We start from the raw sequence: 72,089 nt of genomic DNA, 5'->3' as shown, positions 1-72,089 counted from the left end.
AACTTTCCATTGATAGCTTTTAGGTATAATGACCTATTAGGTACTTTTTCCATCTAGCTCTTCCAGGGAGTACTCTCTCCTAGAGCAGTTCCACCAAGGCAAGCTACCTAGAGTACTTACTTGTTCTAATAAAAGCCGTACCTTTCTTTCAAACTCTTACATTCCACTAAGTTTGATATTTCACATTACCAGGCATGACAATTACTTTGCACTTTCCTACGGTTGGAGAGTAAAACAGGTCAATTTCAGAGTAGTCTGGAACACGGAGTAGGTAACAATACCGTGAGACAACAACAGTCTCATTAACTGCATGTGTGCCCTTCAGCAAGAGAAAAGGTTTTTAAAACACTCATAAAAGACAAATCTGAAAGCTCAAAAATGCTTTGGATGTCTACAACTGCAATCTGATGACTCAATATTAACAAATAGTTCATGGTGAAATCAGATCAACTCACTTTGTCTTTTTATTAAATAAATTTTCCTTTTCAGTGTATCTACACTGAAAAACTCTGGAATTACCTGTAGAATCAACCCACCTAATGCTTAAATGGGATGATTCAAATGAAAAATATGTACTCTGTTCCATTCTATTGCTTACATATTATTGTTGCTGTGTCTTTACTAGGTGAATCACTGGCATTTATGAGATTTGGATTAAGCATAGTTTAGAATTCATAATTATAAGCCTGCTCTGTTAATGATTACCAGTTTAATTCTGGAGAGTAGTCAGACACTGTTCAAATACTTGTGCCAAGATTTATAATATATTAAGATTTTGTACAAAAGAACTCTCACTTCTTTACCTAGATGTACTAAATAAATAGAAAGGCAAAATAAATCCTAATAACCGAGAGCCTTAAAGAAATGCAAAATTGGATTAGAGGCAGTTCTCCTGGAAAAAATTCCTTACAGGACAGTTATGCCTTCAAAGTAAGTTTGTTTGTCCCTCTGAAAGAGTATCTGAACTATATCACCTCACTTCTCAACTGCTGTAGAGATAATAAAAGTGAAATAGCTTTTGGGAATCTTAGGCAAAAGTACCCATTAGTTTAGTCTAGCATGTTTCTAAATAAGAAAGGTGGAGCTGTCTGCAGGCCAGTCCAGAATGTGGTAAACATGTCACCTGGAATGAAAGAAGAATGAAACTCACCTTGAGTCACCCAGGCTGCCAACCTCATGCTAAAAGGGAAAGAGAAAGACCTTACTATGTTTCATGGGGTGTGTGGGGGGGAAGAACTGCACTGAGAAATCAGCAATGATTAACAAACATTATTTAAACACAGGGTAGGAAAATGAGCAGCTTTCCAAATAACTCCCTTTACTACAATAGCCAAGTGGAAAGCAAGCCAACTCCTTTAATTAGGATATGATATCTTGCTCGCTTGTTACCTCATCAGCCAGCTGCAACTTATCATAGCCTTGTTGATGAGCTCCCAAAGTAGAGCATATTTTATATGAGGCTGATGCAGTACTTACTACTACGGAGCCTGTTCTATAACTGACATTGTTAACACTAGTACTGCCACTAATCCCAACAAAAGTTTTGTATTGGAGACAATATTACCCCCAGGAAAGCACATGTACATACAGAGCTAACAAATAAGCCTGGTTATGTATTAACTTAATAATAAATCCTAACGCAGTTGGAATCAAGAAGAAAATGTATTTTCTTTCATCTCATGTTGTATATGGGGGAATGGTCAGATGACGTGGAGAAAACCTTATGCAAGGTCAGGCTTACCCACGTAGCTAACGTTGAGAAAAATATAACAAAAACCACAGTAAGTGTGCCTTCTGGAATCAAAATTTTGTGTACATTGCAGAGAGGTGCACTTCCCTTGCCTTTGAGACATGCTATACATTATTTATTGCCCATGAATAATTTGCTGGAACAGTCCCTGTGCACCTTCTGCTATACAGGCAGCGCTGATGCCGAGAACATTTCATCACGTAATGTTCACCTCATGGATGTTTCTGGAAATAAGTAGGTACTTCAGTCTGTTACAGAGCTGCGGTTTTTTCCTTCCTCTCAACAGGGCAAAATGGATAGAACCTTAAATGAGGTTTAATTGAAGATAAATGTAGCTGCACACAAATTTCCTGGTCTTTTGAGATGATCTCTTTGCTCTGTGTGTCAGTTTAGGATTCTTGCTTCCTCTTTTCTTCTCTCCATTTTCAAAGAGATTTAGTTTTCACGATTGCATGAGGGCAGTTTGGTGCAGTGAATCACTCTTGCATTCCTGGTAAATTTGTAAAGAGTATTTGTCTTCATTCTGCAGGAAATAGGAAGATCAAATAAATGTTTCTTCAGCTCTTCACAGCTCAAGGTACTTCCTTCCAGGGTTGGTTTCATCTTTTCTCCCTTTCTCTCCTTCTGTTTCACCACTCAAGAACTTGAAATACTCAGGACCTCAAAGCCCACCCAGTCCCACCCCGTGCCATGGGCAGGGCTGCCCCTCAGCAGCTCAGCTGCCCAGGGCCCCATCCAACCTGGCCTTGAGTGCCTGCAGGGATTGGCCACCACAGCTTCACTGGGAAGCTGTGACAGCGCCTCACTGCCCTCTGATTGAAAAATCTCTTTTATATTAAAGCCATTCTCCTTGTCCTGTCACTGTCACACAGTGTAAAAAGTTGGCCTCCCTCCTGTTTATAAGCTCCCTTTAAGTACAGGAGTACTATTCAATCTTCCTGATCAAATATTGGTTTTGGGTGCAAGAATGATGACTAACTTGGGAAAACAAGTCAACTACATAGCACCTTTTGGAGACAGACATCTGCCTAACACATGGGCTTAGGTTTGCAAACATAATATTTTGAAGTCCATGCAATAACATTAAGAATTGACTTGACTATATGACATTTCATATCCGATTTCAGTTGACCCAAAGCAAATAATCTGATCTCTACTAATGATGTTGCTCTGAAATCCAAGTGTTGTTGGGTTTTTTGTTGGTTGTGGATTTTTGTTTTGTTTTTGTTTTGTTTCTGATGTTGAATATTGTAAGTATTTAAGCTCTCGAGCGTGAATTAAGAGAATACTAAGAAAACATGTTAGAGCAATAATGCACCAAGAGCTACTATGTGGGCAGCATCCATAATAAGTAAGATCAACAATATCTTTTACAACAGAAAGAGAACAGAACCAAAGTAGGCAAGTATTTGCCCCTCAAGATAATGTTCCTAAGCCATCCTTCTTTTTTTTTTTTTTTTTTTTCTGGGAACCTTCTCAGTGATGGGGGTGAACAAAAGAAGAAAAATATCAAATAATTTGCAGAGTAAGCATCATGCAACAAAGCAAAATATTCCTCTAAGGGATAACCTCCCCTCTTTTATTTAAAAACACCTGTTTCTCTGCTTCTGAACTTTTACCTTGTGTTGGAGGAGAAATGCCTTCCAAGAATAGTGCCTGAAGTCAAGCATCACAGTAACAAAAACTGCCAAGCACAAGGCACGATATACTGATACTGCGTGTTTGATGTGAGAGGCTGGCTACAAGTTCTGCAAAGAAAACTTTCCCCCTGAAATATGGAAGCATTCCTAGTCTGACTTCATGCAGAAAGACTTGTGAAGTCTTCAGCTTTGTTCTTGTACTTAAGGCAAGAGGTAGAAGGGAAGAAACAGCATCTCTTTTCCCAAGACATGGCCCTTGCCCACTCTTGACCCAAAGCATGTCTTAAAACTTGCAGCAAGCCATTCTAAGAGTCTGTTAGAAGCTACCTTCAAAGAGAGCCAATATCCTTTGTAATAAGGTGGCCCAGATGTTTGGCATCTCGTGGACAAATTTGTCTTTCATTCTCACAGGAGCTGATGTTTGGGGTTCAGCCTCTCACCAACCTTTGTAGATAACTTTTAGAAGTGCTTCAGAAAGGAAAACGTTGACATTCTGTATTTGTGCATGAAAATGTGAACTACCTCTACTGTCTGCTACTTCCAAGAATAGCTACAATGCCTGCTCCTTCATACAAGTACCTTTTGTCTAAAATTACATGCATCCATGACCTTCTGTTCACACCTGTCATCCTTGTCTATGCCCTTAGATGTCAGTTGCTCGCTTCTGGCTGGGCATACCGCAACCTGCTTCAGGAAGACATTGCTCCATTAGTCCATGGAGTTTCCTTATCATTCACATCTTCCCTCACTCCAAACATTATGTGCAAACCAAACAAAACTTATTTTAACAAGACTCAGAGACAAGGTTACAAGTAACGTAGGAGTTTAACATAAGCCAAGCCTATCCACAGCAAAAGTTCTTTCCATTTGCCTTGATATCTCACACCCAGAGACCCTGAAGCATCTTTTAGCTTTGTGTAGCCAAGGTGTTGAGGTCATTAAAGTGTTTTTCTGGTGTTGCTACTCAGTGCAGCTGGAGCTACTAAAACACATTGTTTTAGTAGATAGCAGTTGTACATATGTTCTGTACAGCTCACAATCTCAGTCTGTCTCACCGGCTTTCTATAGACCACACAAGATGTTATTAACTTGAGAATGGGTTGTGCTACTTTTCTGTGTTACAAGTTTATTAATGCCAACAGAACTGAAGTCTCTTCTTACCTTTGTTTATGATAACTCAGACACTACAAATTAGTTTAAGACAGAAAGAGAGAAACTGAAACTGCTGAAGGACTGAAGCATGACTGCTATTACATAAATCAGCACAATCAATGTGTAAACAAGCATGCAGTCTATCAAGGCTTCTTTTCTAAAGATTTGGAATGAACTCATTTAACATCTAGTGTCTGACAAATGTTTATAGAACTTATGTTGTATACTGAGGATTTGAAACAAAGCCTAAAGAAAATAGCTACACAATAAACAATTTATTTTTATAATGGTGCTGGTGCTTATTTTTATGAGAGCATATGGTGAATGTTTAGAAGACAAATCTATGCAATACTATTTCACCTCCAATATGCACATTTTCCAGTGAGTGGCTCAAGGCCAAACAGAATAATATCCCTTGTGGGGTCTCTCAATTGATTCAAGACAACAAATTTAATGTGAGCTGCCAGTCATTCAGTGGATTCTATAAGTTGAGCACTTTCCCAGATGTTAACCTCCATGGGACTAAGCACTCCCCTCTCTCTGGTTCATGGGGGAGAGCTCCTGTGATATCTAGATGTATTATTTCTGATATTATGCTTATTTACAGTTAGGATATTCTCAGAGCACAGAGCCTCTGTGACATCTCTGTATTTAAGAAATCCCTTAAAACAGTGCATTTGCTCTTATCAAGAGTTAACAAAAATCAAAGCCTGTTTGTCTGTAATGGCATTTTCCACCATAATTCCGCCTTATTCCTTTTTGAAACCAGAATCCTGCAACAGGATCAGGATGAGTGGGTGCCCATGAAAACCCTTCCTTGGCAAAGCTAACTGAAGAAACAGGATTGCTCTACCACTGTTTAAAAGGTTTGGAACTTCAACTGGTCTTCAAAGCATTTTTCTTGACTATCCTTGACTACAGGGAACACTTTGAACCTTTCTTTTTCTCTTTCTTTCTTTCTTTCTTTAATTCTTTTCTTTTTTTTCCAGTGCAAGCCCCTCCTCCCCCGACAGAGTGTCTTTCATGCCCAAGGCACCATATTTTTTGGGCTAATGACACAACTATAGAAAAGCATTTGTTGTCATATTGAGTTATCACAAATTTAGTATGACACAGCTGAAATAATGCAAGACTGATAGATATTTAACAGCCTGTCTAGGAGGCAGTTCCTGGAACAAAAATCCCTGCAAATCAGATACAGATTTCCTTTGATTCTAAAATACCTCTCACCAAAACTTAACCTTTTAATCATGATGAAAATGGGGAAGATTTGTCCCTCTGTCTATGTTTGGAAATTGAATGGAAGGGAACAGAGCTTTAGATAAACCCTGTTCTCTGCATTGCAAGTCCTGCAGATGTGGCTGACTGTGCCCCATTTCTGTGCTGCTTTCTTTCCCCCACTGCTCAAGAAGCACAGAGTTTGTACTGAATTGAAGTGCCTGGACTGAACTCTCTTCCTGAGTCACTTCAGTGGAATGAGCAAAAACATTCTACAAAGAATTTTGCCCATGGGCTTTTTGCATGGATGTAAATGCTTTCAGGAGCTGCCAGGAGAATCAAGCCTTGCAATATACTCTTTTGCCAAAGTTTTAAGATCAGGAAGAATGTCTGGAATGATCCAGAGTCTTAGGGTAAATCTGAAAGGTTTGCATTCTGGTAAAGAATGGGAAGTGGATGAGCATTAGATTTTGACTGTGAGTAAACCTGAGCTTCTGGCCTGGACTTACAATTGAATTAGAGCTATGTGTAAATTAGTCCTAATGCTGAGTGGACTTTTAACAATGGCAAGGCTTGTCCTCACAATGGGGCTTAATGTTGCTTCTGTAAAAGTAAGATGAAAGTTAATATTGGGCACTTTCTTGTCCTAGGTTGGATAAAGGGTCATAGAATCATGGAATTATAGAAATCATATAAATATGAATTGGAAGGGACCTCAAAGCCCACCCCAGCCATAGGCAGAGTTGCTACCCAGCAGCTCAGCTGCTCGGGGTCCCATCCAACTTGGCCTTGAGTGCCTCCAGGGATGGGGCACCACAGCTTCTCTGGGCAGCTGTGCCAGCACCTCACCAGTCTGAGTGAAAATGTTCCATCTAATATCTAATTTAATTTAGGGAGCTGATGAAGATTGTCCTAGAAATAGAGCATCAGCTCAAACTTGAGCTGGAAATAGAAGCATAGAATCATAGGCTCATTTAGTCTCCAAGGTCTTCATGCCCTGCCTTTAACCTGACTGTAGAGTCCAGTCACCAAATCACGTCCCTTAGTGCCTTAGGGAACTGCTTAGGGTGAAAGTTGTGGGATGGCTGTAGTCAGCATGTGGGATGTGTACACCCATGGAGGGACAAGAGGGTTGCACTTGGGAGGAGGAACAGCAGCAGATAAAGGCATCTGCTAGGGTCCTAGTTTCATCACCACAGCTTTCAGAGGCACAGTTAAATCCTCCACCACTCCATTTCTTATGAAGTGATGAAAGTTTCAGATGTGCCAAGTCAGTTATGTTTCTTTTCAGCGGAGCGTATGTAGTCTTTGTTCTTTTAAAATGCGGTGCAAAATGAATTAGGACACAATTAATGAGTAGCCTGGGTGCAAACCTCATAGGCTGAGAAGTGTCTCTCAGACCCGTGTGGCCTTGTGCCCTGCTCTCGTGCCACTGCTGTCCTGCAGCAGACATGGATCCTGCTGCCAGAGCAGCTGCAAATGTCTGCAGCTGCTGGCTGAGTGGAAAGCGGCTTTCTACATGTCATGCTCCCTCCCTGGCCATCATCCTGTATTGTCCACTTGGCCAAATCCCTCAAGTGTCTCAGCTGTACATCGGCTGGAGAGCTGGTGTGAAAGAGCAAGGAAGAAAAAAAATCCTACTTCTATAAAGAAATGACTGAATTGCCAGCAATTCTGGATCCCAAACAGTGCAACTGAGAAAAGCTATTGAATCACGAGAGGAAGAGGCAATCTGTAATATTCAGTGTCTGCTTTCTTCCTATTTCTAATTTGTATGTTTAAAACTTCAGTGAAGCATTATGAAGAAACACAGAGGTGACTTTTGAGAAGAATAGGGAGGAATCATTTTTTAATAAATCAAGCAAAATTAGATAATAGGACTCTCAGAGTGTGATTTTTTTACTCTCCTCATTCTTCTGGGCAGAATTTATCCTCCTGGTGTAGATGTTGGAGGAGAGTATGATTGCAATGGCACAGCTGCTCAGTCATAACCAGATCAGTATTACTTAGAAACATCTCTTTTAAAATTAAAGTTTTGATCTCATGAGGCAGGCATGTGTTGTGGGTTAACCCAGCAGGTAGCTAAGCACCCCACAGTCATTTGCTTAACACTCCCTGCACTCCAGTGGGACTGGGAGAGAAGTGGGGGAAAGAAAACAAAGCAGAACTCATGTGCAGAGATAAAATCTATTTTCTAAAACAGAAAAGGAAGAGAGAAAAAAAAAAAAAAAACAACAAGATAATAATAATGATAGTTATATATACAAAAGAAGTGATGCATGAGCAGTTGCTCACTACTCACCAGCTAATGCCCAGCCAGTCCCCAAACAAAAGCTGCCCATCAGGCCAACTCCCCACCATTTTCAAGATTTTTCCTCATGATGTCACATGGTATGGAATATCCCTTTGGACTGACTCAGTTTAGGTCAGTTGTCCTTCTTCTGTCCCTTCCAGCTCCTTGTGATTCCCTCAGTCTGCCTCCCTGCTGGCAGGACAATATAAGATGCAGAGAAACTGAAATATCCTTGGTTCCATATAGCACTGTTCTGCAAAAGCTAAAATGTTGGTGTGTTATAAACATTGTTTTTTTTCCTAAAGCCCATCGCATCATACTGGACTCTAGGAAGAGAAAAACCAACTCTGTCCTGACTAAAATCAGGACAGCATGAAAGAATCATTCTATGCACAAAGTCACCCTCAGGTATTGCTACAGCCAGCATCCTCGTTTCTGAGGACAACCCTCATTTTGCAGGAGTGTCTTGGCCGCCATTTCCCCCAGAGGAAAGCAAAGCCCAGCTGATTTTAGGACAAGAAATAATGACATTAAGCTGTACCAGGGAAGGTTCAGGTTGGATATTAGGAAAATTTTCTCAGAAAGAGTGGTGAAGAATTGGAACAGCCTGCTAAGGGTGGTGGTGGAATCACTGGCGGTGTGCAAGAGCCGTGTGAATGTGGCACTGAGGGATGTGGTTGGGTATGGTGGGAATGAGTTCATGGTGGACAAGATGAACATAGCGATCTTTTGCAGCCTTAGTGATTTCATGATTCTTTGAAGAAGCAGGGAACACAAATACAGGCAGATCACCAATACTCCTACTCCTGTTGCCCTACTCATAGAATCATAGAATCATAGAATCACCAAGGTTGGAAAAGACCTAAAAGATCACCCAGTCCAACTGTTCACCTATTCCCAATAGCTCCATTCATCTTGCTCCACTCTGCTTCCATGCTGATCCCACTGTGCAGCAGTGTGACTGAAGTGAATCTGGGCACCAGGGAGCTGCAGCTGGGGCAGTAGTGTTGGTTATGACTTGTCTCCTTGGGAGTTGAACTTCTTTTTTTGGGACCTCTGCCCCAGTGTCTTCTCCTTGGCCAGGAGCAGAGTCCCCTTACAGAGGCTGGAGGTGACACCAAGGCCACAGTGCCTTGCTCTCAATTTTAGGTTGTAAAAGACAAGTTTCAGTAACTTTTCTTAAGGCACTTAATAGCTAAAGTGCTTTGCAACATCAAGAGATCTGCTTAGTTCCAGGGGAATGCTTTCCTCATGCAGACTGGTTGGTCTTCTCTAGCCTGATGGCCCCTTTGTGCTTCATGGGAAAACACACAGACTCTGGAATTTGTTATTAAACCTTGCCGTTGGTCCATTGTAAGAGCAAAGGCAGCCTAGAGAGATCAGCTCAGCACAGGAAGGAGCAGGAAGGTGCTGTTTTCCAAGCCTTGCCACACCTCATTAAATACAGCATTTAACTTCTAAACCCCTCCATTTCCCAGCTGGCCAAACAGCAGCCATCACCACCCAAGAAGCAAATGACAGTGTAAGCACTGTCTGGGCTCATGCAGCATCCAAACAGGGAAAACAGTTTCAAAATTCCAACAGTTACTGAGAAAAAAAAACGACTTAAAATCAGATGCAGACCTTCTGGTTGTTCTGGCCTGTTCTGGAGATGGGACATGAGACTGTAGTTTCATATGTCAGCCATTCTTTTTTTCACCTGGGGTGCTCCCGACTCCTCCTGCTCCAATCTGCTGGGCCACTCTGGCCCTGTGGATCAGCAGCTTTCCCACTTCTCAGTTCCCACTCAAATTCAAAAATTGTAAAGACGTCTTGACATAGAGCACATACCTCTGAAAATGGCCAAGATGCAGCCAATTACAGGGCATCCAGACCGCGTTATGAGAACAACTGTTAAGTTGTTCATTTCTTGAAATGGACAGATAGAAATGGATAGAAATGGAGAGACAAAGAAATACCCTTTTCCTGCCTGTGCTTGCTCAAATATAATTACAGTGGCAGCATCTTCCTATGCCAAGGAAACAACTCCTTTTTCTGTTGGTAGCACAGCACTGAACAGAGGTTCCTGCATTCATGTAAATATGAGATCCCAGTAAAAAAATCTTGTTAAATGAAGTGAACTCACAGAGGTGCCTGTGCAGAACTGGACCATTCTGGGGCACTCCTGGCCCCACTGCCTCATTCCCACAGGAAACAAGGGCCAGTTCAGACCTCAGCATGCCCTCATCTGAGGTGGAGACACCTTGCCTTTCATCTTTCCCTCTCCAAAAAACTTATATTGACATGTCTGTACTTGTATAATTATTTTTTGTGTATATTCATATTAAACAGTCTCCACTTCACACAGGTCTTCCCCGAGGGAGAGGATGAGCACATGAGTTATGGGACAGATGTTAGTCATGTTGCACATTAGCCCATGGGAGGGTGGTGTTCAAATACTCATGTGGTTAGTGTGGCAGGACTAAATGGAAGAGAGAAATACTTTCGGAGGTGTCTGTTTTTGTATAACCACATCTTCAGGGGAGATGAGCAAACAAAGCCTTATTCATTTCACTTGGGACAGAGATCTTCATTTCCATTTCTCACCTGGAAAATATGGGGCTAGCTACTTCAAGAGATACATCCTCCCCCAGAGCATTTGCTTCAACCAGATTGCCTCTGGGCTTTCCAAAATCTCAGAGGACACTACTGTCGTTTGCCCGATACAATTTTTATCCTCCTGCTCAAGCTGTTTCCCAGCAAATCCAATTGATGAACTAAACCCCATTTCACTGTATTTAAATTGAGATACCTGCATGTTTTCTCTGAATTCTAATTTGGTGTAAAGCATCTGGAGGACTAATTACTGTTCCCTATGTCTTCTGAATATTACTGCTGAGGATATAGGTGTCTCAGAGGTTTTACAGAACGTATCTTCTCTTACTGGCATAAGGGCTGTTTTTAGCTGCCATAGCTCTTCAGCATTTAGCAGATGTTTTGTGTTTTTACAATCTAGTGGCACACTATAAACCGATTCTTCAGTGGGAAGGATTTGCATGCTGTTTGATGTATGTGCCAGCTCGTGGCCTGCTGCTCCCTAAAGCTAAGACTTGCATAAAGCCTGCATCAAAAGCGGCTTTACGTATGTGGTAGCACGCTCAGATGCTGGCTGGAAAAGGGTAAGGCTGTGATGAAGGTTGAAAGCCAATGCACGTATCTTTTGATAGTGTCTGTATGCTTCATCTGACCAGATACGGAAAAGGAATGGGAATTTATCAGTGCAAATGATTTCAAAACAGAAGCAGCAACAAAATAAAAAAGCCATGACTTCTGTGCTATTTCCTAGACATTTCTTCAGTCACCACCTTGGCCACTCCTTCAGCAGCACAGAAAGAAATACTAGACTTTAATCACAAAGACCTACTAAGTAGATTAAAGGGCAATTTTCACTGTTCATTTAACTTATCTGTAAAGCTCTGCATTGTATTTATCTTCTTAATCTGAGCTGAGATTTTATGCACAAATGCTGTTTAAAAGGGAACAAGAGCTGTGTAATGACTCAGCTCTTTAATTTTTGAAGAACAGCTTTGTGCTAGTCTGCAATTAAAAGTTGAACGATACTGACATAGGATAGGAAGCGAGGCTAGGAGCTACGGAGAAGTCCAGCTGGTCTTCTTCAGCACTGGTCTGAAGCACACCTCCTCTGCCCTGTTTTGGAGAAGGATATGCCATAGACCATGCAAAGACTCTGCTTTTACTCCTGTATGTATGCATACACAGAACATTCCTGTAAGGAGGTGTAAAAAGATAAAATGGACTTTCTGTTTTAAAGACAGACAGACAGGTAGATAAATAGATAGATACAAAGATAGATGGGTGGATAGATAGATGGATAGGTCGGCAGACATATATATATTTATCTGTCTTTTTTAGAACCTTGCTTTCGAAATATACGTTTAATTGTGTTCTCTTCTGTGGCTGAATCGGCTGTTTATACATGGCTGCTCTTTAACTTATGTACTTTAAGAAAGATTGAAGTCCCAGTGTGTTGCCTGATGTGTTTTATTTCTGAGCAGTAGCTGTGGAGGTCCTGCCTCCAGGCGGCTGGCAACGAATTTTCTGCATGTAATGCATTATTTTCTGTTTAAACTATCATTTCTAGGCTGTAATTACTGTCTGCACTGCAATATGTACCAAGGCTAATCAGTTCATCTGTCAGTGCTGTCTGCTGCCCTGACAAGAGACTCAAATCATTGCAGGGCCGACCTGATAGATGTCAAGGTTAAAAATGTCTCATTGCTTTTTCAAATTGGCCGTTCTTTGCTTTAAGCCTGACACAGGCTTCAGAGAAATGCATGTGAATTTTTAATCTAGATTTTACTGTGTGACCTGACTCCCACAGAAAGAAGTATTTCCAAATATCTAATGCTTTCTGGTATGTAGGTCACAGTCCATTTAGTTAACTTGTTAAGTAGCTCAACTGATAATTTAATTTTGGGGCAGGTTTAATTTTTTCAAATTGCATTCAGGTCAGAAGTGGCCTCAGGTGACAGCGGGCTCATTCCTTACCCATCCCGCTTCACTGGGGAGCCGCCTCCACCTAACCTGAAGAACCAGCATGGAGGGATCCTCTGCATGGCTTTGGGGTGGTTTCTGGGTAACTTGCCCAGCTGGGAGGAACCAGATGGTTTGGGCCATCTACACAAACCAGTCCTGCCACTGAGAGCCAGCCGTGGCAGATCAGGGCCTTACAGGAGAGGGTCCACAGCGGGTGGAGGTTTTCCAGTTCTTCAGGAAGGATTAAATTGACTCATAGGGCTGCTAATCACTTATCCCTGAGCTCTTCCGACAGAGAGCTCAGGCAGATTCTGCTAAGCAGGGAAACACTGCTGCTAAATAATTTAGCTCTGTGCTGGGAAGATACACTATTTGCTGGGTAAAAGGGAGATGGTAATACCGATGTAGGACCATTATCATAGAATTGGTTGGAAGGTACCCTTAAAGGCCATCTGGTTCAAGTCCCCTGCAATGAACAGAATGCCTACAGCAGATTAGGTTGCACATGAACAAGTTATACCATCATGCTGCAGCTTCTGAAAATGATTCTGCTTGTTGGTGTGAAAAGGCTGTGTAACTCAGGAATGGCGTCCCACTCCCACCCTCCAGAGGAAATCATCTCCAGGACCATCGCCATGCCAGGATGTCACCCTTGGCAGGACAAGCTCTGACTGTGCAAACTCAAGGCTGTTTACCAAGTCCAGTAGGGAATGGCTCTGTCAGTGTTGGGTTTCCTGCCAGCCAAAGGGGCTGATTCTGACAGATGCTGTCAGTACTGTTGCAGTCAAGGCCCATGTCTCATGAGTCTCACGTACTGCAGCACAGCTCATGGTTTGCTTCCACTGAGCCACAGTCGCAGGCTTGATCTCAGGGAAACCACCATGATGCTTGTTACTCCCTAAACACAGCCTGGGTGCTGGTTCCCACATGTTAGTTCTGCTGTTCTTCAATTCTTATTGCTCCTTTTCTCTTAGCTACTGCATTGCTCTATTACTTTATAGAAAATGCCTTTAATAAGTTTTTTTTGCCAATATAACTGCACATCCATTCCTATTTGTAAAACATTTAAGAAACCTGTAGAACATGATGTATTGCATGTTATGTGCAAGTTGTGAAGTTCTGATGTTGTCAGAAGCATCACAGACTGAGGGAAACGCAGACATTTGGGAAGGCAGGGCTTTGGTTTTGCCTAAGATGTGATTTCTATGACAAAACACAATGACATTGTACTAAGAAAAGACCCTCTCAGAAGTCTTTGGTTTTGTCATGGAAATAGTTGTGACAAAATCATGGCCTTCATTGTTCTTCCTCTCATTCATATATGCAAAGTGGATTTTTTCCTGTCCTATCATTGCAGTCTGTGGAAAATCTAGCAAAGAACAATACAATGCATGTCTTCTCTAAGAGAATATCAGGAATCAAGTCCATGTTTTAAACACTAACAGTCTGGAACCATAGTCAGAATAATAAACAATAGAATAATAGAATCACAGACTGCTTTGGGTTGGAAGGAACCTCAAAGCCCACCCAGTCCCACCCCGTGCCATGGGCACGGCTGCCCTCCAAGCAGCTCAGCTGCCCAGGGCCCCATCCAACCTGGCCTTGAGTGCCTCCAAGGATGGGGCACCACAGCTTACATGGGCAGCTGTGCCAGCGCCTCACACCCCGCTGAGTAGAGAATTTCCTCCTAACATCTAACCTAGATCTCCCCTCTTTTAGCTTGAAGTCATTCCCCCTTGTCCCACCACTCTCAGACCATGTAAACATGTTGGTTCCCTCCTGCTTATAAACTCCCTGCGGGTCAGGTACTGGAAGGACACTTGTGATAAAAATTCCCCATGCGTCTAAGTTACCTAAGCCACTTACATGAGAAAGAAATCAGTGAGACTTATATTCTTAATTGCCTAAGCACTTAGCATTGCATTTCTTGGGAGATAAAATGGTGGCTCTTCTCCTATGTATCACCAGTTCCAACTTTTTCAGCATCCAAAAACGGTCCCTACTTGCAGAGCATGATATCTTGGGTCCAGTGTGGTTCCAACCAAAACCACAAGAAGGCCAAGCCAGTTGAGCAGTGCCTTTGGGATGAGCTTGTCCACTTGCAAGCAGCTCTGTGTGCTGCAGCCTGTCCCAGAGGGATTACAGCAGGGAGAGAAGCAGCTGCAGAGTGAGGAATGTACTCGCGTCCATGACAATTTCTGTGTAAACCTCATCTAAAGTTTTACTGTAGGGATTAAAAAATCCCATTATAGTACATTAAAAAAAAATTAGGATTTAGCAAGACAAAACAAAATGTACTGGTCCTGGCATTTATCAAAATTCACATTGCACAGCCTAGCTGCGCTCTTCCCCTAGTGTGGTGTCTGCTTATATTGCTCGGCCAGACTTACTGCCAGCAAGAGACGTGTAAAACTCAATATCCAAACAACTTTTTTTCCTTCAACATATCCATCTATTTGCAGTTTTTTTTCCCCTCTCAGATCTCAGTCCACCACCTGCAGACCAGCCTTGGGATATGGCGGGCCTGTGCCCAGATGAGAACCAGGGGCGTTTGTGCCACCCACTCCGTGACCTCCTGCAGCTCCAGCCCACATCTGGTGGTTGCCAGACCAGGGATGTCTGAGGGGCTTCTTGAGTCTGTGCAACCCCAGCCCTTCCTCTGCCTCAGGGAGCAATGCCTTCCATTGTGCCAGCTTCAAGTGGAGAGGTCCTGCTGGATTTGTGCCATCCCTCACCCAAAAAATCTTGCCCTGATCCCTGAGTGTTCTCAGGATTTCTGTTGCCAATTTTTCAGGTGATGCTGATATTGGTTGGCGCCTCCAGAAGGTGTTTGTGCACCAGAAAAGAATGAGTAATGAAAGGCAAGGTCCTATCTCTGCTCTGCTAAGGAAAAATAAAAGGTCATTCTGAGCAACAGATGTTGATTTTTTTAATTCAAAGACACCAATAGCAGGACAGTAATCTCCCTCACCCAGACCTGAGGGCAGTGTGTCTCATCCTCCTGCAAGATGGATTAGAAGATGATAAACAGGGAAGAGAAGCAGACTTTGCTCAAAGCCATTAAGCCTCTCCAGAAAGCAGGCTGGGGTATGTGGAGACTGAAAAGACATTAGCTGTCATTTCATATGAAAATTATATGTACTCAGCTGCTTAATAGTACTCTGTGAGGTTGCAGTGATTTACTTCAAAGGAAGTCAAAGCAGGTGAACAGGGATCAAACAGGAGATGTGGTACCTCCAAAGGGAACAAGAGGCAGCTTGGGGGCTCCAGATATTCAGGAGAGTAAGGGGGGAAGATTCACACCTGGTACACATGGGGGTTCCTCTGCAAAGACGGAAGTGCTGCTGGGATGGGTAGTGCGTACCTGCTCCTACCAGGCTGAGGGAGCTGGGCATGTTCAGCTTGGAGAAGAGAAGGCTTTGGGGAGACATCACTGTGGCCTTCCAGTTCTTGAAGGAAGCTAACAAACAGAAGGGGGTTCAACATTTTACACAGTTTGAGTATGATAAGACAAGGAGGAAAGGTTTTAAAACAAAAGAGGAGAAATTTAAATTAGGCACTAAGAAGAAATTCTTTACTCAGAGGATGGTGAGGCGCTGGCACAGCTGCCCGGTGAAGCTTTGGTGCCCCATCCCTGGAGGCATTCAAGGCCAGGTTGGATGGGGCCCTGGGCAGCTGAGCTGCTGGGGGGCAGCTGTGCCCATGGCATGGGGTGGGACTGGGTGGGCTTTGAGGCCCTTTCCAATACAAAACATTCTATAATTCTATGATTTCTATCTCTGTCAGCCTTGTCAGGAGAATCTATAGCAGAGGCATCTGCATCCCCTTAAACTAATTTGTGTGGCAATTTTCAAGGCTTCTACTGCCCTGATTATTCATGAGGCAATAATTCAGCTACCATACAGACATGGAGTGAGCCACAGACCTTCTGAAAAGGCTTTCTATTTTGTCTTAGAATCGTTTAAAATAACCTCAGAAGGACTATAGACCCATTATTTATGTTATGATTTATGTTAGTAATTACAGAATGTGATGGAGTAATGGGAGAGGAAAAAAATCCCCCCACCTCAGCAGCAGCAGTATGGGAAGATAAAAGCCCTGGTGTTTCCAAAGAGCCAGTTGAAACATGAGACATTTTTTATGTCACTGAAGTTGCTAATTAGACTAGAAAGGAACCTATGTTTAATTAATGTGATTCTTTTTAAGGTCACACACAGAATTTCTATGTGTGCTTAACCTCCTCCTTCCTGCTCTGCTATGCAACCGCTGCTGTCCCATAAGCAGTTTACCTGACAAACCACAGGTAGCTGCTTATCCCCATATCCCTTCCTGTTTCAGACTGACAAGTAGCTAGTTCTCCAGGCTGGCACATCCTTGATTTGAAAGGCAAATGTCATTTCCTGGTCTTAAAGCTACTCATCAGCCACCTGAATCATTAAAAAAATTTACAGCTGTCACAAGAAGCAGAGCAGCATTTCTGCCCACTGGTGTCTAGCATTGCTTGTTGATTTGCAACTTCCAACTTGCTTCATGTAGGAAAAACAGCTTTAAAGGGAGCAGTGAATCCTCCCCCTCTGCCTTCAAAGCTACTGCTGGTAATTAAGATTTTGGAAATAAACAAGGGTCTTTCATTTGTGGTTTAAGCCTTCTTTAATAACCACTGCGACTCTACTTTGACCTTCTGAGCAGCTCTTGTGCATGCTCCTGCCCTAACTGAAATTTTGGCAGCAAGTCATGAAAGTGCTGTAGCCACAAGATTTTCAAGCACTGGAAAAATAAGTGAGGTGGACTCTGTGTATGATTTTAAGGATTCAGACTTCTTGGGAGGCCAATGAACAATGTTAACAGCAAGGGTTTGCAATATCTGTGAAGATAATTTGCACACAGTAGAAGCACTGCTACCCATGAGCAGCACTGGACACAGCTTCATTTGGTGGGGGCACCAGACAATAGGACTTTTCAGTCACTATGGGTCCCAGTAAGCAGCAATTTCATAATGACAACCCTGAGGTGGCCATTTCAATTTTGACTTAATGGCCACAGACCTAACTTGTGGCAGAAATAAGACCTTGAGCAGGTGGAGCTTGGGAGCTGACCCAAGAGTTGGGGTTTGCTCCCATTCAACAGCTGAATTAAAGTTCCTAGAAAGCCAGCAGCAGGACAGGATGAGAGGGACTTAACGCTCAGCAGAGCTAATGAGGAAGGCTTCTAGGGATCCCAGATGGTGCTTTTAAGTAAACGAGCATCAGAAAGCCTTGGCAAGGGAAATCAAGCGGGAATGAGCCACTTCAGCCCTGAGATAACTAGTCAGAGCAGACCTGAGGCTCCCAGAGAAAGTGCGTGGCCAAACAGATGGTGCCAGGCAGAACTGACAGGAAGGTTCCCCCTCTTAGGAGGGCACTTAGCTCTCAGTGCTAGCCACCTGTTTTATTCAAGCCCAATATGGACATGACACAAATTTGCACTAAGATTTGACAGAGGTTTTTGATACCTCATTAAGGTGGCTGTTTCTCATTCACATGAATGACAGAAAGCAACAAGCAATATCACCTCAAAAGGGATTGAGGAGATAAGTCCTGCTATCTCAGTGAGCGAGCTATCGTGCAGAGTTCAGTGAGGAAATGTGGAGACCTTCCCATGGCCCAATCCAGTACTCGCATGAATCTCTGGAGCACAGGATATTTGGCTTTGCCATGGCTTATTTCCTGTCATAGAACCATTAAGGTTGGAACAGCCCTCAGTGCCATATCCACACAGTTCTTGAACACCTCCAGGAACCCCACCACTTCCCTGAGCAGTCTGTGCCATTCTTTCTGAGAAGAATTTTTTCCTGATATCCAGCCTGAACCTCATCTGGTGCAACTTGAAGCCATTACCTGTCATCCTGACTGGAACAGGATAAAGACACATTTTCTTCCCCTGTGAATAAAGGCAGAGTTTGGGAGCTGCTTCTCCTAAGTAAAATGAACTTGGGAAGTACCATCAGAAATAATCACCATGAAGCACTCAACCAACTTGTAAATACTGAGGGTTTTATTTCCACTTCACATGGTCTCCGACAGACTCCTAAACAAGGCCAGTTACAAGTTGGTATGCCCAGAGTTCTCAGTGGTTTTCCCAAAATGAAAGAAGTTCTCAGTAAACACTGTACATAGCCAGTTGAACTGCTAACAATAATTTAAAAACTCCTTTTGTATAGTCAATGCAAGAATATCAACAATAAAAGTACAGTACAGGTAAATTCACGACAATATTACAGTGGAACAGATGGACTCACGTTTATGTGATGGCAGAAGTACAGTAGCAGTATGTACATGCACTAAAGTGCGAGGACCCAGAGGCATGCAAGTCAAGTATCGTAGGTGTATTTTACAGCTAACGCCATACGACTTTCTGAGGCATTCTTTTTTTACACTTCTTCTTGTGTATACCTGTATTCTCCTCCATTTCAGCTAATGCAATTCTAGTGAACTAGCTTAATGGCTTTCTTCACTACTTAAAAGGTATTGCTTCAGACAGTTGAAGCACCTTTAAGAAACTTACATTTAAAAACTGATAACACTGACATTAAAATAGAATAAAATTAACTTAAGACTCTAGTTTCACATGACGAAAACAAAAACAAACACAACCCAAAAAACCCAAACTGAAACTGAAAAAATAACAGTGCAAATATAACCGAAAGGCAGTCATTATTTGGAGAGAGCGTGAGCATGTATTCAAATTCCCTTAAAACTTAATTTACATTTTATTTTAAATCTTACTTTATATCATTTTTACTTTTTTTTTTTTTTTTTTTTTGTTAATATACTGTATGTAGAAAAGATGGAGACAAAAATAGTTTTCTCAGCTATGAAAAAAAATTAAGTTATTACAGGCACATTAACTGTTTCATTCTAGAAACACCTCGGTTTCACGGGTCGGACATTCAGCAGCTGCTTTTGAGAACATTCTTCGACCTCCACTACGGGACTCCTCCGTCAGGCCCCCTGCAGAGGCCAGCCCTGGCGCGGTGCCTGCAGCCGCTCACGCCGACTGGTCTCCCTGGCTCACAGCCTCCGCTGGCGGCTCCTTGCCTCCACTTTCCTTTGAGGAAGTCAGGTCTCCGGTTGACTGTGACTGTGAGGCAGTAGGGGAATGTGAAGCCCATCGGGATGGTGGGCGCCGGTTCGCTGGTCTCTCTGGCCGGGAGAAGCAGGGTTCAAGGGATGGGGCTAGTGCAGAACAAGGCAGTTCCTTGGCAGCCAAAAGAGCAAAACAGTGGTTAGTGACCAGCATTAGAAGCCACCTGGATGTGTAAATAATTAAAAAATAAGTAGAATTCAAGCTAAAGCTAAGCATCTGTCATGACTCAGGACAAAAACAAGCGGTGAACATCTTTCTGTGTATGGGCTCCGATATTTGTGTACATGTCTGTGATTTATGGATCAGATAAGGAGAGAATGAAAGAAAGAGGTCTGGGATGAACTGAAGTAGCTGACAAGCTTCCATTTACTAATTCTTTTTGAGCTAGAAAAATACATTTGCATGATAATATCACGATAATGCATTATACTCATTGCATTGCTCCAAGTGTAGGCCAGGTCTGGCATTTGGAAGTAAGGTGAAAATCAACTACTGATTCCTGCCTGCCTCAGATTTCAGACTCACATGCAGGAAAGACCTCTTAGTAGAAGAATAACGATTGTAGGGCCAGCTGTGACCACCCTCAGCTGGATTAAGGATGAGGCTTACCTCTAGATTTCAACTTCTGGAACATCACTCCTCACTGCCAGCTGGTTTTGCTTGAATTACAGGAATCAGTGTTACTGTACATTAAAGATGACATTTACAGAAATGGAGGAGAACTGAAGTTATATTTCTCCACCAGTTTTCCACCGTTCAGACTACCTGTCCTACTAGAAATCATATGCACTTGTCATTTTTAACCCTGGCACTAGGTTGATAGTTGCTTCTTGTATTTACGGACTCTGCTAACTGCACAGCCAAGTTTCTTGCCTGACTCTCTGTTCTCACTGCATCAAGGTGACTGACTGTAGGAGCAAGCTTGGCTTGTAAAGTAAAAATTCTGAATTTCTCTGCATACTTCTGCATTTATCAAAACAAGTCAGAGGAGTCTAAACAAGTCAATCTATAGATCTGCATACATTGAAGAGAGTGAAATAAATATCAGTCTATACAACAGAATACAAGCTGGTGGTAAATGAAGAGAGATCAAGAGTGACACAATGCAAAAGACAAGCTCTGGCACAGTAAGCCAAAGGGAAGCCAAGGGAGGAGTAAAACAACACAGTTGGAAGCAGCAGACTCAGTGCAGAGTTTCAAACAGAGAAGATAATGGAGAATATTGGGTTAGGTAACATGATGTGATGGGCAGTGAACAAACACGGTGATATGCCATCGAACGTCTCGGTTGGGTTGGGATGTTACATGACAGAGACCGATTTCAAAGACATGGAGCAGTAGTACTGGAAATGGAGCCGGTGCAGGTGTGTGCAGTCTGTGGAGCGTGCCTCAGAGGATTGGGCCAGGGAAGCCCTGTGAAGGGCCAGAGCTCAGTGTCTTTGAGCAATACGCGACCAGCTCAGCTGCAGCCCATTCCCAGGCAGAGCCGTGCCTGTCAGCCCTCAGTGCTGGGCAGCAGGAGCACCGGGTGGGTGCTTGGCCATGGCTTCAGGCCTACACATGCACCATCACTGCACATCCTCTCCCCCCACCCCTGTGCTGCAAGTGCAGACGTGGCCCTCGCTGAAACATAAACCAGTGCTAAGGAGAAATCTGACTCCATGTCCTTACTTCACCCTATCCCATCACTCCTGGGGTCTGAGAGCTGCCACTCATTTTTGGAATCTTTGTGCATAGCTGTACCTACCAGCCATGCAACATGATGAATCCAGGCTGTGTAATTTGTGGGCTTTGCTTTTGACTCCCTCTAACAAGAAGCTTAAAATGGCATCTTCATAGTGCTGCTTGCTTCTGGCTGCTTTATCCTGGTTTCACAGCAGTAAATGAGAGTCAGCAGTGTATAACAATATTTATTTCCACTGCTGCCACCCAGTTGGTCACCCAGTAAGAGTCTTTGTGTACGGAACGGTTTGGGTTGGAAGGGACCTTAGGGACCACCCAGTCCCAACCCCCTGCATGGGCAGGGGCACCTCCCACTAGATCAGGCTGCACAAAGCCCCAGCCAACCTGGCATTGGCCAGGTTGGAGCATACCCACAGATGTAGGCCAGCTTGTTCAGAATGGCAGGTTTAGGCTCATCCTATCTCATTGGTGCCAGGCACTTGCCCAGCGTAACACCATGCTACACTGCCATCTTGCAGAGGAGGGAGCGGCAGCCCAATGCTGTAGGTATCATGTTGGATGCCAAGCAGAACCCAAGGGCAAATGCTAACTTTCTCAGAGTGTATTAAGGAAATCAAGCCATCTAAAGGAAACTGCCAGGAGTGGTTTTTGAGATCCCAAGTGTCCTCCCTTAACATGTGCAGCTGCAAAAGCTAGTCATGTTTAAAAAATCTGACATCCTAGGGGTGATTTACTTTGATGGTTACTTGAGGAGTGGGTGGAGAAGCAGCACCTCTTTTAGCCTGGAAAGAAGGTTTCAGTTTTAGTTTCTAGCTATTTCCTAGGTCAGGCTGCCAGCCACTGTGGCTATGCCTACATGAATAAATACATAAAATAGGCAATTTTCTGGCTCTGAGGCTGAGTGAATGGTCCAGCCAGCCAGCTGGCAATGGCCAAAACTGGAAGCAGCTTAACGATGAAATGTGACTGTCAGCCACAGGCTGGTGCTTGAGACCCCCTCCCCAGCCCTCTCCACCTGCTGCTACAGATACAGCCTAAGGGAACACAGCAGCCAGAAGCCCCACAAAGAAGTGTAAAGTGATAAAAAAAAATGTTAAAAATCTGAATATCCCCCCAACATTTTTGGATACTGTAAACTGGTCTTCAGAAGGAAAGAAAAAAAAAAAAAACAAAAAACCCAACCACACAAATTCTGACCCGTGTCACTTCTCCATGACCATGCACATTCCCTGCTCATGCTACCACAGGAGGTATCAGTTTGGGTTTCTATTCTGAGCACCCCCAGACCATTCTGTACAAAGGACTACACGAAGATGTCAGGTGAGCACCACTGTGGCTGGAGTCATTTATTTCCTTTCAATACCACACTTGTTCAAAGTGACCACTTTCAGAAAGCTGTGGAAACAAGGTAGAAAGGACTTACAGCAGTGAGGCAGGCAGGGTTAGAGTCCCCAGGGGGCAGTTAATAAGACAGTTTGGTTCTGGACAGAACAGACAGAAAAGAAAAAGAAAGCAAGTAGGTTGGAAAGAACTGTTTTAATCAATATATTTTTTTTCTTAAAGAGAGGGTTTCGTGCCAGCAAAGAAGTCTCCAGATGTTACCACCCATTCAGATCATGTTACCCCTGTACCAGAGAGAAACTAATAATAAAAGTAAAAGATAAGCCACCAGCAGAAAAAGATTCAGAAAGGAAGGAAGCGAACACACCAATCCTTTACAATCTTGGCACAGTCTAGAAGGAAAACAATCCAAACATTTCTACTCAGCAGAGAAAGACATCCATTATCCTTTGCCAACCTTGATTAAGGCTATAGGAAAAATGATGTTACCATGAAATATGAATAAAGCTGTGTCTTTTTTTCTTTTGTCTGATTTTGAGAGAGAATTTCTGCTTAGAAAATCTTTAAAAAGCATAAAACCCACTTATATTTATGTTGCTCAAAGCCTCTGAAGGTTTCATGACAACTCTTTGCCTCAGACTTCTTTCCTGTTCCTATTTAACAGCGACTCTGGGTGAGAGACTCAAACAGAGCAAAAGCTCTTTAATCCTGGCATCACCTCCCCTTCTCTGCAACATTCCCCCTCCAATGCTGAGCCGTTCAGTAGCAAGTGTGCGGCCACTGCTCCGCCCTCTACGTGGATCCTTGGGGACGGTCCTTCCGCAGCGCTGTCTTCAGAAATGGGTCTGAGCCATTCTGTCCCTCTGACTGGGACAGGTGTGTCACCTCTGTCATTTATGCCCTCGGTAGTCAGAGGAGAAGAACACTCATGCTGCTTCTATGTTGTTAGTTAGGGAAAATTATTCTGCATTTTTTAATGGTAATATTTGTAAATCCCATGATATGCAAGTAAGATGGTGGTTTGATGAATTAGCATGGTAAGAGACTTCTAGGCTAGGCTTGATATGAATTTATTTGTAAGCAGCTCTGGGCAAGTCATAAAATACACTTATTATTGTTATGTATGCATATACACTCACACGCATACATACATACGTATGTGAATGTATAAATATACATATGAACTAGACTTCACATTGCAGCAGTAATATAAAAGTTAATTGCGTAACTAAAGCACCCCGAAGCTCAAATTAAGAAAAAAATCAACAAGAGGTGCTCCATGTAAGTTTAAAAGTCATCAGTATACCATGCTATGACTGCATGAAAAAGAAGAAAAAAAGAAGGTGCCCTGTGGTGAGGTCACTTGTCTTGGCCAGAAGCAAACAGGTGATGGAGAAGCTGTGCAGGGATCTTAGGAGGGTGGCAAGGGCAGCACTGACATTGGGTCTGCCCCAAGCACAGCCTGCCTCCTCCTCGATCATCATGTGCTATGTGCAATTTTTTGTAAAGTATGATTTATGTGGCCAGGATAATACAGAAGTAACCCAAGGTATGTCCAAAGTCTAAAGGCAATCGTGGTATTGTTTGCAGCAGTGAACCCACACTTCATTAAGAACATATTGTAAAGCACCAACTCACATAGGAAAAGATAAGCCTATCTTGGTGTGACTGCCCACCACCTTCCTTTTCAATGCACCTGTGCATCCAGACAGCAGTCATAACAACTGGGTAAGAGTTGCAACGAAGAGCAAAGCTTAGCTCTGAGGCTTGGAACTCAAAAAATGAGGCGGAAGATATTGAGAATTCACAAACAAGGGCAAATTTTTGCCAGGCTGATGGTCAATGAGATTTTACTAAACAGCATTGACGTAAATCTCTCCATGCATCAAACTCAGGTACTGACGCTGGTTGTATTTTGCCAGCAGCAATTTGTGGTGGTGTGGGATGGCATCCATTTATTTGTATTTGAGATCTGCTGAGACATTTAAAAGATGCAGGAGGAAATCAAGAGTTTTCAGCGATGCCTGGAAGGCAAAGCTGAGTTGAATCTGTAAGAGTAAAGCATGTACTTTCTAATAAGGAATTGTATGTTCTCAGTATTTCAAACAAAAAACAAAATATGTACATAGTGAGAAAGAGTGAAATAAATTAGGCTTTAGTTCATTCTGAGGTTTGTGCACAAAGCTTACTTTCGTTCATCATTACTTAAAATGTGCACGTTTTTTTTTAAATGTACAAAATTCCTTATTGACATCTGTTTAGACAAAGAGAATATATGCTCAGCTTTGGATGCTCTGCTAGGCAAAAAAGAATGTGTTCCCTCAACGGCACTTACAAATGATCTGTTGATCATGTCCATTACAAGGAAGTTGCTTGTACAAGCCAAATGCAGAACAAAAGCCTCAGCACTCAAGTTTCCACATATTCTCCATCTCAAATGTTGATACTGGAAATGGGGTCTGTACCTTCCCTTGAGGCTACCTGAGGCAGGAGTGATAGGGAGCAGATCCAGCAAGGTCCAGTCAGCATTCTGGGACACCACCAGGGTCAAAAAGGAGCTGTCCCAAAAAAACACTGGGATGCTAAAGGGATGGCATGGAGCTGAGAGGATGAATTCTCCTGCATGTGTTCTGGTGAACACACTGACCAGCAGGACACGTGCCATTCTGATGCTGTACTACCAGCAAGAGCTGGGCCTAACTCAGCTTCTGCAGTGCTTCTCAGGGCAAAACTCTCTCACACACAAGGTTTGCCAGAAACAGACTTAAACTTGGTAACTGAAAGAGCTTTGTCCATCATTACACCCTCTGTTTTGGTTGATTGCTTTAGCACATTACTGGAAATGATGATCTGACTCCAGTACTTGGGCATACCTGCTGAGACAGACGATGGCTGTTGCACTTGTGACAGCACAACAAAATATCAATTAAAAAAAGTTCCTAAGCACTAAGTAGGTTTGTACTTAGACTAGTTGATTATCTTTCTTTTTTCTTTTCCTTTTTCTTTTTTTAATATGACGAGGCAGCAACAGTCAATACCAAATGCTATTTAATCACATTCATTCATGCCATTTAATCACGTTCACAGACCAGAGCCAAACTTACTCAGATATATCCAGAAAAGGTATGCTGAAGGACCTGAAGTTTTGGTTCAGGGTACTGAAGTAACTATTTTTCATGCAAACTTGCTATCACCCAATGTTCTGTAGGAAAAAGAGCCTACCTTTCCATCCAGCATAAAAAAGAAATTTTCTCAGACCTAGAGACCCTAGAACATCTGTAATGCATGGTGTGTTTTGTAACAGAAACCCCTTATCCCAGTCATTCAGGGGAGAACCATCTTTATCCTGTAAAGGATAAAGCTCTACTGATATTTTCAAGCCTGATAAGCTGTCAGGATAGACAGTCAATGCTTTAACAAGTTCTTCAGAGACTAATCCAATAGTTTCAGGATTGGGATTTGTTGGTGGTATCATGCAGGACTAAGATATTCACTGTAAACAATTGGCAGGACTGTAAGACACTTCATAATGCATTTGATCAAAGGAGAGTGCATTTAGCTATAGGAGGAAAAACAAACAAATTCATTACCTCTATGGACCCTGGATCTACTTTGACAATTTCTCCTGTGCTGTTGTCATTGCTAAGATTTGGTGGGCTGTGTGAAGGTAGCCTTCTCTCTTCTTTTAAGGCATGCTCCAAAAGTTTCTTATTCAAGATCCTGGCAGCATTTTCTGTAAGTGTATACCCTGGAGGAGCAGATAAGTCCTGCCTGATACTTGTCACCTCAGTCCCATCTTCCTTTTGTGTCTCTGTACCCAAACGGAGAGGACTGGGTGATCTGCCACGGGCATTAGTACAAGGTTCCTGCAACGGGCCCAGCTCTGGTCTGGGTTCTGCTGACCTGGATCGGCTGCTAGACCTGGGACATTTTTGGAAGGTCTCATGAAAGATGGGGCTATGGTCAATGATGTTGAACAAACTGGAGAGGCCATCATTGATGGTGGTATGGACAGGACTCTCCCTTGTAGTAGTTGATCGAGCCCAAGCAGACTCGCTGAATCCTTTCTGAGGTGTGCCAGGCAAAGTCCTGTTATTTGGCTGGTCTGATTTGGGTAGAATTTTTCTTTGCAGCTTTGGAGAGCCATATTTGGGGGAGCAACATGTGCGTTCAAACTTAGCCTGGACCTTTTCAATGACGGGGGTCACTTGCCTGCTTCTCAGGCTTCTGGATGGTGAAGAGACAGGCGTGGACCCCCCCTTTGGTGTCAGACACTTGTGTGGACTGCTGGTGATATTGCGCAGGGTTTCTGTCTGCAAGCCAACACTGATGGTCTGGGTGGTCTGCGTCCCTGTAGTTCTCATGCCATTGGTTTGACACGCGGTGTCCTTAAACTGAGGCTCTCCCGAATTAGAGTTAGAGCGTATCGCATTTCGGACAGAGAAAGCAACCTCCTTCATATCATCGCTCATGTTTTTGGACATCTCCAAGCTGTGCAAGGGTGAGGCAAAGCCCACAGTAGTGCAAATAGGACGTTCAATGGGATGAAGACCATTCTCCAGAAAATCCTTATGGTGTTTGGTCAGGTCACAAGACCATCTTCCAAACATGTCGGAGGAAGGACCTTTTGTGTCAGCAACGTTCCCCATAGCTTTGGTCATAGAAAACAGGAAATCTGGCTCCACTTGGTTTTTCCCTTCACTGCCAGTTATCACTGAGTTATCAAACCTACGGACCACTGGTGGGCTGTGGAAGATCCGAACTCCCATTTTTTCAGTTACACCATGACTCCTTGTGGGCTGCTTCTGGCAGTGCTCAGGGCTGGTCATGGTGTTTGTTGTCATTGTGACGCTGGTGGTGAGGTACCACGATGAGGCCTGGAAGGGATCTGGAGTAGGATCATTCCCAGCTTTCCCAGATTCTGTCCTTTCTGTCCACCCTTCTGCAGGCTTCTCGGTGCCCCCCCCATGATTCCTGGTGCTACTGTAATCCCAGTTTTTGTTGAACTCCTCAATGTATTTCAGATCATCAGGAGACAAAGGAGGGGTTATGTCATCTTTGCTGCTGGATAAAGGCAAGTTTTTTTCTGGTAGAAATGGAGAAATATCCATTAAGCGTTGGAATTCTGACATGGAAGAAACGGACATTGCCCTGCAGAGAGGAACACAAGAGTACCACTCATAGCCTTGAAAATTCTCACAGAGCTATTTTCAAGAGAAAACTGACTGAGAAATTTCAACTTTTACTATCTGCTTCTATACAAAACCACTTTAGTTTTTTTTTTTTTTTTTTTTTTAAATAGCTGTGAAATTAAAGCATTCCTGATAGGTTATTAAAAGTACTGAACAGCTTATTAATGCTTCTTAATTTACTGCCTTCTCATGGATTACTGCTTGGCAAATGTCTGAAATATGAAGCAGTACGGTGCGTTTCGGAAATACATTACCTACAGAAAACTAGTCTTTATGACAATATGAGGCAGACTTTTCAAAGCAAATACAGAGCATTTCTGACTTGCTGTGAAATCAGCAAGTCCACCCCCACTCCTGAGACTGCTCAGGATGCAGGACACACAGCTGAGATGCAGTTACATTTAACAGGCATGCTGTATTTTGAGAGAAGGGAATTTCTACATGATAACAGTGGATTTTTGGCTTTCCCACACGTCATCAGTTCCTACAAATCACAGACTGAGTTGCCCTACTGCTTCGCTATAAGGAAAAATCAAACAACAAAACAATCTTTCTCAATGGGACTTCTTAAAAAACATAAACGAGTACAGTTATGAGAGTCAATTCAATGATGTCTCTAAATTTGGATAAGGTCTCTTTGGATGAGTGCACTTCTGAAGTAAATCTCCTACTCAGATGCTCTAGTTTGCATGTGGGGATAAAAATGATCTGGAAGATATTCTCCAGAAGCACAGGAAGACACTCTAGGGCCGGATGGGCATTCAGCCCATGAGATCAGACCAGAACTAGTTCAAAGCAAAACATCCTGGACATGCAGGAGTATGTCGGGTCCTTTTCACCAATGGTTTTCCTCTATGTCTACAGGTCTGTACTACCTGCTAACAAAGCAGCAGCATTGTGAACTTTCAGACAGTTTGATCTTTGTGCACCACAGCTGAATGTGGCCCAAGTTAATCGGAGCAGAACAGAAGCATATTGAGACAAATTAATCCCTGGCTAAATCCATTAATCTGGATTGCTGGCTGATTAGGAGGTAGCACAGCTATGCCTGGAGCCTGTGCTTTAGGCACAAGAGTGCCAAAACTCTGGTTATCTGACTGTGTGCTGTTTTTTTTTTTTCTGCAAGTTTTATTCACCTTTGAAGATTTCCTTTGTGTGTTTCTTCCTCCTGAAGAAAAACAAAAACAAACAGTGTAAGTCATTTCTGAACCTATTTGTGACATTAACTTGTGGATGTTCTGTCATTCACTTCTAGGTGGTTCCACCAGGTATGTCTGGCTTTAAAAAGCAGCTTTCTCTCAGATGGGGAATCTTAAATTGCCTCTGAGAATACTCTTCTCTTTGCACATAGGCAGCAAAATGGTCAATCCCATTAGGATGACAGCCTGCACACAGAAAGCCTGTATGCTACATCTAGAACAGCCTTGAACCTGTACCTATGGAAAAAAAGCTTTTGTAGCTTCCTTCCATTTGCAATTTCCCTGCTTGGCACTGAAATAGAAGTAAGCTGCAAATGGCTTTTTTTTCCACATGTACAATGTATTGTTTTGGACTACTTATTTGTAAGTGAATGTGTTCATGGAATGAATCTGCTTCATGTCAGAGGCCTTGATGTGCTGAAATAAGAGATAAAATGTGATCCTTTGACATAAGATTTCAATATATGTTATTTAGGAACCATCAAATGGCACCATATGAAACCCATTAAGATAGCTATATTAAATGCATGGGAAGACTATTACTTGCTTCATAAGGGGAATACCTACAGTTTGCTAGTGGCATTAAGATGTTCTTATGGCAATTACTTCTCTGTGACAATTAGTTGTTGCTTTTTTTTTTTTTTTTTTTTTTTTTTTTAAATAGATACTTCTGAAGCAACTTTTTGCAGTCATTTTTTTAATTGTTTACATTTCTAACATAACAGGAAATACAAAATATGATCAGGAATAAAAAAGAGTATTAGTGCTTATTATTTTTATACACACTCATGAATTCAAGTACACTGCCAACACAGAAGTGTATTTTTCATTATAATTATCCAAACTGAGCACTGTTTCACTCAGCAAATACCCTTTCGGTATTTACCCAGAGTCAGAGAAAAAAATTGGAAAAAAAGAGAAAAAAATTGTTTTACTCTGGTGTAAGTCTGGAATAAATTTGCTGGCTTCAGTGCAGCTATTACAGAGTGAATTTGATCTAAATGAATGGAGAATCAGGCTGAAGGCTGGATTGACTTTGCTACAATTTGTACCACAAAGAAACACAGTGGCAAGGAACACTGGGCAGCCTGCAATTGCCTCTGTGCATCCTTAGTAAAGCTACTCATTAAACTCCAATCAGCTTTGCTTGAACAAACCCACTGAGGCAAAATCACTTTGCACAGGTTTCACCAAAGTATGCTTTGAAAGGAAGAAGCTATGCAAATATCACCAAGGACCTAATTTTGCTGCCAACACTTTTGTCAATAGTGGTAACATCTGAAAATGGAAATCATCTGAAGGGGTTTCTGCTCTTAACTACCAGGCTGAATTGAAAGTAAAGAAAATGGCAATCAGAATGAAACACAAAATGGCAACGGTATCAACATTTTACACAGAGCACTTGAATGTATATGAAATAATCAGCTGAGAGATAATAAATACAGAATCCACATTGCTCCCCAAAATTTTATGCTACGGGAGGGAGGAAAATCTAATTGGAATGCATTATGCAGTGCCAGCTACCCAAAATGTAAGAACTACAGCCACACTTCTTGCTGTTCTTAATCTTTTTTTTTTTTTTTTTTTTTTTTTTTTTCTCTCAGAGAACCTGATGTCCCAATCCTTTAGCTAAGGAACAATGCTATACATCTCAAATAAATGCTTTGGTCAAGTTTTTGCAGATTTACATGGTCTAGTCAAGACACACTAGTGAAACTTTGACAGTCTTGGAGGAAGTCTAATATCTCACCTGCTGACAGACTTTTTTCCAAAGTGGTCAACTTTTCAAGCCTCAGTAGAGGCTTGTAGATGTATTTTTTATTGGAAAGCTTCTGCTTCCTGTTAGCTCTAAATGTGTCCAACTCAAGCTCTGATGTGCTCAGAGCACAGGCTGAATATCTAACAAAACTATGAAGACCTGAATCCAGTGAGACTAAGAATGCTGTGGAGTAGATTTTAGCAGGACACAGACTACATTCGTTTAGATGTTGTCCTAAGGGGCACAGTTTAGTGAGGAAATACTGGTGGTAGGTGGACGGCTGGACTGGATGATCTTGGAGGTCTTTTCCAGATGATTTGATGATTCTATGATTCTCTGATACATTCCCTATGGTCCAACAGCATCTCTTAGCATGGTGTTTTGGATTTCTGCAGCTTTATGGTGCAATCTGAGGTCAGATACTTTACTGATGGTGAATACTTCTATTTTTACAACATCTCATCTCACTTCTTCCCACTAACCTATTTAGGAGGCAGCCACAATGGAGGAGCCTGAAGTAGCTCTCTGTAGCTTCAAGTTTTACTAGCAATGTATACCCATGCTTCTTCCTATTTATACATGTATTTACAAGTGGATGAGATGATTCAAGACCTTCTGGGCCAACATGTTGCATCTAATTTGTTATTGTACATAACATGAATGGCCACCAGATGATGTAATCTTTGGGGCTTTCGGATCGGCTACCCGTTTCTCACATTATATACACAGCTCTGATCGGCTCCTAACAAGGAATAAACCTCATTCGTTACAAATTCCCTACTGAGTAACTGCAAGCAGTGACTGAGACACAGCGTTTCATTTTTGAGAGCAGGAGTGTGGTACTAATTCTGACACAAGACAACAGGCAGGCTTGACAAAAGTTAGAAGTGCGCGTACTTCTGTTAATCCGGTCACAAATTTCTCTCGCTCCAGCTGCCGGGAACGATGTTCCTCCGACTCGTCGGGGGAATCAAGAGACAGTGACTCCAGGAAGAGGTTCTCTGTGGCGCTGCACCGATCACTTTCCTTCAGCTTGGACAGTGACCGGTCATCAAACTGAATGGCATCTGAGTCAGAGTAGGATCTTGACCCCATCGGACGGGGCATGTGAAGGTTCCCCTGGGTTGTAAATGGACGAAGGTTACTCTCCTTCTGGTCACATAGAAAGCCCCCTCCTCTTCGTGGGCTCACTTCTTTCTGAAGCTGGGAACAAAGCAGATTGGAAGGAACAGCAATTATTCATGCAACGTATGGCACTCTGCATTTCTTATCCTTCCCCAGGAGCAAGGCAATGCAGAGAGCTGGAGGGCTGGCTGAGATCACTGCATGGCTCCAGGCATGCTGGCTTTGCTCCCTCGGTCTTTTTCCAATGGGACTTAAGACTTGGATGCTATTACTCACAAGTGATTAAATACATATTTACTTTTGATTATTTACACGCATCTTGCTTTACCTATATACATGTATATATATATACACACTGCATAAATGCACACAAAATCATGCATCTACCTGTAATCCAATTTTTAAAGGATCAACTCAACATTGTTATTTAAAAGCAATCCTGATATGAGATCATACCGCAGAACAAGTAGAACCCAAATAAGAGTGAGTGACTTTGAATGTCATGAAAACAAAAACAAATTCTCCTCTCATAAGCAATATAAGACTTGCACTTTCATGTACACCACTCATCTTGTTTACAGAGGTGGAAAATTTCTCTTTACAAAAGGCAAAAGCTTTGTTTTAGAGACGGTTTACTCCTAATGTGCAACTAGAAAGTTGACTATTTCTAAGAATAACAAATTTTTAAAGGGATGAATTAGGCACGTAAAACATTTTTAAGAAGACACATACATATAGAAGGACCATTGAAGTTATTCACTCTACAATTTGCCAAAACTGGATGAAGAGAGGACCAATCACTATTGACATTGAACTAGCATCAATGTTAGAATTAGGTTATACGATCAACTTTTGCTCTAATTGTAAATACAATTTACAGTGGGCGAGGTGAATGATACATTCAGACGCAGTGAATAACAGCAGGAATCTGATACATAATTCCCATGATTTGCTAGAGCAATCTGCTAAGGTTACTGAGAATAACCTGCAAAAGCAACTCATTTCCTAGGTTCCTGGGGACTGAAGATCTACAAAACAGTCTTCTAATGTTGTATTCATATAGAAAAATAAACCAGCACCACACTGCCTAATGTAGATCAAATGCAGATTTTAGTCTAGGTCCCAAATTGCAGAACTCACACAAAAACGTAAGTGTATCTTCAGTGTTTTGTTTATTATTCACAAAATCTGAAAGTGTTTTATTAAAAGGAGCTAACTTAAGATGTCCTATAAAGGTAGGGTCTGGAGGGTGTATCTCAAGAGATCCTGGAGTAAAGCACTATCCTTGTCGTTTTAAATATTTATTGGTGAGAACTGTGCAGAATTAGGTTTAGGAGCACAGTGGAGGGAGATTCACTAAGGGAAAACAAATGACAGTGAACTTGAAAATATAAAAATAAACCTCTGAGCTCAGAAAGAAGTAGGTCATAATGGTTTTTTATATGCAAGTGGTATTCCTGTAACCATCCAGGGTAAAGTGTTTGATATATTTTATACATTGATGTGAGCTTCCCTCTCACATCATACTTGCATTATTCATCAGCTATGTTAAAGCAGGCAGGCATAAAGCATTAGTAGGAAATTTGGCACACATGCTTCAGTTATCTCTTAGACTCTGTTCAAATATACACACTGGTGTAGTCTCCTCATCCTCCAAGTATCGCCATACATGGAATACACACAGAAAAACACTGAGAAGGACTTCAGAGAAATACTAATTGCTCCCACGCAAAGCAGGGCACGACTGCAATCTGAGAGGATATTCAGCAAAAGCCTGCAAATATTTGGAAGCTTCCTGTCACACAAGGAAATGTTTGGTTATAAGCAAAGATGGGATTATGAAGTTTTGCAGGCAGATAGCCAAGATCTCAAGTGCTATTTCTGGTCATCTCATCCTCTGAAACTAGCTTCACATAATATTTTTTATTTTTCTTATCTATTGCTAAGATTGTGTACCACTCTTGCACGGTACATATATAGTGGGACTTTAGAAGATTCAGAATAGTAAAAGAAGAAATCAGCTCCAGGGTTTTTTGCATCTATTTTGCAGACTCTCTCAAGATGACACTGAGATGTTATGTCAGGTTTGAAGAAAATTAAAGGCTAGGTACCATTAGCAGGGATTTCTCTTCTCCCTTCAATGTGTCTCATTCCCAGGGAATAGACTAGGCAGTCTTGAACAAGGCTAACTCCCTCAGGCTACAGAGGAGACACTGAAGAGATAATATTAAAAAATACACTTCACAGAGACAGCAAGATAAACATCCAAAGAGGTACGAGTGACTCTAAGCAAAAGTGTATACCCATGCCCTTAGTATACTGGGAAATTTTTCAACAATCACTTAGTTCTCATTTTGCATGAAGCATCCACAGAAATTCAACAGTTAGAAATCAGCCTAGTTAAACAGGGAGATCTCAGCCAGTGAAATACGGGAACAAGATGACTGATGAAGAGCTCAGCTACACCCCTCCTTAGCTCATGCACATCGGTTATTTCATCTTAAGAGACATACTAAAGTTCTGCATCATAAGGCATTGCAAGGGCTAGTTCATAAAGCAACATGAAGTATTCTCAAAAACTCTCTCGGATGAACAGCATATCACTTATTGATATTTTGAAGAAACAAAAATAATCTTTCTTGGTTTGTAAAGCTTTCATATTGGTCACCACCTACTCAGATCTGTAAAATACCTGTAGAATACAACATTCACTTAAATGCTTCTCTGAGGATTTAACAGCCATCACTTACAATGAATTTTAGTTTTGTACTCGTAATATTTATAGCCTGATGGCTTTTCTCTTCTTGTTGCAACCCAAGGGTGAGACCATGAGACATAGACAAAGAACCCTTTTCAGAAACCAGTCATGAAGTTACACCACACTTTCATCAGCTTAACACGAGAAGGTACTTGTAGTTCATTCAGACAGCACTGCTCCCTAGAGAGCATGCACAAATGTGATGCAGTTCCATTTTTGATGTCCTAAAGACAGGAAGCATTCAGTTAACTGAGCACCCACAATTTCAGTTGTTTTTCTTACTCTTGCTGGAATGCATGACTCAGAGAAGAACGTAGTTCAGTCAAAAGTGGCGTATTATTTCTCCATCATTAAACTTGATTTTCCATTTTTAATTTTTTTTGTTTGTTTGTTTTGGTGTGGCTTCCAGCCAGATAATAAATCCATTAAGCATAATTTAGATCAACAGTTTCAAATCAAGCTCTAATACTACGCAGATGAAAGTGCAGACAGGCGTGAAAAACAAGGGCATAGGTGTGTAATTATCAGATCTGCAAATGATAACAGAGGTGTGCACAAAATTCATGTGACCAAGGTCAGAAATGTCTTCTGAATACTTAGCATTGCAAACTGCTTATTTGTTATCAGTCAGAGCTCTTCACAAATAGTTACAGTAGCTGTATCTTTGGTGGCAAATTCACAGATGAACAGACTTTTCTGGCAGGAAGCTGTATATCCAACCTTGAATAACCCTGTGCGTGGGATTGAGCACGAAGGGATGCACAAAAGCTTTCAAACAGAATGAATCAATGTGACCGTGCCTGTCCAGGGTAATGGAAATGAAGCAGGAAATGGCCTTTAACCTGGAGCTGATTTCTCATAGGCTTTATAGGGATTATGAGCATTTCCCCTTTGCTCCCTCGTGTATGTGAATTGTTTTGTATCTTGGGAAACACTGATGTATCTAAGGAACCAAAATTGCTCCTATGCTGTTCCTTAAAATATTTTTCCTTTGAACTGTTCCTTGACCTCGGTCTGAGTGCAGTAATAATGTAATACCTCATACTAGCAACCAACCATTGCCCACCCCAACTCCAAAGCCAACTCCTCACCTGCTCTATTCGCCTGAGCAGCTCTTTCTTTTGGCGTTCCCATTCTCGCCGGTCTCTATCAAGCCTGTCCAGGAGTTCCACCTTTTCTCGGTTCCAGTTCTTCTCACTGTGTTGGATTTGCCAGCGGAGGTCCATCACCACACCGTGAGTCTCAGCCAGAAGCTTCTTATGCTCCTCTCTTTCCCGTTTAAAAGCTCCCTTTGCATCAGAAGTTAGGCCTGTTTCTCCTAAGCTGCTCTCATTCTTCCCTTCCAGCTGCCATTAAAACAAAATGTTATTAGGACATCAAACTTTCTCAGGTAAAACCCTGTCTCAGGAAAGGAATTTGTGTTAGAGACTTTCTGCCCACAGCAGCCTTCAGCAGTGTGCTTCTGTGTACCTCCTCATACCTTCCGGCAGGGACCAGCACAGAGAGATGTATTGAGATCATGTCCCCTCATCTCTGCAGATCACAGTAACTAAAATCACTTATATGACTATTAGCTGATGATATCTTCTATTCCTTCTCCTTTACTTCATGCTGGCGTTGAAGAAAATTAAAGGCTAGGTACCATTGGCAGGGATTTCTCTTCTCCCTTCAATGTGCCTCATTCCCAGGGAATAGACTAGGCAATTAGACCAGGATAGCTGGCTCAAAATGATAGGATCATTGGAAAATGTAGTCGTGATGTCCTGGAAAGGGGTTTTCCAACCCAACCCCGTGCTTCTAGCTGACCACTGCTAGACTGTGGTCAGAGTGAAAAAGGTGCTCAATGGCACTGTGTTAGCTCAAGAAAGGAAAGAATTTATCCCTAAAACTTGACCTTTTGTTTATAACTGAGTAGATGGGTAAATGAGTCAGGATGGGTCTGGCTATGCAAGCAGCCAAGAGAGAAGAGCACTAAAAACTCATTTCTGCCTCTGAAGTTGTCTTCAAAAGGTAGAGGTAGCAGGTTTCCTAGGAAACGTGCTCCTTTAGCAAGAAGGGAGGACAGCACTTTCAAATTTTGCGAAACAGAATGTAAGCTCAAACTCTGTGATCAAAAAGAAGTTCAGACTGGATTAGGGAGTGGAGCATATTTGTCTTTGGAACATCCTTCCCAAATAAATGGCAGGGAGGCCATCGCTTGAGTTGTTTGCTGGGCTGCAGAGAACAGCCTATTACAATCACACGCATTACAGGGAGATCTTAAATACTTGCAACTCCTACCACTTCCAAATTCCTACCAAAATACTACCAATTTCCAAAGTCAGTTATTTTCAAACCAAGCAAGTAACCATAAAAATCAATTACAAAAGAGCAGCACCCTATGGACAGGTTGGATGGGGCTTTGGGAAGCCTAATTTAGTGAGAGATGTCCCTGCCTATGGTGAGGGAGTTAAAACTAGATGATATTTAAAGTCCCTCCCAATCAAAACCATTCTGTGACTCTATGGATGCTGACATACCACCTTTTGACCCTTAACCCATTTATGCAGTGTAAATTTGTGGAGCCAGAACAGTGCTGAAAACATTTGACTCAAGTGTGTGGTATTTTGTACAGGCACAGATGCTAGATGCTGATGGGCCTCCGTCTGCAACTGTTCACACCTGTAAAGCCTTCTTGAAGGTAAATTTGACAGCAGCAAAGCATTTCACTCAATATTAACTCCAGAACCCAAGCTTCAGTAAACAAACCAAAAGGTAGGTACCAGAGTTAGAGCAGAAGAAATAACATCAACTATGTGGAAAATCTTTTAAAAAAAAAAAGCAGAAGAATTAAGAGTATTGTAAAGATGGAATTCAGCTGGAAAGATTAACAGGATAATTAATTATATATTATTGAAATATTTTTTTTCTTTCCATGAGTTCACTGTTCTACTGATGCTCCACTCAGTTAGTGGTAAAAATCCCATTGACATTGGTGGCACTGGTGAGCAGGTGGGTGCAGGAGAATTGACCAGCAGATAAGGGCATGGAGGCTGCCCACAGCAGTCCCAAAGTTATTCTGCTGCCAACCACAGTGCTTTCCTCCTGCCTTTTGGAATTAGTGGTGTATACCCTACTTCTACAATCCTTGTCTGTAAAGCAAAGGCAATAATTACTTACCATAATATATTATGTGATAAAATCCAAAATAGCCAGAGACTCTAAAATGACATAAACTATACTGTTTTCTTACATCTAAGCATGACAAAGAGCTACTTAGGACTTGTTTATTCACCTTTCAAGGACCGTTAATGCCCCTGCAGACTTTGTGTCTTGCAGTAGGAGCTCTTAGCAGGTGTTGCTGGAGTGCCTGGTCTCCACCAAATAACTCTGCAATCTCCTGGGGAATAATGCCACTTACAGTAGTAACTATGGTTAACATGCTAAGTTGTCAGACATACAAATGTCTGCAATAAATTCTTTAGCCAGCATGAAGCTCAAAAATACTAAAAGCAAACCCATATGTAAAAAAAATGCTCTGTTGCAAAAGAGTTTGTGTGATTACCCTATAAAGCAAATTCCTTCTTCCATTTTTTTTAATCTAGAAGAAAAATAAATAGCAAAATGTTGAACTCCACTTATATTCTTTCTCCCCTTATACCACCGACTTCTTCACCACCACTGAGCAAATTCTCAGCCTTTCAGCTAGCAAACAAGAAAGGCAGTGCTCCTGAGGCCATGCTGCCTGCAAAGAGCAGGAAAGCCAATAAAGGCAAGGAAGTGAAAAAATGTGCTTCAGAACAGCAATACCAAGAATGCCTGGCTGTACCGGACTATCTTGCCCAAGCTACCAAAACATTGTCAGTTATCCTGTGTCAGACCACTCATTTAGACCAGAGCCTTGCTGCCTGCTCCATTTCAGAAGAATATGGTAAAGACAAAGGTAAGTCCAAAACCAAGGCAAACAAGAACAATTTCCCGCTGTTCTATGATTTGGACACAAAACATTTCCCATTTAGAGGTGATGCCTTTACACTCAGAAGGCAGTTCTCAGTGTCTGGAGAAGGCAGAACAATGCTCCTGGGGAGTCCTGTCTCTGTGTTTATGACAGGACTCACATCATAGAGGAAGGGTTCATCAGTGGCTCCTTAGCATGAAAATCTAAGTCCTAAACCTGCTGACTGGTAAGGTGGCTGGACGCCTCTCCAATAACTCGATGGCTTATGTTCCCCCTCAAGAATCCCCAAGCTTGATTATTGGTTGAAATCCTAGTGAGGGTCCATGTCCTTATGTGCCAGTTCTCAGTACATGGGCTGGGTTTGCTCACGGTTCCCAGAACACTGGGATTTTTCACTTCCACCAGCTGGGGGCTGACAATTATTGCGGCTCTTTATTGCTCAGACTTACCAAGATTCCATACTTAGGAGCAACCTCATTATTTATCTTATTTATTTATCTTAATCTTACCATATCTTAAAAACAATGCCTAAAAAGCCTTCTGCCAAATAAGATGCACATTCATTTCTGAGAGCCAAGACTTTTATTTTAATGATACGCAGTGCTAAAGCACAAAAGCAGCAGGGAGCAGTACATTATCAACTCGTGTATGCAGTGCTTTTGTAACAAAGGAGTTTTCTTCCTTCCTTTTGCTCTTTCTTTCCTGTACAGAGTTCAAGCATTAATATGCAAAATCATTGTCAGTAACCATTAATTAGGAGGTGACTCTTGAGGAAAACGCTCTTGCTGACTGACCTACTGCTTCACAAAAAGGGTGGAAAACAGTGACAGTGCATACAAAAGTGGAGACTAGAAAGGCCATGATTCTCTATGGGTTTGTTAGGGGCTGGACAGCCCTATAGCCCCCTATGGTGGAAGTGCTGCACAGCCTGCTGCTTCATCACTGCCAATCAAAGTGACAAAACGACATCCTGCAAAGCCCTCCTATACGCACACCATGGCAAGCTTGGCTGTTCAGCTAAAGCTATTAGTCCACATGTTGGCACAGAACAGAAAAGTCTGTTAATGTGACTATATGGAATGCTGATAATTTAGGTGTTCTTTACTAGCTCTTCCCATCTCAAATATAACCAAGAGCAAAACCCCTATATTTTGAATCATTAGTTTGCGTCAATTCCATACTTCTAATATTTGTATTTCATGTTTATAATATTACTATTTTTATGTTTAGTTTTTTAATTGCTTCCTTGCAATTGTGAGCAAATACAACAGACCTCAGCAGGACATGAGCACTATTAGCACTACCCCGACTGACATTCTTATGATTTACGTGCTCTCTCTTTGCTGCTTCATAAGGAATCTCTTTTTACTATGAAATATAAATGCAGTTTGGGGAATCTGCTGAGGAAATTAGTTTTATGTCTTAAATATTGATCAGTTTTATTCTTTTCATTTGCTTGAAAAAAAAAAATGCAAAAAGTAACACCCACAGCTCAGTAATTAGCATACATTAGAGATTATTGCCAGTAGAGCAGTGGGGATGGCAAAGAGCCTGACAAAGCCCCCAGAAGGAATGGTGTAAACCTATCTTGTCCCTGGGCAGGGAGAACAGCACTATGCAACAACCAAAACAGCAGCCCTGAAGTAAATCACTCATGCAAACACAGAACATGAGAGCTTTAAATTGGCAGTTAATTCTCAAAGTAACTTTCTCTAGGTTTTGTTCTTCATTGCCATATCTAGTTCAAGGTAAAATTGTCATCCAGGGTTTATTCTGGGAGGAACAAAAATGGCAATCAATTTTGTTTCTCTTTTCAAGTGACCTCCTCTCTGGAAATTTGCATGCACTAAGAAGCAGCTGATCTGAACTAAGAATTTGAATTCACTGAGAGAAAACTGCTAAAATGAATGCTTCTTTCTTCATTCTGGGGAACAAGTTTACAGTACCTGTATAGAAAAATAAGTGCTCACATTTCAGCTCTGTGTCAGAGTGAGTCTCCAGACAGTGCTGCGATGTTCAGTGAATCCTCCTAAATACATCACCCTCTCAGCAGCAAATATTTTTATTATATCTGTCTTCTGCAGAGAAGCTCTGCAATTGCAAATCTTTTTCTCAAGATCTGAACTTACTCTTTCCCTCACTCCTCCCTTTTTCAGTATGGTAAATTAGAGCTCTTAAGCCATCAGCTTTAGAAATGAACCCCCGTGGACTTTTTGCTGATTTTTGTTTGTTTGTTTGTTTCAGAAATTGTACATCTTCACTGCACTGCAGCACCCAGCCCAGATTTTATATACGTAGTTCTAATAGTAACTCAGAGCTAGAGCTTTCTCTTCAGCAGGGTCCCACCCCTTACTAACAGGAGATTTGACTGGCTGGCTCAACACTACAAAGCTGATCTAATGCTTCAGAATTGTTAAGTCACTCTTTTCTCTCATGCATCAAATACTGCAGTTCCTATGTGCCAAGACACAGTGATGAGATAGTTGTCAGTATGCCAACACCAAGACATTCTCTCTCCTATAAATGCCAATAAGAACAGGCACCTGCAGTTCTCATTACTGTAGCCGATACATCACCAGCCAGCTGTGCTGAGAACATATAGCTAGAAGAGGCTCAGTCCCTTCATTTTTACTTACATTACATGGTATCTACTAACAAACACTCATACTGGGACAACTAGAACCCAAGAGGCAACTCATGACTCAAAGCATTGCCCAGGCTTCAGGGGGGCTTTCAGGCAACAGGCTAAAATGAATAAATATAGCAGCTCTTCTGACTCTCAGAGAGTCATTAAGTGACTCCAGCATCCTTCCAGGGTGCTGGACGTGAGACAGTACCTGTTCCAGATGGCATTTCAGCTCAGTCATTTCCACCTCCCAAGCTGCCTTGTCCAGGGCGTACTGTTGCTGGAGCCCCTGGCGCTCGCGCTCATCGTCCCGCAGCTCGGAGCGGAAGTCATCCAGCAGGCCCTTCACAGCACTCAGCAGCTTCCGATTCTCACTTGCCTGCCAGAACAAAGCAAAATATATGTTGTCACCAGATGCCTTCAGCCTCCAGTTTCACCCGTAAGAGGAAAAAATGCCTGCACATCCATTGCAGTAACAATGCTTTTCGTGCCTATATTTTCTTGCTAGCCCTAATTCTGAAACACCCATGCAAAGATATGAGTCACACTGAAAAAGGCACTGTGTACGTTTCTGGATTGAGGCCATCTCTAATAAAGTTCTTCTAATACAGTAGTGCTCGTCTCATATATACACTCATAGCTCAGCATCAAATCTCAAGTGTTTGCAAACTACAAATTGCAAAAAAGTGACTCACTTGTAAAGCTTTTTGTATTATCAGACAAAATTACACAGGGAAAAACGTGAGGTTTCGATTTGAGTATCTTTGCTAAGGTGTTTTGCTAATCTGCACCTCACACTTATCCTCAGTTCCAGGCAGCTACACACAGGTTAGCTCTGCAACAGTACCCTCTTTGGTACCGAAGTCACAAATGCCATGTAGGCTTCTTTCCCTCCTGCAGAACAGGATCAAAGCACAGATCCCATTCATGCTTTGTTGAGAATGCCTTGGTCATATTGAAAATGGTCTCTGTGCTGTAGCACTAGCCAGAAGCAAAGAACAGAGCCAAATTAAAAGTCTAGCCTAGCAATGACATCTGATCTTGGCAAAAATACCAAAAGTCACAGATGTATATGCATCTAAAATCTCTGAATTTTTTTTTTCCTTAGTTTTGGCATAAAACTTCTGCAAATTCTGGGAAGATTTGCAAAAACTGTCATTTTGATGTTTTTAAAAAAGATCATTCTGGATTATTATACACATATCTGGATGCCTACCTATGCGACCTGGTGTAGGGAACCTGCTTTGGCAGGGGGGTTGGTCTCGATGATCTCTAGAGTTCCCTTCCAACCCCTACAATTCTGTGATGCTGTGATTAAACAAAAGGTATCCTCCAATATTTTTTTTTTTCAACAGTTGAATTTGGAAACAGAAATATGTAACATGATTTATTTATCCAAGATTCTAATCAAACGCTCCCAACGAGCCTCTCAAAGATCAAGGAGCAGCCAGAGATTGTATCTGACAAGTTATTCTGAATATAAAAGACTTTTAAGAAAATTATTATTAATTAGCAGGCAGGCACAATGTGCGCAAAAAAATGGGAAAGCTTACTCAACAAACTCAGCATTTGATCACCTAGTCCTTACGAACACACTAGTTTCCTTGGAAAGGAAAGGAAGTGGAAAAGTCTAACTCAAATTAGCTGTCTCAATTCTTGTGTGATAATCTAATTCATTCTATTATTTATTTATTTTGTTCAAGTGGAGGCTTCCTGCAATTCCTCTTTTCTGGTGTCTCATGAAGTATATACATAGGGACTTCATTGCAGGCAAATCCAATAAACACATACAAAAAAATCGGAATAGTTTTTAAAGCATTTTTTTTTCCCCCTCACAACAACACATATAGCATATTGTGCATACAACTAAGTTGATCTCACGTGCTGACCAGATTTTTGACACCACTGACCCCTGTAATCACTAGTGAGACATGCTGCAGAACCTTTTTTTGTTCTTTAAGAAACAAACAAGCAAGTGTGCTCTACTTTTTCCAAGCCATTTGGTTCATCAGCAAAAAAAAAAAAAAAAAAAAAAAAAAAGCCAGACACAGGGAAAATGACTGCAGGTGCTCACTGACTGACGTACAATTTGTTTGGGCTAATGAAATGGGATGTTGTATAATGTGGGGTTTTATAAGAAACAAACTCACAGAAGCAGAATTAATTCCATTAACATTTAATGCCAATTAGCAGTTTGCTACTATACAGCAGCAGTCTTCATCATGCATATAAGATTTCCTACTTTGCAATATGTAATGAGACTTTATGTTTTCACTATGAATTCCCATTCTGATACCCAATTAAGGCTAGATTCTCCAAACAGCTCAAGCCCGTTGTGTAGTAATCAGAATAAGAGCTCTTTTGAAGATTTGTCCTTAGCGTCACAGTGGGAGCTGCTGGGTACAATAAGTGCTTCAAATTCCGGCCTCACTCACTTCTGAATACCCTGACCCCACATGTTTACAAAGCACTTTTATTCAGGAGCCACATTCTGTGCTTTTCGTATGCTTTATTTGGCAAAGTAATCGAAAGGCTGCACAAGGGAAATGAGGCAGAAGAAAAATAAACCCAAATACAACTGAAGCAAACTACATCCCTCATTCCCATGCATATATTTTTTAGCTTTGGAGTACTGCAAAATTAGGTTTTGTGAGGAAAGTAGTGACAGACTAGTACAGAGAGGTGCCAAGAGAGCCTCATTACAGGTTTATAGCCTACTGGGATGAGGACACACATTATTTCTAGAGGTATTACATCAATGTCTCTGTTATGAAGACAAGTACCCCAGGTGCCCCCTGGGCTTGCTGGGATTTTAATTAACTTGCCAATATATATCCAATTTTGGTTGCATACGCCTAATTCCTGCAGAGATGTCTCCTTTGCATGGCTTTGTATTTACAGTTTGAATTTGGAGAGTTCTGTGAGGCTACTTTTCTGTTTCGCCAATCTGAGAGAACAGATGAAGTACTTCTGAGACAATGTGTTCTGAAGTACAACACTTACATCTAGACATGTCTGAGATTTCTGCTGGTGAAACTGCCAGTTTCTGCTTAAGTCCCATAGACACCAAACAAAGATTGTTACAGTTTTCCTGTTCCTCCCAGAGATGTCATGCAGGCAGAAGAAAGGGGGCATGACTGTAATTTCCTGGGCAAGCTACCCTGCAAGGATCTGCCTCTGTAGTACTGACCAATTGGAACAGAAACAGGTAGGTGTCCAGGCAGGTTTTGAATATCTCCAGAGAAGGAGACTCCACAACCTCTCCTGGCAGCTGTTTCAGCACTCTGTCACCCTTGTAGTGAAGAAGGCCGTTCTCATGTTCAAACGGAACTTTCTTTTTTCTGGTTTGTGCTCTTTGCCCCTTGTTCTGTCACTGCGCACCACCAAAAAGAGCCTGGCCCCAAACAGTTGACTCCTGTCCATTAGATATTCATAAGCATTGATATAAGCAAAAGTGAAGCCACATCTTGATGCAAATCATTTTAGTATACTTAGGTCTTTCTTACTATTCCTCTGGGCTTTTCCTTTACTGTACTTTGAAAACAAATACTGCATGAGCAAAAACAAAGGATATAATCAGGGATTTTCTTGACCTCTCCCCACCATCGCCAATATATATGAGCATATTGCTTTTTAATGCTTTTTCCACTGAAACACAAATGTATAAACTCTTCTTCTTACTTCCCTTATCTTACACATCCAACAGACTTTTCAATCCTTCTACTCAGCTGTACCAAAGCACTTCCTTTTCTGTAGCTAATTCTCCCTCATCTCTTACTACACACATTGAAATGCTCATTTATAGCAAGCCCGTAACAAACCCCAATTAGCCTGTTTGTCTTCTGACCTTCACCAGGCTTCCTTCGTGGCTCCTGAACCTTGCCATTTTCTTGCCTAACACTTCCTGCAATGTGCCCCTGCTAGCAGCTAAGGGACAACACCACCTCCATGGAGAGCCACATAAATGTCCTAGACAAGTGAGACAAGTATTTTCCATCAAGTTGAGTACCACAAATCACAATGATATAAAATCAGAGACTGCTTTTTTAAGGTCTTGGGGTTTACAATTTTTCTCAGAGCGATTTCACTCTCCACAAGTAAGAAAGAAGCAACAGAAATGTAGACTGAAAATACAAGCTATTAAATATTAACATTAAATATTAAAAATAAGAATGGATTACCTCAAGTTACAGGAAGCCTTTTCTTTTTTCTGACCTAGTCCTCTCAACTACTCCTAGACTATTTGAAGACTTCCTTCCTAATGTGAAACAAACACTGATGCATTTCATCTTGAAACTCATCAGGCAGAAGCAGCAACTTATGGCTCTCCTGAGCAGTGGCAGACCTTGGAGACTTCCAGCTTCACCACTCACCCTGATTTCCCCATATAAACAGTGCTTGCTTCCAGCTGAGAGTTTAAGGGACCTACTGAAGACCTCCATACCCCTGGGTGGTTTTTTTTAATTGCGGTCTGACCAGACAGTGTTGTACTGGGAAGTGAGTGCTGCTGAGTCCACCCTTCAGTAAGGGTGTGCTCTGGGTCAACTGATACTCTCAGATCTTTTGGACCTTAGATTACACAGGTGAAGTGATTTTTCACTCTAGTTTTGTTCAGTTAATAGATGCATTAACAAGCTTGCATTTTGGGGTCACATGTGAATTAAATGGAGCTGCCAGTTTAAAGAGAAAGCCTGTAATGGTGTAAAGCAAAGTCCAGGTTTCTGAGGTTGCTGAGTGAGGGGAAGGAAGTTTGCAGGACCAAACTAACCACTACAAGTGGACAGACAATTCGAGTCCAAATGGTACTGAGGTGCTTGAGGAGAACCTTGAGGGCATGGGAGGTACGTGCTTTTTTTGCTCTCTAGTGTTTTTAATTCAGACAGAAATTGTACATGAAGCTATGCCTCAGATTAGTGAGGTTGGTTGCAATGCAGTTTATGCATCTCCAAAGCACCAATCTAACCGTACTGAAGAATGGAGATTTACTGCTTGCTTTGTATCTATTAGACCACAGACAATAAGTAAACAAATTGTATGTCATCCTGAGGGTCCTGAGAACTGAAACAAAAAGACACCATCCCCAGAGCCTGTAGTGAGACCAGCAAAGTAACACAGTCACAGGAAAACAAGTGTCTGAGTGCTCTTGCTGTGGAGTGGGCTCCCACGTCAGGGGCTGGGCAGACATTGAGCATAAGGAATAAACCTTCAAAACTTTTTTCATTAGATTTGTGTTTTGCACAGAGTTCTTGTTCCATTCGCCTTCTGACTGCACAAATATAAAGTGCATATGAAGAACAGATAGAAGCCTTAACTTTGTCTCCTTTGTATGTGTACTGCTATTGATAGGACTGCTGGTATACTCAATGCAAAAAGCTGGCATATATGGCACACGTAGGCAGGGCACCGGGGATGTCAAGGCATGACAAATCAGCATGATTTGCTTTTAGGTATCTAAAAACAAGTCCAGTGACAGGAAGGAACTTTTGCATTGCTTTCTCATCATCTCTAAGGAAAACATTAAGTATATGTACTAGTTTCTTAAATAATTTAAAGGAAATAAAATCACCTCTACTCACTAAATGCTTGACAGTAGAATAGAATAGATGTGCTCAGAAAGACGAGCATGTGAATTCTGCAAACCATCACATACTGATGGATGTTTCTGGGCAAACAGCCACAGGAGGAAATAGGATTTTTCACTGATAGCATCTGCCAACAGGAGAACAGTAATCACATGACTCCTGATTAAATATAAATATAATGGACAAAGTCCATTGTAATTGCTGTGCAGCTAGCAGGATTTTTGCAAGTGTGTTTTTAGGTGACTTAGCACAGCAGCAGAAAAAAAAATATGAATTCCCTCGGAACATCCACAGTTTCCATTCCTATGACACGTTATACAAATGGTACGGTACCTGCTTCTGCTGCTGCAGTAACTCTGCAGTCTGCAGCTGTGGTCCGTGATCCGTACTTTCTGTAGTGGGACGCTGGGAGAAATCTGTCAGTGCAAACACAACATCCTCTTCCTCCTCCTCTCGCTCCACATCATCCGCCTTCTGCTCAGACTGAATGCCAAATTCTGGGAGGGCTTCAAGATGCTCGATCTGAAATGCGGGAGATAGGACACAGCAACACTCTCTTTGCCAGTTACTTAGGTAGAGAGAAATGCAATATGGTGGGTCTAGTCTGCCATGCATCAATGAAAAACCATACAGGACATTGGTGGTATTGTGTAATGAAAATGTAGAGATCAGGGAGTATCCCAGTCTAGCACTTCATATTCTCTACTGTGTTAGCAGATCATTTGCTACCAGTAATGACTAGAGATGGATTGATTGTAAATTACCCAGTCAAAAATCTAAACAACAACAACAACAACAACAACAACAACAACAACAACAAAAAATGAAAGCTCTTCTGATACTAGACAATGAGCTATTTTATACACAAGCAAATTAGTACTGCTGAAATAAAGCAGAATGGAATTATTTCTAAATAGATACTCAGCCCTTGTTTCTGACTCATTATACCACAGCACCCTTTATACAGAATACATAACAGTGGAGCTACTTCTAGTAGACCTTTTCTGCCAAATGTAGAAAAAGACTGAAAGACACTTGGTATATAAATATCTGAAACACTGAAAAAATTATTAGATGCCTTAGCAAAATGTTTCAGAACTGCAGGATGATTCTATGATCCCCAGAATTCTGGTTAAAATGTCAGAATGGGTAAGTGCATTTTTCTTATTACGTTTCCTTTACATAGGATATCTGAAGCAAACTGTAGTTCTGGGTATGCAGCTTGACACAATACAGCAGCACCTTTTCTACAGTGCACTTTCTGCCATCACATCCCTGCTAAGATGTGTCAGCTTTGGGATTCCAGGTCGTTAGTGTGCTCTTGAAATTCCTTATCTTAATTTAGTTGCTACTTGGAAAATTACTTTGATGACTACTAGTATACTGCTCCTGCCTGGTGATAGACGTGTGTATGAAGAAAAGGAAAAAATAAGAATGATTCACTGTGAGTTCCCACAAGACTGTATAATTCTCTTGCCAACATGAAAACAGAGCTTCCCTCCATCTGTATTACTGAAGGCTTTATAAGGAACACATTGCACACAATTACAAAAGAACTCAACCCATCTAAACAGATTTGACTCCATCAGCTCACTAAGATATTTTTCTTTCCAAAAATTATTCAGGGTTATTATCTTAGAGACTTAATTAAGTCTTCATTTACTATGGGAGATTTTTTAAGGCCAAATGCTTGTACTAGTTAAGGGTTTAGATTTAAAGATAGGTGGTGTGTAACATGAAGACAGAATGCAAAACATCCTTTAGCACAAACCAGTAATAAGAAAAAGTTTTGTGTTTTATTCGAACCCTCTTAAAATCTAAGTTTACTTACAGTTGGTGATGCTACATCATATTCAAAATCTACAGTTAAAGAAAGAACATCCAAGGCAGTTTCATTGGTTAGTGGAGGTGGGCCAGTTACCTCTAGTATGTCCTCCCCATCATCCTCCATTTGCTTGCCTTGCCGCCAGTGTTTCAGCAGCCACTTCAGTTTGACATACACGAGGAAAGTGTCCTGCTTGAAATGCCTGAGTTCTTGCTGCAGCAAATTTTTCTCCTGGCTCCAAGTCTTTTCTTCCAGTTTGTTCTGCAAAGTCAAGCTCTGCACTTCCAAATCTTTCCTCCTCATGGTCTGCATATGCTCCTCTTCCAGCTTTAATGGAACAACAGACACTGTGTCAAAGTGCTGGTGGTCTCCAGGATTTGGATTTTGTTAGCTGAGACAAATTGAAAGATCTAATTTTCATCAGTTATGAACAGCTACCCAGTTTGGCTCAACAAATTCCTCAGCAGTTATAACTGTCACGTTGAGGAAATTCAGGGACAGCAGCCAATAAACTTAGCTTAATAACCATATCTAAGTAACGTGCCGTGGAATTGGACAGTGTGTTCACTCTAAGTATGCAAGAGAATTCTACTTTTGCTTAAATGTTTTATACTCAAATTTTCTTCCCTCTCTTGATTGTATCCCTGCAGTGTATTCCTGGAATAGGTACCACTCTAAGTGCTACACACATCACATCTGCTAAATGTATTTGAAACTATTTCTAGGAGATGGGACTGCAATTGCCCTTCAGACAACCTGAAATATTATCCTAATCTCCTTGGCTACAGACTCATCCCTTCCTCTGTGAATATACCTCCTTCTCCTTCTAGAAGGTCAGTGCTCCACACAGACCTGCATCATGCTCAGACGTCTCTGAACCTAGAAAACAAATACTTCTAGGTCAGGGACACAGGCAGAACCTGAAGAGACAGAAATATGCTGCACCTTGGCCTTCAATATGTCTCAGTTTCAGTACCAGAAGCACCAGAAAAAAATCACTGTTCAAAGCTAAGACATCATTACATCCCTTCAACACAAAGGGATGTAATGATGGGGATGATACAAAGGGATGACACAAAGCCAACCTGAAACAATATTCTTTAAATGCGACTTCTCCCTCAATATGTCAAAATCAAACCACTACACGTCACTGGCCCCATAACACTTGTATAAGTTTGTTGTACAGGATCTCTTCTTCTACATGGATGAGATGGCATTTCCCCTTCAACCAAGCTGCTGAGAAAGGTCAAGAAAGGTCAGAAAAGGAGTACAGAGCCACTGCTTACAGATGCCAGTTTCTACAAGTTTCCATTTTATAGAAGAGCTTTTCCCTTGCCTGACCAGCTCCACAATGAAGAAAGCCAAAGTAAACTAACGACCATAATGATTTAAGGAACATACCCTGCAAGAAACAACACACGAGGATGAAGAATGCTTCATGGATTTTTCTTCTGCAACCCTAGCACTTAGTACTGCTAACAAATATATGCTTGGTTTTCATGGCAACCTTCAGGTGTTACTGTTCCATACTAGACTGTTTACTAAGGACTCTCCTGCCCTTTAAACAATGTGCTCTGGCATAACACAAATTTACAATATCTGTGCAACTATGCATTAATACATCCATAACATTGATCTAAATGATTTGGAAGATTTTTATAATAAAAATTGATAAATAAATAATTCTTTAAGGAAATGTAAGGCTTGTAAAATATTCCTGATTAAATTATTCACAGCAGTTACTAAATCATACTGGTTTAAAATGCATCTTAAAAGTACTCTGAAACAGTATCAGATAAAAGGCCCAAAAACATACAAGCAACTCCTGATGACACTCACAGAGACTATACAGTGCTACCACACACCAGTGTAATGTTTTAAGTATTGCAAAAAAATTTGAGTAAAAAAGGAGTTCTTTCTTTTATATTTAAATTTCAAGGAAATAAATGAACAGATTTTGTGTTGATGCAGATTCTTCCATCAAATGAAGCTATGGTTAAATACAGCAAAGACTTATGAGTCATTTCCACCAGAAGTCCTGGAAGACGATAAAAAAAAAGGAATAATATCAACAGGATGGCCATAATGTGGAAAAAAAAAAATAAAGAATCCAGGAGACAGTTTTATTATTCAATTTCTGCTAGCTGAAAGCATGAATGAAAGCTTTGATTTTGCTGCATTTCTCACTGTTTTAATAGCCGTTACGATCACAGATTCTTGCAGAAAGTCCAGGTGGAGATAGCAGAATATTTTTGTGCTTTTTCAATGGATAGCTACTGCAAAAGAAAATAACTTTGAGGCGGGCATAACATCCAAAAAGCATTCATGGCCAAGGCAACTGGGAAAGAAATCAATTTACGGGTTTCCTTCAAAAGCAAAGCCTCCATGAGGAAGCTCCTATTGAGATCAACCAAACATTAAAGCTACTTATGAAAAATGAGAGATACCACTTGGGCAAAATGCAATTAGTTGGCACAAGCATAAATACTCAACATTATGCAGTAATTGTGCTTAATTTAGTCTGAGAATAAATTTAAAAACAAAACTTCTTTTAAGAGCCAAACAGCCTGCAAAAATAAGTAACGTTTGTTTTGCTTTAGGAGCTAGAGATCACAAAAGGATTAGCTCATATGTTCCAGCCTTCAAAAAAGCAGGGAAACCCATATAACAAAATATGATTTGTTCACCACTTACAAACAAGAGGTTAGAAACACAGGGCACTGAGGGATACAAAAGATCCTGTTTCGTGTCTCAGTTACTAAAAGTACAACTCCTCCAGCTTCAGAGAAAAGCTGGGTTTTCTTTGGGCTAAGAGGAGTCTGGAATAAGGCACAGAACCCAACATGCCCTCAGAGATCAAATGTACCCTTCCTGTCCTCACAGAGGGCTGACAGGGCTGATGTACTCTTCTCTGCACTATTCCTTATCCCTGCCTCAACTTCCACTCCTCTGTTGAGGCGGCCATCTGGCAATGTGCCCCCCTTACAGCTCAGTTTTGTCCAGTACCATGGACTCTCTCTAACACAGTCTACACACCGGAAGACAAAACTGCTCTCCAACAATTGGAGAAAACAGATTCAAATTAGCAAAACAGGCTTTATGCGCTTGCATTTCCCCAGCCTCCAAGCTCTCCCAGGGAGCTCAACAAGGCTCCACCAGGACAGCATGGTCCACGCCACGAGTCATGGCCACACGTCTCATAGCAGTCGGGTTTCGTATTTACCTGAATGATCTTTTCTGTAAACTTTTCTTGCTCCTCCTGGTGAAGTCTTGCCTCCTGCTCAAGCTGAGCCTGAAGCTCCTGTATCGATACACTCTGTACAGGTAAAACATGGGAATCCCTCAGCTGATCAGCAAGACAAAAGGATGGGCTTAGCAGAAAATGGGTTTTGGTTGTGGAAAAAAAGGGAAAAAGAGAAGAACCGCAGGACAGACATCTGTACAACTCATGGTTATCAACAGTTAAAACCAAAGCACAGTGTGCAAATAAGGAGCAATGTCCTAAGCATGTGTGGAAATGTCCTGTGTGGCTTCTTATGAAGGCTAAAGCTGTGATGCTGGTGCTGCCTGTAGCATTCCTTCCTTCGGGCCTCAGCTCCAGGACTGCACAAGGAAGTGAAACAGCTCACCATGAATGCCATCTGCCAGACCAGCTCCTATTTGCAGGATTCCATATTTGGTAGCATGTATTACTATGGTAATCAGAGCTAGTGAATTTTAACATCTCTGCAGAAGATGTATCTGATGTACACATTTTGCACCTTATTATTTATTCATTTGCAATACTTCTGATTAGACAGTTAATGGGACAGCATTTATTAAAGAAATTAAGCATTTAAAGTTCTTTTCTTCAGACACAGAGCAGCTCTCTGCACAAGTTGACTTAATTCTGCAATTTTGACTCAAAAAAAATTGCTCCACAAATGTCACGATGACGAATTAGGTGCGCCTGAGATCTGACCGTTATGCTTAAGGATCTCTCCTTTAGGTCAACCGCTTTTTTAATCTTAATAATTTCAATTTTACTTTGAATATAAATCTGGCACCCCATCCACTTTGCTCCTGACAGTTACTTAATTCAAAAATAGAGACCCAAGAAGGTAGAGTCACAGACCTTGCTATTTATGCTGCACTAATTAATCTTGTGGCACTTAGATTCCCGATCAGCACTTTCTGTGTCCTCCATTTTCTCTCTCATGCTTTGGATGCTTTGCCTGCACAGGCGTGCTGCTCAGCCAGGCTCTCTGCACACACCAGCAGTGCCACCACAGAAAACACTCTGCCACCAAACACCTTCTTCTCTGAGTAAAGACACACTAAGAGAAGAGATCCCCTCAGGCTTCAAAGTTGGATCCACTGGATAATGGATGCTGATGTAGTGCCTGATCTAGTGGTTGGTAACCTCACCCAAGACAGGGAGCTGGAACTGGATGATCTCCGAGTTTACTTCCAACCTAAGCCATTCTACAATTCTGATACCCTCATTGACTTGTGCATATCTGTGTTGTGTGTGAAGAAGTGACGCCTTCAGCACTCCAGAAGGCATCAGAAGGTGACCAAGAGCGAGCTGACACATTCACTGTCTCACCCACTTTTTAGGTACATGGTAAACAAGAACCAGTGTACCTACTTAATTCTGGTGTAATTTTAAAATGTGTGTTTCCGTGAATTCAAAATCACTCAGAATTGTGCCAAGCCTATCTGGCAAAAACAGTTACACATGGCAACTCCCTCCCATGGGTAATAATCATGTAAAAATATCTTGTAGTTTGCCTCAAGAAATGAAAACAGCACAATTCTCGTAAAAATTCATATATTGTTAATTTAAAATATACATGAAGTATAACTGATCTTAGCATGACTGTCTACAGTCATAGAGCTACGTATTCTGGCAGTTAGAAAGGTAATTTGTCTTTGGACTCCTGAAACTAGAAACTGAATCAGAGCAGCAAAAGCTTCAACTAGGAAGGTAAGGTTTGGACTTTTTCACTACTCACTTCACATTTACATTTTCCAACAATTTGCTACAAGATCACATGTTGCAATTTAGACTAATGCTAATTGTGATTACACAGTTACATATACACTGGGAATCTCTTTTGTCTGCAAAATTAGAACATGAAAATGATAAACCGGTGCAGTTTTTTTTTTTAAAGCATGCAGCCCATGCAAAGCCAAGTTCCAGGAAACCTGGACACTAGGATTGCGTGATAGCTTCTGAAATTACTAGGAAGAGATTAAATGCATCATAAAGGCAAATATACTATTACATGCACACTTAAGAGTGTAAATCCTTTTACAATTGCTTTGCCTGTTTAAGTATGATATATTTTTATAAGTGGTAAATGTGTTGAAAAGCAGTTAATGCATGACTGCAGAGCTGCACAACATTCTACTTCCAACACAACCTGAGGGCTCTTCATACCCTATCATTTCACATAATGTCATGTCTATTAGGAGCAGTGGGATTAGTACTGCTCAAATCAAGGGAGATAAGGCTGCTTAAGGGCCTAATGTCTGGATAATAAATGAAGAATACATAAAAATGTACCAAGTGATATTTGTATATGCAGCTCAGGCACCTGACAGTGCATTGGTGGATGTTTGTATGCTCCGTATAATCGGCTGGATTCAGTCTGTGGCACAACTGTGGTTTTGTTTTGGAAAACAACACTGCTACAAAATTAACACAGAAGTTGATATCCTGCTGACTTCCACTCTGTCTCCTTTTTCTCAGTAACAGGTGTGCTACAGGAGGAATAGAAAATGCCCTGAATGTGAGGGCCACCACACAACACACTGACACCACAGTAACAGGCACAAACTCACTAGAGACACAGAAACACACTACAGTAGGAACTACAGGCTAATGCTACTCCATCAAAACATCATAGAAACATTTGAACTTCATCTGCAGCTCCACAACAACCAAAAGTTTTCCAATAAAACCCAGTTAGCACTTTTCCACACCTATTTCCACCCTTGTCATCCCAGACAGATGGAACTAAGTCCTTCTGCTAAGCCATTTTGTCTCACCTGGTATCTCTCCAGAACAAGCTAATTGATGCCGCTGTCTTTACCACACAAGGATATTTAATGTCATCCACAGTTTGGGGGTCATCGCCACAGCTCATTCCACCAACATCTTTCTGACTTTCTTGCCAAGTTGAAGGATTTTCAAGCTACTTTCTGGCTCATACATTCCACATTTCTGCTGACTGTTTTACTATGATTACCATGAGGTATGGCTTGGTTTTTTTTGTATGATTTTACCATAGCTAATTCAAACCTCTGTTTGTCTCTGAATTGAATTGTATACAACAACCATGAACATTAGATTCCACAAAATCATTCTTTGCAGCCTTTTTTCAAAATGGATGGAGCACCTTAAGGCCTGGGGGGGCAAGGTGGAAAGATGTTCTCCCGTGTTTGTGTACAATTGTAAGGAAGACTAAAGAAGAACATTTTACGCTGCTCACCTGCTGCCATCTTAAAATGCCTTAGACCACACACTCTAAAAATGACTACTTTTTTGCACTTTATACCTGATTATTGCTTACATACAATAAAGCAGATTGATAGGAACTTCCAGTGCCTTTTATATTACTTTTGACAGGCAATACACATCTAACTGGATCCTCAGAGGCTACTTCCGAAGATGTACTTTTATCCTCCCCCATTTAAAAATATATGATCTATATACCATTTACAAGTGCACAACAGGTACTGTGTGGTTATTTCCCTGTGCTTACATGAAGAGTCTCCAGCTCTATGAAAACACAAAAACACTTTGCTCCCAGTCTTTGTAAATCCATCTCGCTGTATGGATAGTATATAGACTTCAGTTAGGGCTGAGATATCGAGATTTACATCATAAAGGGTCTTTTAAGTCATTATATGGTCAACCTTTAGGGAACATTGCATAACAAGAAAGAACACAATTCATGAAAGTAAATTATTCTTGCTGCCCCTAATCTTGGTGGGAAGAAGTACAGTTCAGCTCATGCTTGTCTTTCTTCTTCCCACAACTTTAAATTGGAGGCACAGTGCACACTAATTTACTTTTATTTTTATGTAATATTTTTTTTTTTTTTTTTTTTTTTTTTTTTCTTTCTTCTTCCTCTTTTTATTTATTTATTTAAAAATACAGAAAAATCACAGTGTAGAAAACATCCACTATTTCCTTTCTGGGAAAACAAAATCTTAAATTAGGGCAGAAGAAAAGGATGTGCAAATTTTCAGTGCACGGCTGGAGCTGCTGCAAAAGCCACCCAGCTGAAAAGCTCTCAAGGGGAATTATGGAAGTTGCACAGCAGGAGTACAGACTCTAAAACTATCTAAAAATAGAATATCCAAGATACAGATCAAAATTCTGATGTGTCCAAAATGGATCCATACTGAAGATTTGATTCAAAGCAGGTGGTAAAAAGACTTACCTAACTTGAACATCACTGTATCTGATTGGTTCACACTTAAACCAGAAATTAATTCACAGTAATACAGCTGCTTCATATTTTTTTGGGCACAATAGGTAAGAAAAATGGACAAGCAGATTAAGAATGGCCTAGAAGAAATTATTGCTCAGTATGAATTCTTCTCATCTACTACTAGATCTATCTTATGGAAAACTTTCTTCTGAAGACATGCTCTCATCTTTCTTGCCATACCTGCTTTTATTCTAATTCTCTGGTGACAAATCAAACCTTTTAAGTTAACTAAAATCAATGATTTTTTTTTTTCATAAAATTCGAGGAACTGAAATTTTGTGCCATTTTTATACATACAAACAAATTTGTGAGCTTTTAAAGGTTGTGCATGAAAATAATCACAGTACCCAAATGTAAAATGCAAAGATGAGTACTTTTGCCTTAGGTGATACACACTCAGTAAGTGCAGAAACAATACACTGTCACTGAACAATCAGAATCTGCTAGGAAATACGGCTATATTTTAGAACATCTGGTATCAAACACTGCAATAAGATGTATTCAGTCTTTTGAAAGAGTGATTTTTTTTCTTCTCTAGAATGTCTTATTATCTCTGAATAAACATGAGACTCTGCAGCCCTGCTTTAAAGAAGCTGCATTTTGTTTATGGCCATTCCACTGGTTGAAATTCACCAGATGAAAAATTATTTATTGCATTTTGCACTGGCTTCCATTCACTGCCATATTAATCATTTGATTATACCTGGCATTTACTCCACAAAGCAGTGTGTTACCCTTTTTAGTTCCTCCATGCCTTTCAGTTGTGGCATCTCTCGCCTGATCACTCGCCTTTCTTTGGGTGCTGAAAAATGGTTTCCCCCTCCCACCATAACCCCGCTCTGCTAAAGTCATGAATAATGGATTGAACATCCACCACAATGGTCTCCAGCCTCCTGCAACAGCAGCTGAACAGCTTGTTTCAGCAAGAAAACAAAGCCCTGGTCTTAAGTCAATTTCAAGACATAATTTCCCTTGGACTATGACTCTAACCCACCTCTTTAATACGCAAATACATTCTAATAATACTGTTGCACTAACAACTGCAGTGCAAAGACCAAACAAAGGCAGATGTTTACAGTTAGGCTACAGGGTAGTTTCAAGCAGAAGTCAGTTTGCATTCATTGTTCTTAATCAAACAATTAGGCTCCTGCGATGCTTATTTTTAAAAACAGAGAAAATAGCTAAATGGAAGCTGCTCAGCATTGCTTGGGACATTTTCAACTTAAAATTCACTTTGGAAAAGAAGGTTTTGCTTGCTTATAATGAAATCGTTTGCCTAACTGAAATGAAATGTCTTCTCACGTTGAAAGTCAGCGCACAGTGAGAAGACCGTCAATCAATACGACTCACTGAACAATGCGATCATTTCATAAACTGAAGCAGATAGTAGCTTATATGTGGGAATGGAAAGATTTCCATTTGAAATGTCTGTGGTAATTAAAAAAAAAAAACCTTTGGTATTTGAAAATTATTTTTTTTCCTTTTGTCTGGCATAAAGGAATAGTAGATTTTTTTTTTATTTTTTTTTTATTTTTTTTGCTAATGCAGTGCATGATATTAGAAAAGGATTAAACTGATAATATTCAAAATTATTTGGAGGAATCTTCTGCTTCAGATAGCATTAACTGTTAAAGACTATAGGATTTCTACTGGCTGTCCACCCACTGAAAAGTTTCAGTATAAAGCAATGCAGTGTTCTTTGTTGTTTAAGTAAACCTGACTGAATCAAGCACACTGTTTTTAAAGATTTTCACATTCGGGACATTTAAAGTCCATGCTTGCTCACCTTTTGAGCACATACCCACGCCAACTGGATAGTTTCTACCTTTGATTATACTTACTGGGCTCATTCCCATCAGGCAGTGGTCAGATCTACTCAACCTGTGTTTAAACAGTTTTCTGTGCACAGTTTATATTCCATCTCATCTCAGGAAAGTAAAGAGATTGTGCCCAAACTACCCAAATCTCTAATCTTAACAGAGGACTCACACACGCATGGCAATATAATAATGTGCCCGATCTAAGGCAAGAGGGAATTAACAAAATTGACAGAATTTAAACAGAAATATTGTAAACATTTCCTTTCATCATTTTCTGACCTAATCTAACATGACTACGGACCAACACAATTGCAAAAGGATCCACACTCAACTGTGCTCTACCTCATCTTCCCCTTTTGCAGCTGAAGAAAGACTTTACCTTTCAGCCAGAGACTTACAGTGTCCTGGATTGAACAGATATCCTTTCTGAGGCTTGTTATGGCTGGTAAATGTGAGAAGTTGACAATCTCCTAAACAAATTAATTATTCAGTGCTACCAAAACACTACACTATCAGAGTAGTTTAAAACACACAAAACAAAAACCAGCAAAGAATTACCTGCATTAAGATGAAGAGCCACTCTCTCTTTGGCATTCAGTACAACATGTTGCTGTTTGGCTACCAGCCACCCTGATGCTCCCTCTTCCTACCCCTGCTTTCTGGTGCTTATTATCACTTACTGACAAACACAGCTGTGCCAGTCAGCATTCTCCTTTCTTCCAGATTTAATCAGGGGCTTCAGACTTACTAAGGCCTCTTTGCATGTGTCTTTAGCATTAAAAACATGTTAAAAATCCTCCCTCGCTAGCAACTACTTTACCCACCACAGTTTCGAGGTGGATTTGGCCTGCTGGTGGCTTGCAGAAAAAGTTTCCAAACTTGCTTCTACGAGGACAGGCTGGAAATTGTCTTTTTCAAGATGAGTTGTCTGGACAATCTATGTTCATGAGCAACTAGCTAAAGAGATACTCACTGAGGTTGATATGACCTCTGCATGGATGACGATTTAAATAAAAACTGATCAATGTCTTTGATGAATGGAAAAGTACTCAACAACCAAAGCAATGGAGGAATTCTGCTTTAAATAAGATTTTTCTTGTAAGCTGAAAGTTGCTATGCTCCCATGCACACCAGCACCAAACCCTTTCCTGCACAGAATACTGCTATACAAAATGTAAAGTGCTCACTATCTGTAGTCTTTCCGGATTGAAAAAGATCCAACAAGGTGAAATCTGGAGTCACAGAAGCACAATTTGATGTTAGAGACTAAAATCTCTAACAGAGGCTTTTTGTTACTATACTAAATTGCACTTAGTCCCTGAGCCACATTTTCTCACTTTGCAGAACTACTGGGAGCAGGTTGACCAGTCCACAGTCAGAAACAATGTGCTTCTCTGAAATTATACGAGGGAGAAAGAGGTCACCAAAATTTTCACAACACAAGTACTGTGTCTTGCCCAATTTACTTCCCCAACCCCTGGCTTCTATTCCTTATATCCTGGCTAAGGCAGCAGGAGGCAGTGAGCAAGGGGGCTGCTTTGCTGACCTCTAGACTGAAACAGCCCTTGTCTCCTGGCCTGTAGAGTTTTATGTCTCCATCAGCTCTGCGGTGTGGGTCGGTGATGACTCGCTGGTGGTGAATTTCTCGCTCCTCTCCACGATCTTGTTTGAGCTGCCACTCCTTCTGATCCCTCAGTTTGGACTGTTAGGTGCATGGGCAGTTTGTAATAAAAGAACAAAAGGACAGGAGGGAATAAAGAAAACAAAAATGGGTAAGGTAGACGACTGAAAAACTACAAGACAAAGAAAAGCATGAACAGAAAAAACAACTTAAACACAGTGGCATAAGAAAGTGAAGAGAACAAAACTAAAATGAGGATGAGCAAAATGATGGGCTGAAACATCTGAAAAGCAAAAAAGAGAAAGAGAGGAAAAAAGAATGCAAACACTGGTTATGAGGCGCATGCAATGAGGATGCATGAGTCAAACCAACAGCAAGCATACAAGTCATGAAGGATACGGGATACAAAGCTCTTCCTTCCTTACTTGTGCTGTGCAGAAAAGCCATATCCACTGTGGCAGCTGTGGCAGTTTAGACATGCGCCCATAGGCAAGGCTTTAGGCAAGGCAGTCCTTCGCTGGCTACAGTGCTTCTCACCCGCTGCTTGGTTAGGGGAGTGAGCTGTAAGCAGGCTTTTCAAAACATATCACTTAGAAAATGGTGGTTGGGTTGGGTTCTTTTGGCAAGGCTTTTGAGAAACATGCCTGACCCTTTTACCGGAGAGCACAATAAAGACCTCCACGCATTTCTTAGAAAGGCTGCGAAATTACTTTCATTAGGATTTTTTTTCTTTAAATTAATCTCCTCTTTCACAGGGAAACACTGCTGTTACAGACAAAAAGAACACAGACCTCCATAGTACCAGTGGATTAGCTTTTTTTTTTTTTTTTTTTTTTTGCCATGAGGAACCGCCTCTAAATCAAAAGAGTTGTGCAAACAAACAAAAGAAAAATCCTATAAAAGTGTCTGTTTAATATTACACACTTTAATATATTGCAGGTCTGAAATCATAACAAAGCAGCTGTGAGGAAAATTAGCTCTAGGGTAGCAATGCCAGCAAGAAACAGAAAGGATAAATAGAAAGAGGACAAACAAGGGGCTGACCTACCTGAAAGTCTGTGATTAACTCCTTCCCCAGGTTACCAATGGGAGAGTCTCGTGACATAGACGTCATCGTGGATAGGAAACTGGAAGACTCTGTGAGATGGGGAAGAGGTGAGAGGTCCTCCACCTGCTCCTTAAGGCCCTCCCCTATGTGATCAACCTTCTCCAGGAAGGTCTGTAGCTCTTTCCGGAAAGATTTCATCCTGGCATTGATGGCATCCAGAAGCTCTGGTTCATGCCTGTCTTCTTCCTTTCGCTCATCACTTTTGAAATCCTGCTCAGTGGATGGGCTGCTGGTTATATGCACCTTTGCATCATAAATCAAGCTGTCTGTGTCAGTGATAAGACGATCTACGGTCCTTTCGAGGCGTTCAGCCTCACGTTTGATGTTAATTAAGGACTCTGTGTCCTCTTTTGCTCGCATGAAGTCAGTGGAGCACAGGTCACTGACTTCTGACGGCTTCCCACTCCCAAAACCTGATGTCTTCTCATAAATCTCCTCGGAGTCACTCTCACCTCCGATCGGCCCCTCTCTCTTTGGCTGGAGTGGGCGACCTTCTTCGCTGTCGCTCTCCTTCTTACCCGCATCGCTGTCAGCATCGCTGTCCCTGGGGCTGGAAGTGCGCAAGCCCAGGTGGGAAGCAAGGTCATACCGCTGCACATTGGACATCAGGACCCTGTTCTCGTACTGCAGCTTCATCACTTTCCCGCTCAGCTCATTGATCTGCAACCTGGCAGACTTCAGCTCCTCCTGCAATGGCCCGCCACACTTGGACGCTGCATCCTCCAGCCAGCCCGGCTCCTGGCCTGGCTCAAACTTGAATTTGTTCAGCTCATTGGTTAGCTGTTTGTTGTGATCCTCGATTTCGGAAATTGACCGCCTCAGCAGTTCTGCTTCCTCTTCCACAAACTGCAGGTGTCGGCGCAGTTCCGTGGCCGACTCCACAGAGTCGCCATAGGGTGAGGTAGGAATGCTTGAAATGTGGTCCCTGCTGAGACACTCTTTCTCATACTGGCACCTCATATCCTCCATCTCAGCTTTAATCCCCCTGTTCTCCACCTCCAGTTCCACTATTTTCCTGCCCAGTATGTTGGCCTCCTCCTCCACCAGCTTCAGCCGAAGCTTCAGCTCAGCCTCTCTGGTACTGGGTGGGCCTCCAGCTTCTCCTGTAGGTAGAGGACTGTCCACATCTCCATAGATGGATTTGTATTTCTGGAGCTCCTGCTCCAGCTCGTCCTTCTCTCTCCCCAGCTTGGCCATCTTCTTACGCATCAGCGCTGCTTCCTCTTTGGCAAACTGAAGCTGACACTTCAAATCAGCACTGTCCTCCTGCCAAGAACAAGTCCCCCACCAAAACAACATTAGAAGAGAAGCACAAGCAGTTGCTCATTTTCCAAAATCTTTTCTTCCCACCCTCTGAGCCATGTCTGCTAGGAAGACAAACATTACAGAGACAGTGCCACACAAACCACACAGTTGACACGTTTCATGGTTTGGTCCTGGTTAAATTTGCAAAGCAGCTTGACCAGAGTTAAATAGAGAAATAAAAATCAGGTGCAAGTGTTCAGTGATGCAGAAGTGCCAGTGCAAAGGTGCTCATTGGTGCTCAGTGTTTAATTTTTCTCAAATCCTGAGCAAATTTTGTGGAAAACAAGAACGACTACATTGGAAAGGTGTAGAGATTTGTTGGCACTTCATTTTTCACGCTACATTTGCTCACTTTTATCATGAAATTAATCATGAAATTAAAACTACTCTAACAAATTTCCCTGTCATAATCCCAAACCTTGGGCTTCTTCAGCTTGTGAAGCACAAAAACACATGCTAAGCTGCACAGTTGTCCTGCAAAGTGAAGAAGCACTTCACTGTGTTCTTTAACTGGATCTCACAGCACTGTGAGAAAAAGATGGAATACCTAGCTCCCTTTCAGCATAGGAAGCACTACTGTTGTCATTGCTGTTATTATTATTAGGATGGAACAGCATGTGACCACTCTTCCTGCTACAGACAACTACTCACAAGGGAAAAGGGAAAAAAAAAAAAAAGGAAAAAAAAATCATTAAATCACAGTCATGTTCAAACCCATCCCATGCGAAAATCTGCACTATTTTCTAGAAGAACCGACGTGTTAAATAAGAGTTTATTTTTTTTTTTTTTTGAGTTGGGCATTTTGAAGTCCTAAATGTCACTCTGATGAAAACTCCAGTGTGCACTGTGCTGTAATTGTGCTGAAATAAGAGACGAGGATAAGTAAATTCTAAGCTGATGAACAATTTCTTTGCATGAATCACTTTCATGAATTGTCATGGAGATACAGGCACTTGGCCTTATAAGAGACACATTTATCAGCATTAGCAGCATAATGGAAGGCAGGCTTTGAAAGACATCTCTGGAGACAGCAGATTTCATCATTGTTGTTAGGCCATGTGGACATATGTGCAATTATCTATGGAAACTTCGATTCAGTCTCTGTGGCACTGTTGTCTTTCACAATCACCATTTTGTTACAATTCCTAATAATGGCAACCAAATCCAGAAGATTACAAGACTGATGTTAATTGTTCACCCAGATCAGCCTATTAGAAGCAAAAAATAACAAAACTAATTATGGCTCAGCAATCTGAGGAAATAATTTAATTTCTAAAGTACACAGTCTTTGCACATTGGTAATGGTGTCTTTTATGTTACCTCAATTAATTTCTCCTCATCCTATTTAAATATATACTAATTATGAATTATGTTGTAATTTCAGCTGTTCATACTGTGTCTGTTAATACAGACACAGAAGTAATCAATTGCGTATTTCTAAATTCATCATATTTCCTACTGATTTTGCTTCAAGCTTCATGTGATTTTAAAATACTAAATAGTGGGGGAAAAAAAAAACAAACCCAACTTATATGCTAATTCCATCATATGGTTAAGCAACAGTCAAAGTTCCTATTCATGTGTGGTTTTCTGTGATAAGCCAAAGTCTGCTTATCAGAAAGCTGACATCAGCTGACTAGCTAAAACTCTGGTTGTCTTTCTGGCCACTTTCTGGCACTAGTAATGCGAGTTCTATATGAATGAAGGCAAAGATGCATATAACCAACTACAAGTAGAGTCCAGGAGATGTTTTTTTTTTCCATTCTCTCTTTTCGCATATACACATCTCCTTGCCATGCTGACACGTATGTGCAAACTGCTTTCCTCTTGATGAATCTGAATTGCAAATTAAGTATCCCATAAAAGATTACAAGGAAAAGTACATACAGAGCACTGCTGTAAAACATCTCTCAAATATTTCCTTACTTGTCTGTTAAAAGCTTGGAAATAATTATATCTGGCATTTTCCTTACTCTGTGATTCAGTGTCCTTCTCCATGCTTGCTGTCCAGCTTTGGCTGCAGGAGCCCAGCAGGCATAGCGACTGCCTACAGCAGCTGCAATGATGCCCAAGGTGATGAGCAGTCCATGTGCACATCCTACCCAGGGCTCTGAGGGGTACAGGCAGCTCCTCCAGCAGCTGGTTGGATTGATTGCAAGCAGTACCAATAGCACTCACTGCCTCATACTTGACACAACGCACTGTGCATTCTGAAGCTTTTGATGCAAAGGGAAGAGCTTCAGTGGATCTGGGATCAGGCCCATCACTGCAGCACAGCTCAAACTCAAGGCTTTCATGGAGGTAGCACGTTATTACAGCAGGACAAAAACAGTTATTAATATTCTTCTAATGACATTATTTAATTGCTAGGTTTTGTCTATAGAAAAAGATAAATACCACATTTGTATTTTTTTTTTTGAAAGAGATGAAACAAACAATATATTTTTCATTAAACAAACACAAGCCTCACACTGAACAACAGAGTTGATGGATGTTAATCTCGCCTACTAAAGATGGATCCCATCTGAAAAGGTGAGAAAGCTCTAGATCATCCACGCTTCCCAACCAGGGAATGTGACTACTGAAAATCCCATTCCCCAGACAGCTTTTTTTTTTTTTTCTCCCAAAAGAAAAGAATGGCCAGGAGAGATTATCAGCGAGATCTGAACATGCCAGAAGGGTAGGATCCCAACCTTCATGCATCTGTCCCTCTGAAACTTTGTGTACAGAAATATCAGCAATTTCTTGATCAGTTGAAACCAAGTGGAAGGAGCAAGAGGGCAAGTCACCCACACAGGCAGGTAGAGTTTTGAAATGCAAGGCAAACCACGGTAAAGCCAAATCACAGAAATTACTGTTTGTTACAAGTTAAAAACAAATACAACAAAAGCCAAAAATATAATTAAAAAAATATAAAAAGAAGGAGAATATAGTCTTTCCATTGTTCTGGAGGAACAAGAAGTTTAAGTCCCAAGGGTTGAAAGCTGGGCTATGGCTCAGCCTGAATGTATTTCTGTATTTCACATCCAGCATGTGGACACTTTCCTAAAAAATGTAGGGCAGACTGCTTTTTAAAACAAAACAAAAAAAAAAAAAAAAAAGAAAGAAAAAAGGACAAATGACAGTGCAAAAATGTAGAGTCATTAATGGTGCTCATCACTGGTTTTAGGGATTATCAAGGATAAATGGGAATTGATGATTACTGATAGTGCATATTTGCATGCTATTGAACCACACCTCTTTACAGCACTACAGAGAGATGCTAATGAAAAAAAAAAAAAAATAAGTCAAAAGGAGAAAGCCCAGATGTGCCCCTAAAGAGTCTGCAGTCTAATTTAGGCAAATGGAGAGCATGGAGATAAAGAAATGAAACTTAAATGAAAAAAAGGAACTTAACTTCATTATGCAATGTAAATGATGTGATGAGAACAAGGAGCTGATCAAAAACTCCCAAACATGATATTTCTTTTCTGGCAAGAAGACACAAAGATAGATAGAGACCAACACCATCTCCTCTACCACCACCGGCTCACAGGAGCTGCCAGGCAGAAGATGGGGAAGCGTGTCGGGGTTGTGGATCCGACGACAGGGCGGTATAACCAGCACCCAAGCACCTGGTGAGCACCAGACTCCTACCTTGCGCTGGAGAACCACTTTTCTCTGTGTTTTGCCTGGTGCCTGGTACTTCCCAGGAAGCTCCACTTTGCAATTCTGCTGAATAAAAACTTTTTTCTTCAGTACTGCTAGAGGCAGGTAAGCATGACTAACAACTCTGCTTTTACATGACTTCTAGACAATCAGTTTAACATGTATTTCAGCTGTGCCCTGATGTGGACGTGACGTTGCCACTCATTTTTATGATGAGCTCCCAGTAACTAATAATATCATATCTGCTCTACGTTATACATATCTGTAGGTATGCAGGTGCACAAATTTACACAGTCTAAGTCTGTGGCCACTTTTCAGTCACTACATATGTAGTAGGGACAAAGAGAAAGACAAAAAGGTTCATAATGCGGACTTAAGTAAGCCAAGCCTTCAACTCCAAAGCTGTTTTGTGTCCAGCCTGAGGTATCTCAGTTTAGGTGTGTGAAACTATTTTAGCTATTTAGGGTGGCTACCCTTGAAGAGTAGTGCTACGAACTTGCCTGGCTGTGTCTGCACTTACCCCTATGAGCCATGCCCCAGGACCCAGAGGCTGTTGGACCAGGTTGGGCACTTGGTGTGCTCTTGTTTCAAACAGCACATTCCTCTGAACCAATACCCAGGTTCGCAGACTGCTCTGGGTAATGCCCTAGAGCTGGGAGACTGCTAGGACATGCCCTGACTGGATAAAGCATGTCACTATATAAGATTCTTTCTCTATCTTTCCTGCCCTAAAGAATTGCTTGGAAAAAAAAAGTGGCTACTTCGTACAGTGTTACCACAGTGGTTCTCATTTTCAAATAAAAATCCTTTGCTTACATGGTGTACACACACGTGTATACAGTGTAAAGTCTTTTTCCCTGGGTGGTTTCCGGAATCATATTTTCGTGGTGCAGAGCTGATTCTAGGTTACTCCATTAATTTTGTGAAGCCCTTTAAAAGGCTTTCAGAGGCAAACTCCTGAGCTCCAGCGTCTGGATTTGGGCAGAGGAAGCAAGCATATGAATTCATTCTCTCTGCATTTTTCTGTATTTCCAGGAATGAGGGAGGGAAGGAAGGACAGTGCCTCCCACATACCCCAAATGACTCAACTGTGCCTTCATTTCTAATTTCCCATGTGCGCACACATATATGTACACGTATCTTACATTTGCAGGAAAACAAATTTCTTCTGATCTCACTGATGACTTAACTCCCTGTAACAGGAGATGTAGGAAGAAAGCCCGTGCCCCATTTTAAGGTTCAATTAAGCTGTACTTGTACACATTCCACAGGGATGCTAGCTCTGCTCTACCCTACAGGCAGAGACAACAGTTCCCGGACTGCCCACCACACCCCTTCAGCTGCACATGGAGCCCATTTCAAGTGCAGCATGTTCTAATTTATTACAGCTATTATTGCAAATCAATGGGATTTTAAGGCTCCATCGGCTCCAAGGAAAACCATACGTCTCGGTTGTGTGCACTGAGCCTGCCAAAGGGGCAGCAGGGGAGGCTCAACCTTTCTCTAGTGAAGATAATGATGCCACTCTTGGCTCCCTCTGCAGCTAGGGGAAATGCTATCCGCATCCCTCTATCTATAAACAGTAACCGTATGGCTGCTGGGAAAGGCTTCAACTCCCACTGTCTGCACAAAAAACAAAGGAAACACGGCCCTGAGGAGGACCAGCCCAGGGGACAACAGAAAAAAAACAGTGTCCGGATGCAGATAAAGGGTCCAGCTCAGGCTCTGCCCTTTACCTGAGCTAGGGGAAACAGTAAAATTGAACAGTTGCTGCCATCTGAGGACTGTGCTGTCTGCCAAGCCACTCCTTAGTGCAATGACTTTGGCACCACATATAAATTTAGCCGTTCCCTAAGCTGCGATCCAATTACTATGTGAGGCAAGGTGATTTTCTCTTCCTGTAAGAAACCTTCAGCCTGGCTCTGCTGATGAATGTACAGCAAACCAGAACGCTGCATGGTTTCGGGATCGTACTCTTGTCCTAAATTGCTTCTACATTATCTCTGGGAAGTCTCAATAGATTAAGTCCTAATTGCACTCTAGTTAATGCGTCTGATGGCCCTGTCAACACCCATAAAAAGACATGTTGAGTTCTATCATGTGATTTAGATCCAGATTGCACATTCTCAAAAACCTTACCTGGGTAAATGGTTTTTTTTCTTTGTGCATTTCTCTGCTGCCTCTTCTCTTCAGGGAACTCTGAAACAGAAGATTGCTGGGTTATTGATAAGCCAAGCACTGAGTCTGCAAGTTTGGCAGAGCCCACCATCATAAAACTAAATGAGGGGAAAGCAGGGATATTCTCCCGAGCAGTGGGGGTTTAATTTTTGGTATTAATTGCTAAGAAAACAAAATTATCAGGGCCTTGTCAGTGGGTTTTCTAATGCACAATATTTCACTCACACACACAAAAAAGAAAGGAATAAAATCAGTTAAAAGTTCACAGGTGAGAAAACCTCTTTTTCTTCTCCTCTGGACCACCACAATTTTTGGCAAAACTTTCTTTTGGTATGAAGCAATGATTTATGTTTGATTAATCCAGGGCAGAAGTCCAAGAATGTTACTCACAGTGGATGTCAAACACATTGTGGAAACCTCAGAGGAAAGCAAAACAGAAAAATGGAAAGTCAAGCACATTTAAGCTATATGGCATAATGTTGCTCATGAAACCTCTCACCTCCAAAGCACAGCTATTCTCAGGAGGAGTAGGTGAAGCTCAGCCTAGTGTTTCACCAACCCTGCCAACCTTATGTTTCAGCACCAAGTTCAAACTGCTTTAAGACAGATTTATTTAGAAACCTTAAAAATTTGACTTTTGTTGGTTGAAGTATGTTAGTGTCACAGTAGTACAATAGATGTTAGGTAAGAAAGCAGCAACCTGGAAACCGCAGACTTGCCTGATTCAAAGCTGGCTACACCACTCTGCTGGTATCCAGAGTTTCAGCTTCTCTAGAAACTGCTCCATGCACACAGGAGATGCAAATATGGGGCTCTCTGGCTTGCAGTGCTCCCCTTCAGGTACTTCAAGATCCCTTCAAAGCGGCCTATGCCTCTAACATGGCCTTCAGCAGCTTGTAACACCTTCGCAATCAGAAAGTGCTCTGCTTGCTTGTCCCTCCAACAAGCAGCACAGCAAGCTTTGACACAGCTCAAGAGAAAATAGGATTCTTTCAGTCAATAAAAGTAGAGAAGGCTTGAAGGATGATGCTTCCTAACAATCAGCCCAACACTGTGTCCTCTTCCACTGACTACTTCACTCTACAAGGGGCAACGCTGAGGCAAACCTTTGGCTGTCATGAGCTTGCTTGCACCAGTGCAGCTCCTGTATCCAAGGGGCAGAATACCCAACTCCATACCCAATGTTAACCCAGGGCGGGACTGCACATTTTTGGGGTGTATTTGAAGTTTGCATCCTCACTTATGCACCTGTAAACTTCAAATGGGCTGCCTAAAGAAGCTGTTGTGCCCCATCCCCGGAGGCACTCAAGGCCAGGTTCGATGGGGGCCCTGGGCAGCTGAGCTGCTGGGGGGCAGCCCTGCCCATGGCACAGGGTAGGACTGGATGGGTTTTGAGGTCCCTTCCAACCCAAGATATTCTGTAATTCTGATTCCGGAGCTCAGCTAGGCTCAGTACAAGGTCTGCAAAACACAAGCCCAGCAAAGAGGAATAAGGAGGAGGGAGAGGCATCCTGCTAATTAGTTAAGGTCCATTTTACTCCTGTCACCAGCTGACTGAGAACACGGTGTGAGCTTGGGGATACACACCGTGCAAATACAAGCAAAAGCTTTCCGTGGCTTTGTGGCTTCTGACTGTTAAGTTACGCAGCTACAAATTATAATTACGGCACGCTAAGACAAATCTCTCCTTCTGCTCTTTGTTATACACAGTTAAGTAGTTAACACTCATTCATATGCAGCACCATATGCCCAAGACATATTACAGTTTGGTTTTGCTAATCTGCTCTCTACTTTAATCTCAGGAAGTCCTATAACTAATGAAGCTGTGTTAGAGAATTTTTTTTTTTTTTTTTTTTTTTGTAGATACTGAAACAGTTTAAGGAAAAAAGACATTAAACACTACAAACATATGAAAACCTGCTACACAAGCTTAGCCAGGATAAACAGTTACTGCTTTCCCTTTTTCTATTTTCAGTGTGGCATTATTCTGGAAACAGAGATGCAACTGCAAGCAGCTGCCAGCCACTGTGCCTGCCCCAGCCCCCAGGTCAGTGGGGCTGGTCAGTGTGGCTGAAGAGCGATGGGGGCAGCCCTACTCTCATAACCTTTGCTCTTTGCGACTTCAGGCAAGAGTAGCATAAGCAGCAAGCAAGAGGATGCTGTCTGGTTGCTCATTCATTTTGTAAGTTCTTGGAGTCAGAAAGGAGTTTGTGCAGAAGCCTCTGTTCACAAGAACCAACAATACTGGAGATGCAAAACCTTGTGCTCGATCCTAGAAACATCCTGCTCCAACCAAAGCAAAGAGCCATGGTTGGATACATCCAACCTGAGAAGCTGGATGGGTTGTGGTATACAGCGGGCAATGATGGACCCACTGCTTGGTTGTAAGGAGTAATGCATGGAAAGTAAAGGGAAGGGAAGTAAAATATAGCTAGGAGAATTGGATCACATTATAAGAAACATGCAGGTAGCAACCTGGCCTTGGGAGCTTCACTCTTCACTGAACAAAATGGATTTCACAGATCCAGAGTAACAAGCTTTTAACATTATGCCATAGACAGGACCTCGCCTCCAGCATTTTCACACCAATCTGCTGGATTTGCATGAAAACCTTCTGATCAGTGCTGGATTGGCAGAGTGCTTTGTATTTCCATCACGCAGGGGCTCAACTCTAGCTTGTATTAGAGTCTCTGTGGGCTATCGGGGGAAGAAAACCCACCTGTCAGTACAGGATTACAAACACAGGGATGGCCATGAAGGACTACTCAGACCAAAGTCCCCTAAATCCCCTTATGGGAGCAATGAAAGGTTTCCAGTGTGCTGCTGTGAATCTTGGCTGCATGCGTGCGTGCAACACCAACCTACAGCGCTGACGTTTCTGCAGGACTGAGGGCAGGGGATGCCACTGAAAAAAGAAATAGGTGGAACACACTATGAGCCCAAGTGATTTAAAATGGTACAATAAAGGCGTCTTTCTCTTTGTAGTGCAAGAAATCGGCAATAGAAGCTGATATGAATTAACACTGGAAGGAACATTTCTATACTACTTTTTATACTCAAGAGACTAACCAGAACCGGCTGTCTACCAAAATGTTTCTCCATTCCACTCTTAAACAAGACTTTATTAGTCATCTGGATAACATAACCTCTCAGGAAAGAGGTTACTCAATGGAAATTTTCTGCCACCACAGTTTCACTGCAGTTTGATTTTCACCACACCTCACAGCTACTAAGGAGACTTAATACACAGGGTTAATAAATTGCCTGGTGTTTTAGAAGTTAAACTTTCCCATAAGATCATTGGATGTAGTGACTGCAGTACTAAAAGCAGGAAGAGATACAATTATTTGCACTTCTCCCAGGAGCACTGAGAGAACAGGAAGAGATGATTTACATCTTTCATCTTTCAGCACAGATCTAGGAAAAGTTGCAAACCGAGCAATGAGAGCAAGAAGGGAGAGAAAAACTGCCCATGTGGGGAACAGCAAGCAGTAAATCAATGGACTTTAATGAGAGGTTCAGCAAGGCACTGGAATAAGGTGTTAATTAACAGAAATCATAAATGTTGCACATTATATACTGTGAGTTATAACACTGAGTAAGGATCTGGGAAGGCTGGGAATAGAGCTGTGGACAGGAGGCAGTAAAGAAAGACTTCGAAAAAAGAGAGAACCAAGAGCTGCTTGGAGCTGTCAGTCTGTCATTTTATTTGCTGCTATTAAAAGGAGTGAGGCATTTTGGGTGCAGCCTGGCATCAGCAGGCAGATGCTATTGTATGTGCATCAAACTGAACCTGCAAAATCAAGTAGTCAGCCACTGAAGTGACAATGTCTGCAACTTAAAAACAGAGAGGCTGCCTTGGAAATTCTGGCCCTGAAGGCAATTTCTGTCATTGTGATATGTGAGGAATTATGCACGGGCATCATGGTGGTTTATGAGTTGTATAAATAATGTTCTCTGCACAACGATGGCTTGTTCCCAATTGCTTTGAAATGGATTATCACAGATTTCATTTGCATTTATTAGAAATAACTGCCAGTGAGAGATCTCAAAAAAAAAAAAAAAAAAAAAAACACAAAAAAAAAAACACCCCCCTCAAAAAAAAAAAAAACAACAAAAAACCTGCACAAGTGACCAAACTCACTTTCTCTAAATGCCCCAGAAGCTTATACAGGCTGCTT

The 72,089-nt window shown here is 41.6% G+C and overlaps 1 protein-coding gene across 5 annotated transcripts; it reads right to left on the bottom strand.

Moving 5' to 3' along the window:
• Positions 1-18,604: 18,604 nt before the first annotated feature.
• MTCL1 (microtubule crosslinking factor 1) lies at positions 18,605-67,929 on the bottom strand. 5 transcript variants are annotated; one of them, XM_042835234.1, is made up of 13 exons: positions 67,870-67,926; positions 65,719-65,793; positions 60,718-62,043; positions 59,595-59,750; positions 51,965-52,057; positions 48,838-49,068; positions 47,250-47,438; positions 41,546-41,713; positions 35,863-36,117; positions 31,786-32,091; positions 29,067-29,098; positions 26,329-27,889; positions 18,605-19,825 (listed from the first exon to the last, which is right to left on the bottom strand). In XM_042835234.1, exons 1-13 carry the CDS (start codon positions 67,897-67,899, stop codon positions 19,616-19,618), a joined length of 4,632 nt encoding a protein of 1,543 aa, XP_042691168.1. In that variant the 5' UTR covers positions 67,900-67,926; the 3' UTR covers positions 18,605-19,615. The 5 variants fall into 5 exon arrangements, with proteins under 5 accessions (XP_042691168.1, XP_042691176.1, XP_042691184.1 ...); XM_042835242.1 differs by lacking the exon at positions 65,719-65,793 and having other exon boundaries at positions 67,870-67,929; XM_042835250.1 differs by lacking the exon at positions 51,965-52,057.
• Positions 67,930-72,089: the final 4,160 nt, after the last annotated feature.

The sequence above is a fragment of the Centrocercus urophasianus genome, unplaced genomic scaffold (genome assembly GCF_019232065.1).
Source record: "Centrocercus urophasianus isolate 14NV4802_14NV808 unplaced genomic scaffold, USGS_Curo_1.0 seq_11, whole genome shotgun sequence".
Classification (NCBI taxonomy): domain Eukaryota; kingdom Metazoa; phylum Chordata; class Aves; order Galliformes; family Phasianidae; genus Centrocercus; species Centrocercus urophasianus.
This window is presented reverse-complemented; position numbering and strand designations above follow the sequence as displayed.

Coding starts and splice junctions, on each gene's coding strand:
- MTCL1 (XM_042835234.1), bottom strand. CDS start 67,899: ATGCACAAAGAAAAAAAACCATTTACCCAG. Junction 59,751..60,717: donor AGTTAATCACAGACTTTCAG/GTAGGTCAGCCC, acceptor TGCACCTAACAG/TCCAAACTGAGGGATCAGAA. Junction 49,069..51,964: donor TTACAGAAAAGATCATTCAG/GTAAATACGAAA, acceptor GTTCCATTAAAG/CTGGAAGAGGAGCATATGCA.